The sequence below is a fragment of the Ambystoma mexicanum genome, chromosome 7p (genome assembly GCF_040938575.1).
Source record: "Ambystoma mexicanum isolate Mex_15411 chromosome 7p, UKY_AmexF1_1, whole genome shotgun sequence".
NCBI lineage: Eukaryota > Metazoa > Chordata > Amphibia > Caudata > Ambystomatidae > Ambystoma > Ambystoma mexicanum.
In genome coordinates this window covers 176276924-176349012 of record NC_090939.1, presented here as the reverse complement: position 1 = coordinate 176349012, position 72089 = coordinate 176276924, and positions in this window count along the sequence as shown.

Genomic DNA, 72089 nt, shown 5'->3' with positions numbered 1-72089 from the left:
ACCTGGCCGCCAAGGGGAAAGGCTTAAACACAAGTAACCCCAAGTTTGTTTTCAGAGCGGAATCTCAGACATTCTGCCGACCGGCACATCATACAGATATGGGCCTCGGGTGTCCAAGCCAACAAGGAAAACAAGGAACCCCATGCATTTCCGAAAAGAGGACACGAATGGGAATCCACAGAGGTATGATATGCGAACATCGCCCCAGAATTTATTACCCAGACAGCCCCGCAAAGTCCGAAATGTGCGGAAAAAAATGCTTTTTCCGCACATTTCGCTCGGCGCACCCATCGAAACACGTCCCCAACAACACATGGCCTACTGTCCCGCGTTCCCACAGGTGTCCCGATGAAAATGGTACCTCACATGTGTGGGTGCACCTACCTGGCCGCCAAGGGGAAAGCTTAAAACACAAGTAACCCCAAGTCTGTTTTCAGAGCGGAATCTCAGACATTCTGCCGACCGGCACATCATACAGATATGGGCCTCGGGTGTCCAGGCTAACAAGGAAAACAGGGAACCCCATGCATTTCCGAAAAGAGGACACGAGTGGGAATCCACTGAGGTATGATTTGCGCCCATCGCCCCAGAATTTATTACCCAGACAGCCCCGCTAAATCCGAAATGTGGAGCAAAAAATGCTTTTTCCGCACATTTCGCTCAGTGCACCCATCGAAACACGCCCCCAACAACACATGGCCTACTGTCCCGCGTTCCCACAGGTGTCCCGATGAAAATGGTACCTCACATGTGTGGGTGCCCCTACCTGGCCACCAAGGGGAAAGCTTAAAACACAAGTAACCCCAAGTCTGTTTTCAGAGCGGAATCTCAGACATTCTGCCGACCGGCACAACATACAGATATGGGCCTATAATGTCCAAGCCACCAAGGAAAACATGGGTACCCCATGCATTTCCGAAAAGAGGACACCCGTGGGAATCCGCAGAGGTATGATTTGCGCACATCGCCCCAGAATTTATTACCCAGACAGCCCCGCAAAGTCCGAAATGTGCGGAAAAAAATGCTTTTTCCGCACCTTTCGCTCGGCGCACCCATCGAAACACGTCCGCAACAACACATGGCCTACTGTCCCGCGTTCCCACAGGTGTCCCGATGAAAATGGTACCTCACATGTGTGGGTGCACCTACCTGGCCGCCAAGGGGAAAGCTTAAAACACAAGTAACCCCAAGTCTGTTTTCAGAGCGGAATCTCAGACATTCTGCCGACCGGCACATCATACAGATATGGGCCTCGGGTGTCCAGGCTAACAAGGAAAACAGGGAACCCCATGCATTTCCGAAAAGAGGACACGAGTGGGAATCCACTGAGGTATGATTTGCGCCCATCGCCCCAGAATTTATTACCCAGACAGCCCCGCAAAGTCCGAAATGTGGGGAAAAAAATGCTTTTTCTGCACATTTCGCTCGGCGCACCCATTGAAACACGTCCCCAACAACACATGGCCTACTGTCCCGCATTCCCACAAGTGTCCGGATGAAAAGGGTACCTCACATGTGTGGTTGCACCTACATGGCCGCCAAGGGTAAAGCCTAAAACTCAAGTAACCCCAACTCTGTTTTCAGATCGGAATCTCAGACATTCTGCCGACCGGCACAACATACAGATATGAGCCTCTGGTGTCCAAGCCACCAAGGAAAACAGGGAACCCCATGCATTTCCGAAAAGAGGAAAACCGTGGGAATCCGCAGAGGCATGATTTGCGCACATCGCCTCAGAATTTCTTACCCAGACAGCCCTGCAAAGTCCGAAATGTGGGGAAAAAACGCTTTTCCCGCACATTTCGCTCGGCGCACCCATCGAAAAATGCCCCCAACAACACATGGCCTACCGTCCCGTGTTCCCACAGGTGTCCCGATGAAAATGGTACCTCACATGTGTGGGTGCACCTACCTGGCCGCCAAGGGGAAAGCCTAAAACACAAGTAACCCCAAGTCTGTTTTCAGAGCGGAATCTCAGACATTCTGCTGAGCGGTACAACACACAGATATCGGCCTCGGGTGTCCAAGCCACCAAGGAAAACATGGGTACCCCATGCATTTCCGAAAAGAGGACACCCGTGGGAATCCGCAGAGGTATGATTTGCGCACATCGCCCCAGAATTTATTACCTAGACAGCCCCGCAAAGTCCGAAATGTGGGGAAAAAAATGCTTTTTCCGCACATTTCGCTCGGCGCACCCACCGAAACACACCCCCAACAACACATGGCCTACCATCCCGCGTTCCCACAGGTGTCCCAATGAAAATGGTACCTCACATGTGTGGGTACACCTACCTGGCCGCCAAGGGGAAAGCCTAAAACACAAGTAACCCCAAGTTTGTTTTCAGAGTGGAAACTCAGACATTCTGCCGACCGGCACATCATACAGATATGGGTCTCGGGTGTCCAAGCCAACAAGGAAAACAGGGAACCCATGCATTTCCGAAAAGAGGACACGAGTGGGAATCCACAGAGGTATGATTTGCGCACATCGCCCCAGAATTTATTACCCAGACAGCCCCGCAAAATCCGAAATGTGGGGAAAAAAATGCTTTTTCCGCACATTTCGCTCAGCGCACCCATCGAAACACGCCCCCAACAAAACATGGCCTACCGTCCCGCGTTCCCACAGGTGTCCCGATGAAAAGGGTACCTCATATGTGTGGGTGCACCTACCTGGCCGCCAAGGGGAAAGCCTAAAACACAAGTAACCCCAACTCTGTTTTCAGAGCGGAATCTCAGACATTCTGCCGACCGGCACAACATACAGATATGGGCCTTTGGTGTCCAAGCCACCAAGGAAAACAGGGAACCCCATGCATTTCCGAAAAGAGGACACCCGTGGGAATCCGCAGAGGTATGATTTGCGCACATCGCCCCAGAATTTATTACCCAGACAGCCCCGCAAAGTCCGAAATGTTGGGAAAAAAAAGCTTTTTCCTCACATTTCGCTCAGCGCACCCATCGAAACACGGCCCCAACAACACATGGTCTACCGTCCCACGTTCCCAGAGGTGTCCCGATGAAAACTGTACCTCACATGTGTGGGTGCACCTACCTGGCCGCTAAGGGGAAAGCTTAAAACACAAGTAACCCCAAGTCTGTTTTCAGAGCGGAATCTCATACATTCTGCCGACCGGCACAACATACAGATATGGGCCTCGGGTGTCCAAGCCACCAAGGGAACCAGGGAACCCCATACTTTTCCGAAAAGAGGACACCCGTGGGAATCCACAGAGGTATGATTTGCGCTTATCGCCCCAGAATTTATTACCCAGACAGCCCCGCAAAGTCCGAAATGTGGTGAAAAAAACGCTTTTTCTGCACATTTTGCTTGGCGCACCCATCGAAACACGCCCCCAAGAAAACATGGCCTACCGTCCCGCGTTCCCACAGGTTTCCCGATGAAAGCGGTACCTCACATCTGTGGGTGCACCTACCTGGCCGCCAAGGGGAAGGCCTAAAACACAAGTAACCCGAACTCTGTTTTCAGAGCGGAATCTCAGACATTCTGCCGACCGGCACAACATACAGATATGGGCCTCGGGTGCCCAAGCCACTAAGGAAAACAGGGAACCCCATGCATTTCCGAAAAGAGGACACCCGTGAGAATCCGCAGAGGTATGATTTGCGCACATCGCCCCAGAATTTATTACCCAGACAGGCCTGCAAAGTCTGAAATGTGGGAAAAAAAATGCTTTTTCCGTACATTTTGCTCGGTGCACCCATCAAAACACACCCCCAATAACACATGGCCTACTGTCCTGCGTTCCCACAGGTGTCCCGAGGAAAATGGTACCTCACATGTGTGGGTGCACCTACCTTGCCGCCAAGGGGAAAGCTTAAAACACAAGTAACCCCAAGTCTGTTTTCGGAGCGGAATCTCAGACATTCTGCCGACCGGCACAACATACAGATATGGGCCTCGGGTGTCCAAGCCACCAAGGAAAACAGGGAACCCCATGCATTTCCGAAAAGAGGACACGAGTGGGAATCCACAGAGGTATGATTTGCGCAAATAGCCCCAGAATTTATTACCCAGACAGCCCCGCAAAGTCCGAAATGTGGGTAAAAAACGCTTTTTCTGCACATTTCGCTCGGCGCACCCATCGAAGTAGGCTCCCAACAACACATGGCCTACCGTCCCGCGTTCCCACAGGTGTCCCGATGAAAATGGTACCTCACGTGTGTGGGTGCACCTACCTGGCCGCCAAGGGGAAAGCCTAAAACACAAGTAACCCCAAGTCTGTTTTCAGAGCAGAATCTCAGACATTCTGCCGACCGGCACAACATACAGATATGGGCCTCGGATGTCCAAGCCACCAAGGAAAACAGGGAACCCCATGCATTTCCGAAAAGAGGACACGAGTGGGAATCCACAGAGGTATGATTTGCGCAAATAGCCCCAGAATTTATTACCCAGACTGCCCTGCAAAGTCCGAAATGTGGGAAAAAAATGCTTTTTCCGCACATTTTGCTCGGTGCACCCATCGAAACACACCACCAACAACACATGGCCTACAGTCACGCGTTCCCACAGGTGTCCCGATGAAAATGCTACCTCACATGTGTGGGTGCACCTACCTGGCCGCCAAGGGGAAAGCTTAAAACACAAGTAACCCCAAGTCTGTTTTCAGAGCGGAATCTCAGACATTCTGCCGACCGGCACAACATACAGATATGGGCCTCGGGTGTCCAAGCCACCAAGGAAAACAGGGAACCCCATGCATTTCCGAAAAGAGGACACGAGTGGGAATCCACAGAGATATGATTTGCGCACATCGCCCCAGAATTTATTACCCAGACAGCCCCGCAAAGTCCGAAATGTGGGGAAAAAAATGCTTTTTCCGCACATTTCGCTCGGTGCACCCATCGAAAAACGCCCCCAACAACACATGGCCTACCGTCCCGCATTCCCACATGTGTCCCGATGAAAATGGTACCTCACATGTGTGGGTGCACCTACCTGGCCGCCAAGGGGAAAGCTTAAAACACAAGTAACCCCAAGTCTGTTTTCAGAGCGGAATCTCAGACATTCTGCCGACCGGCACAAAATACAGATATGGGCCTCGGGTGTCCAAGCCACCAAGGAAAACAGGGAACCCCATGCATTTCCGAAAAGAGGACACAAGTGGGAATCCACAGAGGAATGATTTGCGCACATCGCCCCAGAATTTATTACCCAGACAGCCCCGCAAAGTCCGAAATGTGGGGAAAAAAATGCTTTTTCCGCACATTTCACTCGGCGCACCCATCGAAACACGACCCTAACAACACATGGCCTACCATCCCGCGTTCCCATAGGTGTCCCGATGAAAAGGGTACCTCACATGTGTGGTTGCACCTACCTGGCCGCCAAGAGGAAAGCCTAAAACACAAGTAACCCCAAGTCTGTTTTCAGAGCGGAATCTCAGACATTCTGCTGAGCGGCACAACACACAGATATCGGCCTCGGGTGTCCAAGCCACCAAGGAAAACAGGGAACCCCATGCATTTCCGAAAAGAGGACACCCGTGGGAATCCACAGAGGTATGATTTGCGCACATCGCCTCAGAATTTATTACCCAGACAGCCCCGCAAAGTCCGAAATGTGGGGAAAAAACGCTTTTCCCGCACATTTAGCTCGGCGCACCCATCGAAAAACGCCCCCAACAACACATGGCCTACCGTCCCGTGTTCTCACAGGTGTCCCGATGAAAATGGTACCTCACATGTGTGGGTGCAGCTACCTGGCCGCCAAGGGGAAAGCCTAAAACACAAGTAACCCCAAGTCTGTTTTCAGAGCGGAATCTCAGACATTCTGCTGAGCGGCACAACACACAGATATCGGCCTCGGGTGACCAAGCCACCAAGGAAAACAGGGAACCCCATGCATTTCCGAAAAGAGGACACCCGTGGGAATCCACAGAGGTATGATTTGCGCACATCCCCCCAGAATTTATTACCCAGACAGCCCCGCAAAGTCCGAAATGTGGGGAAAAAATGCTTTTCCCGCACATTTCGCTCGGCGCACCCATCGAATAACACCCCCAACAACACATGGCCTACCGTCCCGTGTTCTCACAGGTGTCCCGATGAAAATGGTACCTCACATGTGTGGGTGCACCTACCTGGCCGCCAAGGGGAAAGCCTAAAACACAAGTAACCCCAAGTCTGTTTTCAGAGCGGAATCTCAGACATTCTGCCGACCTGCACAACATACAGATATGGGCCTTTGGTGTCCAAGCCACCAAGGAAAACAGGGAACCCCATGCATTTCCGAACAGAGGACACCCGTGGGAATCCGCAGAGGTATGATTTGCGCACATCGCCCCAGAATTTATTACCCAGACAGCCCCGCAAAGTCCGAAATGTTGGGAAAAAAAAGCTTTTTCCTCACATTTCGCTCCGCGCACCCATCGAAACACGGCCCCAACAACACATGGTCTACCGTCCCACGTTCCCAGAGGTGTCCCGATGAAAACTGTACCTCACATGTGTGGGTGCACCTACCTGGCCGCCAAGGGGAAAGCTTAAAACACAAGTAACCCCAAGTCTGTTTTCAGAGCGGAATCTCAGACATTCTGCCGATCGGCACAACATACAGATAAGGGCCTCGGGTGTCCAAGCCACCAAGGGAAACAGGGAATCCCATGCATTTCCGAAAAGAGGACACCCATGGGAATCCGCAGAGGTATGATTTGCGCACATCGCCCCAGAATTTATTACCCAGACAGCCCTGCAAAGTCTGAAATGTTTGAAAAAAAATGCTTTTTCCGCACATTTTGCTTGGTGCACCCATCGAAACACACCCCCAATAACACATGACCTACCGTCCCGCGTTCCCACAGGTGTCCCGATGAAAATGGTACCTCACATGTGTGGGTGCACCTACCTGGCCGCCAAGGGGAAAGCTTAAAACACGAGTAACCCCAAGTCTGTTTTGGAGCGGAATCTCAGACATTCTGCCGACCGGCACAACATACAGATATGGGCCTCGGGTGTCCAAGCCACCAAGGAAAACAGGGAACCCCATGCATTTCCGAAAAGAGAACACCGGTGGGAATCCGCAGAGTTATGATTTGCGCACATCGCCCCAGAATTTATTACCCAGACAGCCCCGCAAGGTCCGAAATGTGGGGAAAAAATGCTTTTTCCGCACATTTCGCTCGGCGCACCCATCGAAACACGCCCCCAACAACACATGGCCTACCGTCCTGCGTTCCCACAGGAGTCCCGATGAAAAGGGTACCTCACATGTGTGGTTGCACCTTCCTGGCCGCCAAGGGTAAAGCCTAAAACACAAGTAACCCCAACTCTGTTTTCAGACATTCTGCCGACCGGCACAACATACAGATATGGGCCTCTGGTGTCCAAGCCACCAAGGAAAATAGGGAACCCCATGCATTTCTGAAAAGAGGACACCCGTGGAAATCCGCAGAGGTATGATTTGCGCACATCGCCTCAGAATTTATTACCCAGACAGCCCCGCAAAGTCCGAAATGTGGGGAAAAAACGCTTTTCCCGCACATTTCTCTCGGCGAACCCATCGAAAAACGCCCCCAACAACACATGGCCTACCGTCCTGTGTTCCCACAGGTGTCCCAATGAAAATGGTACCTCACATGTGTGGGTGCACCTACCTGGCCGCCAAGGGGAAAGCCTAAAACACAAGTAACCCCAAGTCTGTTTTCAGAGCGGAAACACAGACATTCTGCCGACCGGCACATCATACAGATATGGGCCTCGGGTGTCCAAGCCACCAAGGAAAACAGGGAACCCCATGCATTTCCAAAAAGAGGACACCCTTGGGAATCCGCAGAGGTATGATTTGCGCACATCGCCCCAGAATTTATTACCCAGACAGCCCCGCAAAGTCCGAAATGTGGGGAAAAAAACGCTTTTTCCGCACATTTCACTCGGCGCACCCACCAAAACACGCCCCCAACAACACATGGCCTACCGTCCCGCGTTCCCACAGGTGTCCCAATGAAAATGGTACCTCACATGTGTGGGTGCACCTACCTGGCCGCCAAGGGGAAAGCCTAAAATACAAGTAACCCCAAGTTTGTTTTCAGAGCGGAATCTCAGACATTCTGCCGACCGGCATATCATACAGATATGGGCCTCGGGTGTCCAAGCCAACAAGGAAAACAAGGAACCCCATGCATTTCCGAAAAGAGGACATGAGTGGGAATCCACAGAGGTATGATTTGCGCACATCGCCCCAGAATTTATTACCCAGACAGCCCCGCAAAGTCCGAAATGTGGGGAAAAAAATGCTTTTTCCGCACATTTCGCTCGGTGCACCAATCGAAAAACGCCCCCAACAACACATGGCCTACCGTCCCGCATTCCCACATGTGTCCCGATGAAAATGGTACCTCACATGTGTGGGTTCACCTACCTGGCCGCCAAGGGGAAAGCTTAAAACACAAGTAACCCCAAGTCTGTTTTCAGAGCGGAATCTCAGACATTCTGCCGACCGGCACAAAATACAGATATGGGCCTCGGGTGTCCAAGCCACCAAGGAAAACAGGGAACCCCATGCATTTCCAAAAAGAGGACATGAGTGGGAATCCACAGAGGTATGATTTGCGCACATCGCCCCAGAATTTATTACCCAGACAGCCCCGCAAAGTCCGAAATGTGGGGAAAAAAACGCTTTTTCCGCACATTTTGCTCAGCGCACCCATCGAAAAACGCCCCCAACAACACATGGCCTACCGTCCCACGTTCCCACAGGTGTCCCGATGAAAACGGTACCTCACATGTGTGAGTGCACCTACCTGGCCGCCAGGGGGAAAGCCTAAAACACAAGTAACCCCAAGTCTGTTTTCAGAGCGGAATCTCAGACATTCTGCTGAGCGGCACAACACACAGATATCTGCCTCGGGTGTCCAAGCCACCAAGGAAAACAGGGAACCCCATGCATTTCCAAAAAGAGGACACCCGTGGGAATCCACAGAGGTATGATTTGCGCACATCGCCTCAGAATGTATTACCCAGACAGCCCCGCAAAGTCCGAGATGTGGGGAAAAAATGCTTTTCCCGCACATTTCGCTCAGTGCACCCATCGAAACACGCCCCCAACAACACATGGCCTACCGTCCCGCGTTCCCACAGGTGTCCCGATGAAAATGGTACCTCACATGTGTGGGTGCACCTACCTGGCCGCCAAGGGGAAAGCTTAAAACACAAGTAACCCCAAGTCTGTTTTCAGAGCGGAATCTCAGACATTCTGCCGACCGGCACACCATACAGATATGGGCCTCGGGTGTCCAAGCCAACAAGGAAAACAGGGAACCCCATGCATTTCCGAAAAGAGGACACGAGTGGGAATCCACAGAAGTATGATTTGCGCACATCGCCCCAGAATTTATTACCCAGACAGCCCCGCAAAGTCCGAAATGTGGGGAAAAAAATGCTTTTTCCGCACATTTCGCTCGGCGTACCCATCGAAACACGCCCCCAACAACACATGGCCTACCGTCCCGCGTTCCCACAGGTGTTCCGATGAAAAGGGTACCTCACATGTGTGGGTGCACCTACCTGGCTGCCAAGGGGAAAGCCTAAAACACAAGTAACCCCAACTCTGTTTTCAGAGCGGAATCTCAGACATTCTGCCGACCGGCACAACATACAGATATGGGCATCTGGTGTCCAAGCCACCAAGGAAAACAGGGAACCCCATGCATTTCCGAAAAGAGTACACCCGTGGGAATCCGCAGAGGTATAATTTGCGCACATCGCCTCAGAATTTATTACCCAGACAGCCCCGCAAAGTCCGAAATGTGGGGAAAAAAAAGCTTTTTCCTCACATTTCGCTCCGCGCACCCATCGAAACACGGCCCCAACAACACATGGTCTACCGTCCCACGTTCCCAGAGGTGTCCCGATGAAAACTGTACCTCACATGTGTGGGTGCACCTACCTGGCCGCCAAGGGGAAAGCTTAAAACACAAGTAACCCCAAGTCTGTTTTCAGAGCGGAATCTCAGACATTCTGCCGATCGGCACAACATACAGATAAGGGCCTCGGGTGTCCAAGCCACCAAGGGAAACAGGGAATCCCATGCATTTCCGAAAAGAGGACACCCATGGGAATCCGCAGAGGTATGATTTGCGCACATCGCCCCAGAATTTATTACCCAGACAGCCCTGCAAAGTCTGAAATGTTTGAAAAAAAATGCTTTTTCCGCACATTTTGCTTGGTGCACCCATCGAAACACACCCCCAATAACACATGACCTACTGTCCCGCGTTCCCACAGGTGTCCCGATGAAAATGGTACCTCACATGTGTGGGTGCACCTACCTGGCCGCCAAGGGGAAAGCTTAAAACACGAGTAACCCCAAGTCTGTTTTGGAGCGGAATCTCAGACATTCTGCCGACCGGCACAACATACAGATATGGGCCTCGGGTGTCCAAGCCACCAAGGAAAACAGGGAACCCCATGCATTTCCGAAAAGAGAACACCGGTGGGAATCCGCAGAGTTATGATTTGCGCACATCGCCCCAGAATTTATTACCCAGACAGCCCCGCAAGGTCCGAAATGTGGGGAAAAAATGCTTTTTCCGCACATTTCGCTCGGCGCACCCATCGAAACACGCCCCCAACAACACATGGCCTACCGTCCTGCGTTCCCACAGGAGTCCCGATGAAAAGGGTACCTCACATGTGTGGTTGCACCTTCCTGGCCGCCAAGGGTAAAGCCTAAAACACAAGTAACCCCAACTCTGTTTTCAGACATTCTGCCGACCGGCACAACATACAGATATGGGCCTCTGGTGTCCAAGCCACCAAGGAAAATAGGGAACCCCATGCATTTCTGAAAAGAGGACACCCGTGGAAATCCGCAGAGGTATGATTTGCGCACATCGCCTCAGAATTTATTACCCAGACAGCCCCGCAAAGTCCGAAATGTGGGGAAAAAAAGCTTTTCCCGCACATTTCTCTTGGCGCACCCATCGAAAAACGCCCCCAACAACACATGGCCTACCGTCCTGTGTTCCCACAGGTGTCCCAATGAAAATGGTACCTCACATGTGTGGGTGCACCTACCTGGCCGCCAAGGGGAAAGCCTAAAACACAAGTAACCCCAAGTCTGTTTTCAGAGCGGAAACACAGACATTCTGCCGACCGGCACATCATACAGATATGGGCCTCGGGTGTCCAAGCCACCAAGGAAAACAGGGAACCCCATGCATTTCCAAAAAGAGGACACCCTTGGGAATCCGCAGAGGTATGATTTGCGCACATCGCCCCAGAATTTATTACCCAGACAGCCCCGCAAAGTCCGAAATGTGGGGAAAAAAACGCTTTTTCCGCACATTTCACTCGGCGCACCCACCAAAACACGCCCCCAACAACACATGGCCTACCGTCCCGCGTTCCCACAGGTGTCCCAATGAAAATGGTACCTCACATGTGTGGGTGCACCTACCTGGCCGCCAAGGGGAAAGCCTAAAATACAAGTAACCCCAAGTTTGTTTTCAGAGCGGAATCTCAGACATTCTGCCGACCGGCATATCATACAGATATGGGCCTCGGGTGTCCAAGCCAACAAGGAAAACAAGGAACCCCATGCATTTCCGAAAAGAGGACATGAGTGGGAATCCACAGAGGTATGATTTGCGCACATCGCCCCAGAATTTATTACCCAGACAGCCCCGCAAAGTCCGAAATGTGGGGAAAAAAATGCTTTTTCCGCACATTTCGCTCGGTGCACCAATCGAAAAACGCCCCCAACAACACATGGCCTACCGTCCCGCATTCCCACATGTGTCCCGATGAAAATGGTACCTCACATGTGTGGGTTCACCTACCTGGCCGCCAAGGGGAAAGCTTAAAACACAAGTAACCCCAAGTCTGTTTTCAGAGCGGAATCTCAGACATTCTGCCGACCGGCACAAAATACAGATATGGGCCTCGGGTGTCCAAGCCACCAAGGAAAACAGGGAACCCCATGCATTTCCAAAAAGAGAACATGAGTGGGAATCCACAGAGGTATGATTTGCGCACATCGCCCCAGAATTTATTACCCAGACAGCCCCGCAAAGTCCGAAATGTGGGGAAAAAAACGCTTTTTCCGCACATTTTGCTCAGCGCACCCATCGAAAAACGCCCCCAACAACACATGGCCTACCGTCCCACGTTCCCACAGGTGTCCCGATGAAAACGGTACCTCACATGTGTGAGTGCACCTACCTGGCCGCCAGGGGGAAAGCCTAAAACACAAGTAACCCCAAGTCTGTTTTCAGAGCGGAATCTCAGACATTCTGCTGAGCGGCACAACACACAGATATCTGCCTCGGGTGTCCAAGCCACCAAGGAAAACAGGGAACCCCATGCATTTCCAAAAAGAGGACACCCGTGGGAATCCACAGAGGTATGATTTGCGCACATCGCCTCAGAATGTATTACCCAGACAGCCCCGCAAAGTCCGAGATGTGGGGAAAAAATGCTTTTCCCGCACATTTCGCTCAGTGCACCCATCGAAACACGCCCCCAACAACACATGGCCTACCGTCCCGCGTTCCCACAGGTGTCCCGATGAAAATGGTACCTCACATGTGTGGGTGCACCTACCTGGCCGCCAAGGGGAAAGCTTAAAACACAAGTAACCCCAAGTCTGTTTTCAGAGCGGAATCTCAGACATTCTGCCGACCGGCACACCATACAGATATGGGCCTCGGGTGTCCAAGCCAACAAGGAAAACAGGGAACCCCATGCATTTCCGAAAAGAGGACACGAGTGGGAATCCACAGAAGTATGATTTGCGCACATCGCCCCAGAATTTATTACCCAGACAGCCCCGCAAAGTCCGAAATGTGGGGAAAAAAATGCTTTTTCCGCACATTTCGCTCGGCGTACCCATCGAAACACGCCCCCAACAACACATGGCCTACCGTCCCGCGTTCCCACAGGTGTCCCGATGAAAAGGGTACCTCACATGTGTGGGTGCACCTACCTGGCCGCCAAGGGGAAAGCCTAAAACACAAGTAACCCCAACTCTGTTTTCAGAGCGGAATCTCAGACATTCTGCCGACCGGCACAACATACAGATATGGGCATCTGGTGTCCAAGCCACCAAGGAAAACAGGGAACCCCATGCATTTCCGAAAAGAGTACACCCGTGGGAATCCGCAGAGGTATAATTTGCGCACATCGCCTCAGAATTTATTACCCAGACAGCCCCGCAAAGTCCGAAATGTGGGGAAAAAACGCTTTTTTCGCACATTTCGCTCGGCGCTCCCATCGAAAAACACCCCCAACAACAAATGGACTACTGTCCTGCGTTCCCACAGGTGTCCCGATGACAATGGTACCTCACATGTGTGGGTGCTCCTACCTGGCCGCCAAGGGGAAAGCCTAAAACACAAGTAACCCCAAGTCTGTTTTCAGAGCGGAATCTCAGACATTCTGCCGACCGGCACACCATACAGATATGGGCCTCGGGTGTCCAAGCCAACAAGGAAAACCGGGAACCCCATGCATTTCTGAAAAGAGGACACAAGTGGGAATCCACAGAGGTATGATTTGCGCACATCGCCCCAGAATTTATTACCCAGACAGCCCCGCAAAGTCCGAAATGTGGGGAAAAAAATGCTTTTTCCGCACATTTCACTCGGCGCACCCATCGAAACACGCCCCCAACAACACATGGCCTACCGTCCCGCGTTCCCACAGGTGTCCCGATGAAAAGGGTACCTCACATGTGTGGGTGCACCTACCTGGCCGCCAAGGGGAAAGCCTAAAACACAAGTAACCCCAAGTCTGTTTTCAGAGCGGAATCTCAGACATTCTGCTGAGCGGCACAACACAGAGATATCGGCCTCGGGTGTCCAAGCCACCAAGGAAAACAGGGAACCCCATGCATTTCCGAAAAGAGGACTCCCGTGGGAATCCGCAGAGGTATGATTTGCGCACATCGCCCCAGAATTTATTACCCAGACAGCCCCGCAAAGTCCGAAATGTGGGGAAAAAAACGCTTTTTCCGCACATTTTGCTAGGCGCACCCATTGAAACACGCCCCCAACAACACATGGCCTACCGTCCCGCGTTCCCACAGGTATCCCGATGAAAAGGGTACCTCACATGTGTGGGTGCACCTACCTGGCCGCCAAGGGGAAAGACTAAAACACAAGTAACCCCAACTCTGTTTTCAGAGCGGAATCTCAGACATTCTGCCGACCGGCACAACATACAGATATGGGCCTCGGGTGTCCAAGCCACCAAGGAAAACAGGGAACCCCATGCATTTCCGAAAAGAGGACACCCGTGGGAACCCGCAGAGGTATGATTTGCACACATCGCCCCAGAATTTATTACCCAGACAGCCCCGCAAAGTCCGAAATGTGGGAAAAAATATGCTTTTTCCGCACATTTCGCTCAGTGCACCCATCGAAACACGCCCTCAACAACACATGGCCTACCGTCCCGTGTTCCCACAGGTGTCCCGATGAAAATGGTACCTCACATGTGTGGGTGCACCTACCTGGCCGCCAAGGGGAAAGCTTAAAACACAAGTAACCCCAAGTCTGTTTTCAAAGCGGAATCTCAGACATTCTGCCGACCGGCACAACATACAGATATGGGCCTCGGGTGTCCAAGCCACCAAGAAAAACAGGGAACCCCATGCATTTCCGAAAAGAGGACACCCGTGGGAATCCGCAGAGGTATGATTTGTGCACATCGCCCCAGAATGTATTACCCAGACAGCCCCTCAAAGTCTGAAATGTGGGGGAAAAAAACGCTTTTTCCGCACATTTCGCTTGGCGCACCCATCGAAGCAGGCCCCCAACAACACATGGCCTACCGTCCCGCGTTCCCACAGGTGTCCCGATGAAAATGGTACCTCACATGTGTGGGTGTACCTGTTAGGGAGAATTCTCTGTTTAGGCTGAATTTCCTAACCTAGTGAGTCCCCCAGCAGCTTTGCTGGATTTTTGGGGTTTATTTTTTCTCCTGCCAAGAGTGAGACTCTTTTACCCTCACTCTTGGACATGATTTGAGAGTGTTTCTGTGTCTTGCTATGTGCTTATGGGCTAGGGGGTATTTTTTCCCCATAGGCTATCATTGGTTTTTGAATGTGTGTTACACAGCACCCTCAGTGCAGTAACACAGGGGTGTCATAGAGACCCCCAAACATAGACTCCACACCCTGGGACTGACTACTGTCTCCCTGGGTCTGTAAAGTCACCATTGACTTTACTAGTCTTAACTTAGGAACTTAACCAGTACAAACCATCTTACTGTGGAAGTACTGGTAGGGGAAATTAGATTGCCCCTGGGTCTGTTGTCGAGGGGGTACTGTCCCGTCCCCCCTCGCCGAGTTCTGGCTGGTGGCAGTGGATACCCCGGAAATATTCCACCGGAATATTTCCCAATGGGATTTCCCATTGTTTTTAATGCACCACTTTTTGGTGCAATGTTAAAGATACCGCCGGTTTATTTATTTAATATAAATTCACCGGTTGGGATTTTTTGCCAGAACTCGCCGCCAAAATGGCGTCTAGGTTCACTTCAGTAACCCTGAACCCGAGTCGAGCCTTTGTTCCACTTTTGGCGGGCTTTTGCACAGAAGCCCTCCACAGTGGTGCCATTCTGTCTGGGTACCACAGGGGGTGTGGGAGGGGGTTTAGGCACCCTGGACTGAGTTGCCTTGCCAACTCATGTCGCACTCTGGTGTGATTGGCCCAAGTGGTGAGCCACCCCGCTCACCACTTAGCATGTTTGAGTGACAGCTAGGCTGTATGAATGGGGGTTTGCTGCATAAAAGCAGGGTTTTTGGGACTGGTTCTGGAGAAGTCGCCACAGGACCTAAGAAGCCGAAGAGGGAGAAGCCGAGACGACCTGCCAAGACGACACCACCGGTGAAGCCCTGCGGAACCGTCTCACCACTTTTTCCGACGACAGAGGAGATCTCCCGCCGGAGAGTCTCCTTCCCTTAACTGGTGGGGACAACCAGTTGCTGCCTTCTTTTCGCCGTCCCGAAGCATCTCGTGGCCGCCTTGCCTGTGCCAAGCACCCCGGAAACCGGGATACCACTTTTTACCTCAACCGCGAAAGAGGGGTAAAATCCTTTGTGACCGGAAAACTCCACGGCTGGTCTCATCCCTGGTAGTGCAACGACCTGCAGCTTTCCTCCACGTCGAGATCACCTCTTCCTCTGGACGACGCCGCGACTTGCACCCACTACCAGGAACAACTACCACCGCTGGAGGATCCTTTCCACTTTTAAAGGTACTGTGTTCCGCCCGGCTTCCCTTGCCACCGATTGTACGGGGTAGATTTAGCCCTCGGCTCTCGACCCTGGGTAAGCCTGGGACACCCTAACTAAACTTTTTCTAAACTCAGTAAAACCTTTTCTACTCACCTGCAAAGACTTGTGACATTGTGTGATCTTGGGCATATTTTCGCCTGGCTCTCTCTAAAGCGGGCCACAAACCAATTCTCCTTGTTCCACAGTTGACTGCCTTTGCTAACCTTATGTGAAAAGTGTTTTTACCTTGCTGCTTTCATTACTTCTGCTTTTTCCCTCCCTTTTCTAATAACTTGTTGGAGTGCCATCTGATGTTAAGCGCTCACCTCTGTTTGGAAATAAGTGGTGTTAACTTAGACTTGTCCAACAAATGACTAGGGATGTACATATAAGTAATAGTGACTGTGTTTTGACTTACTTACCTTTTTCTATGCTAGTGTAATTTATGAGTGTGCCTTTAAAATAAATAAGTATATACTTTTACACCTAGCTCTGGTCAGTGTTTGCTTGTACTACTGTGCCTCTGTACCTATCCTGTATCCTCTATATACTGCCTAACTCTTCTTGAGGGAAGTCTGACTGCTCAGCCACAGCTACCACAGTGAATCTGTGTGGTACAGACTGCTACCAAGTGGGTTTACTGCCAACACCTGTAATCTTAAATCTTTTGCAGTGGTCCCAGAGGGAACTGCACAGGTTTCTGCTTAACAGTACCTACCTGGCCGCCAAGGGGAAAGACTAAAACACAAGTAACCCCAAGACTGTTTTCAGAGTGGAATCTCAGACATTCTGCCGCCCGGCACATCATACAGATATGTGTGATGCTGGAAATGCATCAGAGGGACAGAGCCTCTGAATCCTTGTCCCTTATTGCTTTTTATCGTGTGTTCTGTCATGTTTTCTGCCCAAGAGTCCATGTGGGACTCCTGGCAGTGCAGCTCTCTCTTTTGGTTTGGTGAACAGACCCATGGGATACCCTTATGGCACCCCTGGGTAGGGGTACAACCCTGTGCCCCTAGTGTATGTTTTTGGGCACCTGTGGGTGGCCCACAGAGCAGGGTATGGACTGGTGGCAGCTCCATGCTGAATTTGACAGGTGCTCTGGGTGTCCTCCATTTTGGGATACCCAGGCCCTGCCATTGGGATCAGCTGATTCCTGATAGAAAACAAGATGGCCCCTGTGGCCTCTTGCTTTCTATTGCCTGTTATCTTGTTTTTCCCAAAGTCCTGGGAAGCCCTGACTCTGTCCCTTCCCCCTGACTGGCTGTTGGGTGGAAGTTCCATATATGGTGTTGTTGTGAAGGCCCAGCTAGACTGACTGGAGCCTTCCCAGTGACTGTGTGTTATGGGTACCTCCTGTGGGTGGGACCTGGGTGAATGGAGTGTGTGACCAATATACACTCCTTGTTGTGGTTGTCTGGTTTCTGGCATGTGAGACAAAGACTGAGACAGCCCTGCCCGGAACTGGCCTGAATGCAGTGTGTAGTGTTGAATGGCTGGGTACTTGTCCCAATCCACATTCCTTGTTGTGAGTGTCTGAAAGGGAGAAGTGTGGCCTGAATGCACTGTGTGCCTGATTGGCTGACTGACTGCATGAATGCCCCTCTGTATGATTGGCTGCTGAGTGTAGGCCAGCAGTGTGGATGAGAGACAGAATAGTATATCTGGGGACCTCTCACCACTGTTCAGGGGGTTCAGGAACGTTCAGAAGCATCCTGGAGCTGAGTCTCCACTCTAAGAGTAACTGGAACTGCTGATCCTCGACGTCCAGCTGGAAGAAGAAGACTTGCTGTGGCATTTGCTTCGACCGATCCGAAGGCTGTCGAAATCGTCGAAGACTGACCCGAGAGAGGACCTGGTAAGGCCCCTCTTCCCGTGCTCCGAGGGACCATCGAGCACCGCTCCATCTTTGCCGAAGCGCCCTGGAAGACAGACCCTCGAAAGGCTGCCGACCCGAGACGGGACCGCCGAGGAGATCGAAGTGAAGCACCCGGACATCGACGCCGTCGAAGTCCATTGCCGTCGACCAGGGTTCGCAGGTTTGTGAAACCGCTGGAGGCCCGTCGAAGTTGTGTTGCCCAGCCGTGGGAACCACTTGACGCCGTGCCGCCGACGACCGGAGCCGTCCGCTCCTTTGCCTAAGAACATTCAATCGAAGGACTCTCTCGACCGCATCGTCGACCGCTTATCCTGCCGGAGAAAGTCGAGGACGACCAACGCGCCGAGGAGAAACCTGCCGGTGGGTTTCCCTCCACCCAACGACCTCAAAGACTCGGACGCCCCGACGCCCTTGCTGGGCTTCCGTCTCTACAATCTTTGCGGTCCAGAACTATTGTCATCGAGGTGCCCCGCACACCTCCGCCTTGCAGGACGCCGACGCCCCGACGCCGACGAGCACCGCTCGGACGAAGCTGCCGCCTCTTCGACATCGTTCTACCTCGTTTGTCGACGGACGTTCGACGCCCCGTGCCTCCCGCTTGAAAGGGAAGGCATTCAAGAAGGGCCGTCGATTCCCCGTCGCCGAACCCCGAGTTCTTCGACGTTTCTCGACGCCTCTCGACGATCCGTGACTCCCGCTTGAAAAGGGGGTCGCTCAAGAAGGATCCGTCGACGCCTCCTCGAAGAACTCGACTCCACCAGGTACATTGGGGGGGTAAAAACATTGTAGGAGAGAATAAGGCTATTGAACAACATATGGACTGGGCTTGTGTTAGATCTCTTTCTTTTACAGGTTGCCCAGGTGGGGGGATCTCCACACAGAACTGTGTCTAGTATTAGGGGCCAGTATTTTGCCTATTGTTCAACCACCTTATTTTCTCTCTCCTCTCTATTGCTGGTTTCACTCTATTGGTCTGTGTGATATTGTACAGTATTGTTCATGCACTTCAATGAGATCTAGGGTGGTACCACTTTAGGATTGTAGATATTTACCATTATTGATTTTCCTGAGCACAAGGTGCGTTATTGTGATAAGTGTACATAACCTTTGAATTAATTATATAAAGACTGTGTTTTCAGTAATACAGTGTGTGGACATTCCTTTGTGGGGGCTTGGGGAATACACTGTACTTAAGAACCAGCCTGCATCACCTCCTGAGAAGCTAGGCCTTGATTGCTCGTCCATTGCTACCGTAATAGAGAATCTTGGCTGGGGTCTTCTGTGCCTCTCTTCTGGCCATATAGGGAGCAGAGGTACAGACACCCCCTACCGGTCTTTACAATATGGGCCTCGGGTGACCAAGCCAACAAGGTAAACAGGGAACCCCATGCATTTCCGAAAAGAGGACACGAGTGGGAATCCACAGAGGTATGATTTGCGCACATCGCCCCAGAATTTATTACCCAGACAGCCCCGCAAAGTCCGAAATGTGGGGAAAAAAATGCTTTTTCCGCACATTTTGCTCGGCGCACCCATCGAAACACACCCCCAACAACACATGGCCTACCGTCCCGTGTTCCCACAGGTGTCCCGATGAAAAGGGTACTTCACATGTGTATGTGCACCTACCTGGCCACCAAGGGGAAAGCCTAAAACACAAGTAACCCCAAGTCTGTTTTCAGAGCGGAATCTCAGACATTCTGCCGACCGGCACAACATACAGATATGGGCCTCGGGTGTCCAAGCCACCAAGGAAAACAGGGAACCCCATCCATTTCCGAAAAGAGGACACCCGTGGGAATCTGCAGAGGTATGATCTGCGCGCATCGCCCCAGAATTTATTACCCAGACAGCCCCACAAAGTCCGAAATGTGGGGAAAAAAACGCTTTTTCACGCACATTTCGCTCGGCGCACCCACCGAAACACGCCCCCAACAACACATGGCCTACCATCCCGCGTTCCCAGAGGTGTCCCAATGAAAATGGTACCTCACATTGTGGGTGCACCTACCTGGCCGCCAAGGGGAAAGCCTAAAACACAAGTAACCCCAACTCTGTTTTCAGAGCGGAATCTCAGACATTCTGCCGACAGGCACAACATACAGATATTGGCCTCTGGTGTCCAAGCCACCAAGGAAAACAGGGAACCCCATGCATTTCCGAAAAGAGGACACCCGTTGGAATCCGCAGAGGTATGATTTGCGCACATCGCCTCAGAATTTATTACCCAGACAGCCCTGCAAAGTCCGAAATGTGGGGAAAAAACGCTTTTTTCGCACATTTTGCTCGGCGCACCCACCGAAACACGCCCCCAACAACACAGGGCCTACCGTCCCGCGTTCCTACAGGATTACCAAGGAAAATGGTACCTCACATGTGTGGGTGCACCTACCTGGCCGCCAAGGGGAAAGCCTAAAACACAAGTAACCCCAAGTTTGTTTTCAGAGCGCAATCTCAGACATTCTGCCGACCGGCACAACATACAGATATGGGCCTCGGGTGTCCAAGCCAACAAGGAAAACAGGAAACCCCATGCATTTCCGAAAATAGTACACCCGTGGGAATCCGCAGAGGTATGATCTGTGCACATCGCCTCAGAATTTATTACACAGACAGCCCCGCAAAGTCCGAAATGTGGGGAAGAAAATGCTTTTTCCGCACATTTCGCTCGGCGCACCCATCGAAAAACGCCCCCAACAACACATGGCCTACCGTCCTGCGTTCCCACAGGTGTCCCGATGAAAATGGTACCTCACATGTGTGGGTGCAACTACCTGGCCGCCAAGGGGAAAGCCTAAAACACAAGTAACCCCAAGTCTGTTTTCAGAGCGGAATCTCAGACATTCTGGTGTGCGGCACAACACAGATATCGGCCTCGGCTGTCCAAGCCACCAAGGAAAACCGGGAACCCCATGCATTTCCGAAAAGAGGACACCCGTGGGAATCCGCAGAGGTATGATTTGCGCACATCGCCCCAGAATTTATTACCCAGACAGCCCTGCAAAGTCCGAAATGTGGGGAAAAAAACGCTTTTTCTGCACATTTTGCTCAGCGCACCCATCGAAACACGCCCCCAACAACACATGGCTTACCGTCCCACGTTGCCACAGGTGTCCCGATGAAAACGGTACCTCACATGTGTGGGTGCACCTACCTGGCCGCCAAGGGCAAAGCCTAAAACACAAGTAATCACAAGTCTGTTTTCAGAGCGGAATCTCAGATATTCTGCGGACCGGCACAACATGCAGATATGGGCCTCGGGTGTCCAAGCCACCAAGGAAAACAGGGAACCCCATGCATTTGCGAAAAGAGGACAACCGTGGGAATCCGCAGAGGTATGATTTGCGCACATCGCCCCAGAATTTATTACCCAGACAGCCCCGCAAAGTCCGAAATGTGGGAAAAAATATGCTTTTTCCGCACATTTCGCTCAGTGCACCCATCGAAACATACCCCCAACAACACATGGCCTACCGTCCCGCGTTCCCACAGGTGTCCCGATGAAAATGGTACCTCACATGGGTGGGTGCACCTACCTGGCCGCCAAGGGGAAAGCTTAAAACACAAGTAACCCCAAGTCTGTTTTCAGAGCGGAATCTCAGACATTCTGCCGACCGGCACAACATACAGATATCGGACTCGGGTGTCCAAGCCACCAAGGAAAACAGGGAACCCCATACATTTCCGAAAAGAGGACACCCGTGGGAATCCGCAGAGGTATGATTTGCGCACATCGCCCCAGAATTTATTACCCAGACAGCCCCGCAAAGTCTGAAATGTGGGAAAAAAATGCTTTTTCCGCACATTTTGCTCGGCGCACCCATCGAAACACGCCCCCAACAACACATGGCCTACCGTCCCGCGTTCCCACAGGTGTCCCGATGAAAACGGTACCTCACATGTGTGGGTGCACCTACCTGGTCGCCAAGGGCAAAGCCTAAAACACAAGTAACCACAAGTCTATTTTCAGAGCGGAATCTCAGACATTCTGCCGACCGGCACAACATACTGATATGGGCCTCGGGTGTCCAAGCCACCAAGGAAAACAGGGAACCCCATGCATTTCTGAAAAGAGGACACCCATGGGAATCCGCAGAGGTATGATTTGCACACATCGCCCCAGAATTTATTACCCAGACAGCCCCTCAAAGTCTGAAATGTGGGGGAAAAAAAACACTTTTTCCGCACATTTCGCTTGGCGCACCCAACGAAGCAGGCCCCCAACAACACATGCCTACCGTCCCGTGTTCCCACAGGTGTCCCGATGAAAATGGTACCTCACATGTGTGGGTGCACCTACCTGGCCGCCAAGGGGAAAGCCTAAAACACAAGTAACCCCAGGTCTGTTTTCAGAGCGGAATCTCAGACATTCTGCCGACCGGCACAACATACAGATATGGGCCTCGGATGTCCAAGCCAACAAGGAAAACAGGGAACCCCATGCATTTATGAAAAGAGGACATGAGTGGGAATCCACAGAGGTATGATTTGCGCACATCGCCCCAGAATTTATTACCCAGACAGACCCGCAAAGTCCGAAATGTGGGGAAAAAAATGCTTTTCCGCACATTTCGCGCGGCGTACCCATCGAAACACACCCCCCAACAACACATGGCCTACCGTCCCGTGTTCCCACCGGTGTCAGGATGAAAAGGGTACCTCACATGTGTGGGTGCACCTGCCTGGCCGCCAAGGGGAAAGCCTAAAACACAAGTAACCCCAAGGCTGTTTTCAGAGCGGAATCTCAGACATTCTGCCGACTGGCACAACATACAGATATGGGCCTCTGGTGTCCAAGCCACCAAGGAAAACAGGGAACCCCATGCATTTCCGAAAAGATGACACCCGTCGGAATCCGCAGAGGTATGATTTGCGCACATCGCCTCAGAATTTATTACCCAGACAGCCCCGCAAAATCTGAAATGTGGGGAAAAAACGCTTTTTCCGCACATTTCGCTTGGCGCACCCATCGAAAAACGCCCCCAACAACACATGGCCTACCGTCCTGCGTTCCCACAGGCGTCCCGATGAAAATGGCACCTCACATGTGTGGGTGCACCTACCTGGCCGCCAAGGGGAAAGCCTAAAACACAAGTAACCCCAAGTCTGTTTTCAGAGCGGAATCTCAGACATTCTGCTGTGCGGCACAACACATATATCGGCCTCGGCTGTCCAAGCCACCAAGGAAAACCGGGAACCCCATGCATTTCCGAAAAGAGGACACCCGTGGGAATCCGCAGAGGTATGATTTGCGCACATCGCCCCAGAATTTATTACCCAGACAGCCCTGCAAAGTCCGAAATGTGGGGAAAAAAACGCTTTTTCTGCACATTTTGCTCAGCGCACCCATCGAAACACGCCCCCAACAACACATGGCTTACCGTCCCACGTTGCCACAGGTGTCCCGATGAAAACGGTACCTCACATGTGTGGGTGCACCTACCTGGCCGCCAAGGGCAAAGCCTAAAACACAAGTAATCACAAGTCTGTTTTCAGAGCGGAATCTCAGATATTCTGCGGACCGGCACAACATGCAGATATGGGCCTCGGGTGTCCAAGCCACCAAGGAAAACAGGGAACCCCATGCATTTGCGAAAAGAGGACAACCGTGGGAATCCGCAGAGGTATGATTTGCGCACATCGCCCCAGAATTTATTACCCAGACAGCCCCGCAAAGTCCGAAATGTGGGAAAAAATATGCTTTTTCCGCACATTTCGCTCAGTGCACCCATCGAAACATACCCCCAACAACACATGGCCTACCGTCCCGCGTTCCCACAGGTGTCCCGATGAAAATGGTACCTCACATGGGTGGGTGCACCTACCTGGCCGCCAAGGGGAAAGCTTAAAACACAAGTAACCCCAAGTCTGTTTTCAGAGCGGAATCTCAGACATTCTGCCGACCGGCACAACATACAGATATCGGACTCGGGTGTCCAAGCCACCAAGGAAAACAGGGAACCCCATACATTTCCGAAAAGAGGACACCCGTGGGAATCCGCAGAGGTATGATTTGCGCACATCGCCCCAGAATTTATTACCCAGACAGCCCCGCAAAGTCTGAAATGTGGGAAAAAAACGCTTTTTCCGCACATTTTGCTCGGCGCACCCATCGAAACACACCCCCAACAACACATGGCCTACCGTCCCGCGTTCCCACAGGTGTCCCGATGAAAACGGTACCTCACATGTGTGGGTGCACCTACCTGGTCGCCAAGGGCAAAGCCTAAAACACAAGTAACCACAAGTCTATTTTCAGAGCGGAATCTCAGACATTCTGCCGACCGGCACAACATACTGATATGGGCCTCGGGTGTCCAAGCCACCAAGGAAAACAGGGAACCCCATGCATTTCTGAAAAGAGGACACCCATGGGAATCCGCAGAGGTATGATTTGCACACATCGCCCCAGAATTTATTACCCAGACAGCCCCTCAAAGTCTGAAATGTGGGGGGAAAAAAACACTTTTTCCGCACATTTCGCTTGGCGCACCCAACGAAGCAGGCCCCCAACAACACATGCCTACCGTCCCGTGTTCCCACAGGTGTCCCGATGAAAATGGTACCTCACATGTGTGGGTGCACCTACCTGGCCGCCAAGGGGAAAGCCTAAAACACAAGTAACCCCAAGTCTGTTTTCAGAGCGGAATCTCAGACATTCTGCCGACCGGCACAACATACAGATATGGGCCTCGGATGTCCAAGCCAACAAGGAAAACAGGGAACCCCATGCATTTATGAAAAGAGGACATGAGTGGGAATCCACAGAGGTATGATTTGCGCACATCGCCCCAGAATTTATTACCCAGACAGACCCGCAAAGTCCGAAATGTGGGGAAAAAAATGCTTTTCCGCACATTTCGCTCGGCGTACCCATCGAAACACACCCCCCAACAACACATGGCCTACCGTCCCGTGTTCCCACCGGTGTCAGGATGAAAAGGGTACCTCACATGTGTGGGTGCACCTGCCTGGCCGCCAAGGGGAAAGCCTAAAACACAAGTAACCCCAAGGCTGTTTTCAGAGCGGAATCTCAGACATTCTGCCGACTGGCACAACATACAGATATGGGCCTCTGGTGTCCAAGCCACCAAGGAAAACAGGGAACCCCATGCATTTCCGAAAAGATGACACCCGTCGGAATCCGCAGAGGTATGATTTGCGCACATCGCCTCAGAATTTATTACCCAGACAGCCCCGCAAAATCTGAAATGTGGGGAAAAAACGCTTTTTCCGCACATTTCGCTTGGCGCACCCATCGGAAAACGCCCCCAACAACACATGGCCTACCGTCCTGCGTTCCCACAGGCGTCCCGATGAAAATGGCACCTCACATGTGTGGGTGCACCTACCTGGCCGCCAAGGGGAAAGCCTAAAACACAAGTAACCCCAAGTCTGTTTTCAGAGCGGAATCTCAGACATTCTGCTGTGCGGCACAACACAGATATCGGCCTCGGCTGTCCAAGCCACCAAGGAAAACCGGGAACCCCATGCATTTCCGAAAAGAGGACACCCGTGGGAATCCGCAGAGGTATGATTTGCGCACATCGCCCCAGAATTTATTACCCAGACAGCCCTGCAAAGTCCAAAATGTGGGGAAAAAAACGTTTTTTCTGCACATTTTGCTCAGCGCACCCATCGAAACACGCCCCCAACAACACATGGCCTACCGTCCCACGTTCCCACAGGTGTCCCGATGAAAACGGTACCTCACATGTGTGGGTGCACCTACCTGGCCGCCAAGGGCAAAGCCTAAAACACAAGTAACCAAAAGTCTATTTTCAGAGCGGAATCTCAGACATTCTGCCGACCGGCACAACATACTGATATGGGCCTCGGGTGTCCAAGCCACCAAGGAAAACAGGGAACCCCATGCATTTCTGAAAAGAGGACACCCGTGGGAATCCGCAGAGGTATGATTTGCGCACATCGCCCCAGAATTTATAACCCAGACAGCCCCTCAAAGTCTGAAATGTGGGGGGAAAAAAACACTTTTTCCGCACATTTCGCTTGGCGCACCCAACGAAGCAGGCCCCCAACAACACATGCCTACCGTCCTGCGTTCCCACAGGTGTCCCGATGAAAATGGTACCTCACATGTGTGGGTGCACCTACCTGGCCGCCAAGGGGAAAGCCTAAAACACAAGTAACCCCAAGTCTGTTTTCAGAGCGGAATCTCAGACATTCTGCCGACCGGCACAACATACAGATATGGGCCTCGGATGTCCAAGCCACCAAGGAAAACAGGGATCCCCATGCATTTATGAAAAGAGGACATGAGTGGGAATCCACAGAGGTATGATTTGCGCACATCGCCCCAGAATTTATTACCCAGACAAACCCGCAAAGTCCGAAATGTGGGGAAAAAAATGCTTTTCCGCACATTTCGCTCGGCGTACCCATCGAAACACACCCCCCAACAACACATGGCCTACCGTCCCGTGTTCCCACCGGTGTCAGGTGAAAAGGGTACCTCACATGTGTGGGTGCACCTGCCTGGCCGCCAAGGGGACAGCCTAAAACACAAGTAACCCCAAGGCTGTTTTCAGAGCGGAATCTCAGACATTCTGCCGACTGGCACAACATACAGATATGGGCCTCTGGTGTCCAAGCCACCAAGGAAAACGGGGAACCCCATGCATTTCCGAAAAGATGACACCCGTCGGAATCCGCAGAGGTATGATTTGCGCACATCGCCTCAGAATTGATTACCCAGACAGCCCCGCAAAATCTGAAATGTGGGGAAAAAACGCTTTTTCCGCACATTTCGTTCGGCGCACCCATCGAAAAACGCCCCCAACAACACATGGCCTACTGTCCTGCGTTCCCACAGGCGTCCCGATGAAAATGGTACCTCACATGTGTGGGTGCACCTACCTGGCCGCCAAGGGGAAAGCCTAAAACACAAGTAACCCCAAGTCTGTTTTCAGAGCGGAATCTCAGACATTCTGCTGTGCGGCACAACACAGATATCGGCCTCGGCTGTCCAAGCCACCAAGGAAAACCGGGTACCCCATGCATTTCCGAAAAGAGGACACCCGTGGGAATCCGCAGAGGTATGATTTGCACACATCGCCCCAGAATTTATTACCCAGACAGCCCTGCAAAGTCCGAAATGTGGGGAAAAAAACACTTTTTCTGCACATTTTGCTCAGCGCACCCATCGAAACACGCCCCCAACAACACATGGCCTACCGTCCCACGTTCCCACAGGTGTCCCGATGAAAACGGTACCTCACATGTGTGGGTGCACCTACCTGGCCGCCAAGGGGAAAGCCTAAAACACAAGTAATCACAAGTCTGTTTTCAGAGCGGAATCTCAGATATTCTGCCAACCGGCACAACATGCAGATATGGGCCTCGGGTGTCCAAGCTACCAAGTTAAACAGGGAACCCCATGCATTTGCAAAAAGAGGACACCCGTGGGAATCCGCAGAGGTATGATTTGCGCACATCGCCCCAGAATTTATTACCCAGACAGCCCCGCAAAATCCGAAATGTGGGAAAAAATATGCTTTTTCCGCACATTTCGCTCAGTGCACCCATCGAAACACACCCCCCAACAACACATGGCCTACCGTCCCGTGTTCCCACCGGTGTCCCGATGAAAAGGGTACCTCACATGTGTGGGTGCACCTACCTGGCCGCCAAGGGGAAAGCCTAAAACACAAGTAACCCCAAGTCTGTTTTCAGAGCGGAATCTCAGACATTCTGCCGACTGGCACAACATACAGATATGGGCCTCTGGTGTCCAAGCCACCAAGGAAAACAGGGAACCCCATGCATTTCCGAAAAGATGACACCCGTCGGAATCCGCAGAGGTATGATTTGCGCACATCGCCTCAGAATTTATTACCCAGACAGCCCCGCAAAATCTGAAATGTGGGGAAAAAACGCTTTTTCCGCATATTTCGCTCGGCGTACCCATAGAAACACACCCCCCAACAACACATGGCCTACCGTCCCGTGTTCCCACCGCTGTCCAGATGGAAAGGGTACCTCACATGTGTGGGCGCACCTACCTGGCCGCCAAGGGGAAAGCCTAAAACACAAGTAACCCCAAGCCTGTTTTCAGAGCGGAATCTCAGAGATTCTGCCGACTGGCACAACATACAGATATGGGCCTCTGGTGTCCAAGCCACCAAGGAAAACAGGGAACCCCATGCATTTCCGAAAAGATGACACCGGTCGGAATCCGCAGAGGTATGATTTGCGCACATCGCCTCAGAATTTATTACCCAGACAGCCCCGCAAAATCTGAAATGTGGGGAAAAAACGCTTTTTCCGCACATTTCGCTCGGCGCACCCATCGAAAAACGCCCCCAACAACACATGGCCTACCGTCCTGCGTTCCCACAGGCGTTCCGATGAAAATGGTACCTCACATGTGTGGGTGCACCTACCTGGCCGCCAAGGGGAAAGCCTAAAACACAAGTTACCCCAAGTCTGTTTTCAAAGCGGAATCTCAGACATTCTGCTGTGCGGCACAACACACAGATATCGGACTCGGGTGTCCAAGCCACCAAGGAAAACAGGGAACCCCATACATTTCCGAAAAGAGGACACCCGTGGGAATCCGCAGAGGTATGATTTGCGCACATCGCCCCAGAATTTATTACCCAGAGAGCCCCGCAAAGTCTGAAATGTGGGGAAAAAAACGCTTTTTCCGCACATTTTGCTCGGCGCACCCATCGAAACACGCCCCAAACAACACATGGCCTACCGTCCCGCGTTCCCATAGGTGTCCCGATGAAAACGGTACCTCACATGTGTGGGTGCACCTACCTGGTCGCCAAGGGCAAAGCCTAAAACACAAGTAACCACAAGTCTGTTTTCAGAGCGGAATCTCAGACATTCTGCCGACCGGCACAACATACTGATATGGGCCTCGGGTGTCCAAGCCACCAAGGAAAACAGGGAACCCCATGCATTTCTGAAAAGAGGACACCCGTGGGAATCCGCAGAGGTATGATTTGCGCACATCGCCCCAGAATTTATTACCCAGACAGCCCCTCAAAGTCCGAAATGTGGGGGAAAAAAACACTTTTTCCGCACATTTCGCTTGGCGCACCCATCGAAGCAGGCCCCCAACAACACATGCCTACCGTCCCGCGTTCCCACAGGTGTCCCGATGAAAATGGTACCTCACATGTGTGGGTGCACCTACCTGGCCGCCAAGGGGAAAGCCTAAAACACAAGTAACCCCAAGTCTGTTTTCAGAGCGGAATCTCAGACATTCTGCTGAGCGGCACAACACACAGATATCGCCTCGGGTGTCCAAGCCACCAAGGAAAACAGGACACCGAAAAGAGGACACCCCTGGGAATCCGCAGAGGTATGATACAACATACAGATATCGGCCTCGGGTGTCCAAGCCACCAAGGAAAACAGGACACCGAAAAGAGGACACCCGTGGGAATCCGCAGAGGTATGATTTGCGCACATCGCCCCAGAATTTATTACCCAGACAGCCCCGCAAAGTCCAAAATGTGGGGAAAAAAATGCTTTTTCCGCACATTTTGCTCAGCGCACCCATCGAAACACGCCCCCAACAACACATGGCCTACCGTCCCACGTTCCCACAGGTGTCCCGATGAAAATGGTACCTCACATGTGTGGGTGCACCTACCTGGCCGCCAAGGGCAAAGCCTAAAACACAAGTAATCACAAGTCTGTTTTCAGAGCGGAATCTCAGACATTTTGCCGACCGGCACAACATGCAGATATGGGCCTCGGGTGTCCAAGCCAACAAGGAAAACAGGGAACCCCATGCATTTGCGAAAAGAGGACACCCGTGGGAATCCGCAGAGGTATGATTTGCGCACATCGCCCCAGAATTTATTACCCAGACAGCCCCGCAAAGTCCGAAATGTGGGAAAAAATATGCTTTTTCCGCACATTTCGCTCAGTGCACCCATCGAAACATACCCCCAACAACACATGGCCTACCGTCCCACGTTCCCACAGGTGTCCCGATGAAAATGGTACCTCACATGTGTGGGTGCACCTACCTGGCCGCCAAGGGGAAAGCTTAAAACACAAGTAACCTCAAGTCTGTTTTCAGAGCGGAATCTCAGACATTCTGCCGACCGGCACAACATACAGATATGGGCCTCGGGTGTCCAAGCCACCAAGGAAAACAGGGAACCCCATGCATTTCTGAAAAGAGGACACCCGTGGGAATCCGCAGAGGTATGATTTGCGCACATCGCCCCAGAATTTATTACCCAGACAGCCCCTCAAAGTCCGAAATGTGGGGAAAAAAATGCTTTTTCCGCACATTTCGCTCGGCGTACCCATCGAAACACACCCCCCAACAACACATGGCCTACCGTCCCCTGTTCCCACTTCTGTCCAGATGAAAAGGGTACCTCACATGTGTGGGTGCACCTACCTGGCCGCCAAGGGGAAAGCCTAAAACACAAGTAACCCCAAGTCTGTTTTCAGAGCGGAATCTCAGAGATTCTGCCGACTGGCACAACATACAGATATGGGCCTCTGGTGTCCAAGCCACCAAGGAAAACAGGGAACCCCATGCATTTCCGAAAATATGACACCCGTCGGAATCCGCAGAGGTATGATTTGCGCACATCGCCTCAGAATTTATTACCCAGACAGCCCCGCAAAATCTGAAATGTGGGGAAAAAAAGCTTTTTCCGCACATTTCGCTCGGCACACCCATCGAAAAACGCCCCCAACAACACATGGCCTACCGTCCTGCGTTCCCACAGGCGTCCCGATGAAAATGGTACCTCACATGTGTGGGTGCACCTACCTGGCCGCCAAGGGGAAAGCCTAAAACACAAGTAACCCCAAGTCTGTTTTCAGAGCGGAATCTCAGACATTCTGCTGTGCGGCACAACACACAGATATCGGACTCGGGTGTCCAAGCCACCAAGGAAAACAGGGAACCCCATACATTTCCGAAAAGAGGACACTCGTGGGAATCCGCAGAGGTATGATTTGCGCACATCGCCCCAGAATTTATTACCCAGAGAGCCCTGCAAAGTCTGAAATGTGGTGAAAAAAACGCTTTTTCCGCACATTTTGCTCGGCGCACCCATCGAAACACGCCCCAAACAACACATGGCCTACCGTCCCACGTTCCCATAGGTGTCCCGATGAAAACGGTACCTCACATGTGTGGGTGCACCTACCTGGTCGCCAAGGGCAAAGCCTAAAACACAAGTAACCACAAGTCTGTTTTCAGAGCGGAATCTCAGACATTCTGCCGACCGGCACAACATACTGATATGGGCCTCGGGTGTCCAAGCCACCAAGGAAAACAGGGAACCCCATGCATTTCTGAAAAGAGGACACCCGTGGGAATCCACAGAGGAATGATTTGTGCACATCGCCCCAGAATTTATTACCCAGACAGCCCCTCAAAGTCCGAAATGTGGGGGAAAAAAACACTTTTTCCGCACATTTTGCTTGGCGCACCCATCGAAGCAGGCCCCCAACAACACATGCCTACCGTCCCGCGTTCCCACAGGTGTCCCGATGAAAATGGTACCTCACATGTGTGGGTGCACCTACCTGGCCGCCTAGGGGAAAGCCTAAAACACAAGTAACCCCAAGTCTGTTTTCAGAGCGGAATCTCAGACATTCTGCCGACCGGCACAACATACAGATATGGGCCTCGGATGTCCAAGCCACCAAGGAAAACAGGGAACCCCATGCATTTATGAAAAGAGGACATGAGTGGGAATCCACAGAGGTATAATTTGCGCACATCGCCCCAGAATTTATTACCCAGACAGCCCCGCAAAGTCCGAAATGTGGGGAAAAAAATGCTTTTCCGCACATTTCTCTCGGCGTACCCATCGAAACACACCCCACAACAACACATGGCCTACCGTCCCGTGTTCCCACCGGTGTCCCGATGAAAAGGGTACCTCACATGTGTGGGTGCACCTACCTGGCCGCCAAGGGGAAAGCCTAAAACACAAGTAACCCCAAGTCTGTTTTCAGAGCGGAATCTCAGACATTCTGCCGACTGGCACAACATACAGATATGGGCCTCTGGTGTCCAAGCCACCAAGGAAAACAGGGAACCCCATGCATTTCCGAAAAGAGGACGCCCGTGGGAATCCGCAGAAGTATGATTTGCGCACATCGCCCCAGAATTTATTACCCAGACAGCCCCGCAAAGTCCAAAATGTGGGGAAAAAAACGCTTTTTCCGCACATTTCGCTCGGCGCACCCATCGAAAAACGCCCCCAACCACACATGGCCTACTGTCCCGCGTTCCCACAGGTGTCCTGATGAAAACGGTACCTCACATGTGTGGGTGCACCTACCTGGCCGCCAAGGGGAAAGCCTAAAACACAAGTAACCCCAAGTCTGTTTTCAGAGCGGAATCTCAGACATTCTGCCGACCGGCACAACATACAGATATGGGCCTCGGGTGTCCAAGCCAACAAGGAAAACAGGGAACCCCATGCATTTCCAAAAAGAGGACACCCGTGGGAATCCGCAGAGGCATGATTTGCACACTTCGCCCCAGAATTTATTACGCAGACAGCCCCGCAAAGTCCGAAATGTGGGGAAAAAAACGCTTTTTCCGCACATTTCGCTCGGCGCACCCATCGACACATGCCCCCAACAACACATGGCCTACCGTCCTGCGTTCCCACAGGTGTCCCGATGAAAATGGTACCTCACGTGTGTGGGTGCACCTACCTGGCCGCTAAGGGGAAAGCCTAAAACACAAGTAACCCCAAGTCTGTTTTCAGAGCGGAATCTCAGACATTCTGCTGAGCGGCACAACATACAGATATCGGCCTCGGGTGTCCAAGCCACCAAGGAAAACACGGAACCCCATGCATTTCCGAAAAGAGGACACCCGTGGGAATCCGCAGAGGTATGATTTGCGCACATCGCCCCAGAATTTATTACCCAGACAGCCCTGCAAAGTCCGAAATGTGGGGAACAAAACGCTTTTTCCGCACATTTTGCTTAGCGCACCCATCGAAACACGCACCCAACAACACATGGCCTACCGTCCCACGTTCCCACAGGTGTCCCGATAAAATCGATACCTCACATGGGTGGGTGCACCTACCTGGCCGCCAAGTGGAAAGCCTAAAACACAAGTAACCCCAACTCTGTTTTCAGAGCGGAATCTCAGACATTCTGCCGACCGGCACAACATACAGATATGGGCCTCGGGTGTCCAAGCCACCACGGAAAACAGGGAACCTCATCCATTTCCGAAAAGAGGAAACCCGTGGGAATCTGCAGAGGTATGATTTGCGCACATCGCCCCAGAATTTATTACCCAGACAGACCCGCAAAATACAAAATGTGGGGAAACAAACGCTTTTTCCACACTTTTCGCTCGGCGCACCCATCGAAACACGCCCCCAACAACACATGGCCTACCGTCCCGCGTTCCCACGGGTGTCCCGATGAAAACGGTACCTCACATGTGTGGGTGCACCTACCTGGCCGCCAAGGGGAAAGCCTAAAACACAAGTAACCCCAGCTCTGTTTTCAGAGCTGAATCTCAGACATTCTGCCGACCGGCACAACATACAGATATGGGCCTCGGGTGTCCAAGCCACCAAGGAAAACAGGGAACCCCATGCATTTCCGAAAAGAGGACACCCGTGGGAATCCACAGAGGTATGATTTGCACACATCGCCCCAGAATTTATTACCCAGACAGCCCCGCAAAGTCCAAAATGTGGGGAAAAAAACGCTTTTTCCGCAAATTTCGCTCGGCGCTCCCACCGAAACACGCCCCCAACAACACATGGCCTACCGTCCCGCATTCCCACAGGTGTCCCAATGAAAACGGTACCTCACATGTGTGGGTGCACCTACCTGGCCGCCAAGGGGAAAGCCTAAAACACAAGTAACCCCAAGTTTGTTTTCAGAGCGGAATCTCAGACATTCTGCCGATCGGCACATCATACAGATATGGGCCTCGGGCGTCCAAGCCAACAAGGAAAACAGGGAACCCCATGCATTTACGAAAAGAGGACACGAGTGGGAATCCACAGAGGTATGATTTGCGCACATCGCCCCAGAATTTATTACCCAGACAGCCCCGAAAAGTCCAAAATGTGGGGAAAAAAATGCTTTTTCCGCAAATTTCGCTCGGCGCTCCCACCGAAACACGCCCCCAACAACACATGGCCTACCGTCCCGCATTTCCACAGGTGTCCCAATGAAAACGGTACCTCACATGTGTGGGTGCACCTACCTGGCCGCCAAGGGGAAAGCCTAAAACACAAGTAACCCCAAGTCTGTTTTCAGAGCGGAATCTCAGACGTTCTGCCGACCGGCACAACATACAGATATAGGCATCGGGTGTCCAAGCCACCAAGGAAAACAGGGAACCCTATCCATTTCCGAAAAGAGGACACCCGTGGGAATCTGCAGAGGTATGATTTGCGCACATCGCCCCAGAATTTATTACCCAGACAGACCCGCAAAATCTGAAATGTGGGGAAAAAACGCTTTTTCCGCACATTTCGCTCGGCGTACCCATAGAAACACACCCCCCAACAACACATGGCCTACCGTCCCGTGTTCCCACCGCTGTCCAGATGGAAAGGGTACCTCACATGTGTGGGCGCACCTACCTGGCCGCCAAGGGGAAAGCCTAAAACACAAGTAACCCCAAGCCTGTTTTCAGAGCGGAATCTCAGAGATTCTGCCGACTGGCACAACATACAGATATGGGCCTCTGGTGTCCAAGCCACCAAGGAAAACAGGGAACCCCATGCATTTCCGAAAAGATGACACCCGTCGGAATCCGCAGAGGTATGATTTGCGCACATCGCCTCAGAATTTATTACCCAGACAGCCCCGCAAAATCTGAAATGTGGGGAAAAAACGCTTTTTCCGCACATTTCGCTCGGCGCACCCATCGAAAAACGCCCCCAACAACACATGGCCTACCGTCCTGCGTTCCCACAGGCGTCCCGATGAAAATGGTACCTCACATGTGTGGGTGCACCTACCTGGCCGCCAAGGGGAAAGCCTAAAACACAAGTAACCCCAAGTCTGTTTTCAAAGCGGAATCTCAGACATTCTGCTGTGCGGCACAACACACAGATATCGGACTCGGGTATCCAAGCCACCAAGGAAAACAGGGAACCCCATACATTTCCGAAAAGAGGACACCCGTGGGAATCCGCAGAGGTATGATTTGCGCACATCGCCCCAGAATTTATTACCCAGAGAGCCCCGCAAAGTCTGAAATGTGGGGAAAAAAACGCTTTTTCCGCACATTTTGCTCGGCGCACCCATCGAAACACGCCCCAAACAACACATGGCCTACCGTCCCGCGTTCCCATAGGTGTCCCGATGAAAACGGTACCTCACATGTGTGGGTGCACCTACCTGGTCGCCAAGGGCAAAGCCTAAAACACAAGTAACCACAAGCCTGTTTTCAGAGCGGAATCTCAGACATTCTGCCGACTGGCACAACATACAGATATGGGCCTCTGGTGTCCAAGCCACCAAGGAAAACAGGGAACCCCATGCATTTCCGAAAATATGACTCCCGTCGGAATCCGCAGAGGTATGATTTGCGCACATCGCCTCAGAATTTATTACCCAGACAGCCCCGCAAAATCTGAAATGTGGGGAAAAAAAGCTTTTTCCGCACATTTTGCTCGGCACACCCATCGAAAAACGCCCCCAACAACACATGGCCTACCGTCCTGCGTTCCCACAGGCGTCCCGATGAAAATGGTACCTCACATGTGTGGGTGCACCTACCTGGCCGCCAAGGGGAAAGCCTAAAACACAAGTAACCCCAAGTCTGTTTTCAGAGCGGAATCTCAGACATTCTGCTGTGCGGCACAACACACAGATATCGGACTCGGGTGTCCAAGCCACCAAGGAAAACAGGGAACCCCATACATTTCCGAAAAGAGGACACTCGTGGGAATCCGCAGAGGTATGATTTGCGCACATCGCCCCAGAATTTATTACCCAGAGAGCCCTGCAAAGTCTGAAATGTGGGGAAAAAAACGCTTTTTCCGCACATTTTGCTCGGCGCACCCATCGAAACACGCCCCAAACAACACATGGCCTACCGTCCCACGTTCCCATAGGTGTCCCGATGAAAACGGTACCTCACATGTGTGGGTGCACCTACCTGGTCGCCAAGGGCAAAGCCTAAAACACAAGTAACCACAAGTCTGTTTTCAGAGCGGAATCTCAGACATTTTGCCGACCGGCACAACATACTGATATGGGCCTCGGGTGTCCAAGCCACCAAGGAAAACAGGGAACCCCATGCATTTCTGAAAAGAGGACACCCGTGGGAATCCGCAGAGGTATGATTTGCGCACATCGCCCCAGAATTTATTACCCAGACAGCCCCTCAAAGTCCGAAATGTGGGGAAAAAAATGCTTTTTCCGCACATTTCGCTCGGCGTACCCATCGAAAGACACCCCCCAACAACACATGGCCTACCGTCCCGTGTTCCCACTTCTGTCCAGATGAAAAGGGTACCTCACATGTGTGGGTGCACCTACCTGGCCTCCAAGGGGAAAGCCTAAAACACAAGTAACCCCAAGTCTGTTTTCAGAGCGGAATCTCAGAGATTCTGCCGACTGGCACAACATACAGATATGGGCCTCTGGTGTCCAAGCCACCAAGGAAAACAGGGAACCCCATGCATTTCCGAAAATATGACACCCGTCGGAATCCGCAGAGGTATGATTTGCGCACATCGCCTCAGAATTTATTACCCAGACAGCCCCGCAAAATCTGAAATGTGGGGAAAAAAAGCTTTTTCCGCACATTTTGCTCGGCACACCCATCGAAAAACGCCCCCAACAACACATGGCCTACCGTCCTGCGTTCCCACAGGCGTCCCGATGAAAATGGTACCTCACATGTGTGGGTGCACCTACCTGGCCGCCAAGGGGAAAGCCTAAAACACAAGTAACCCCAAGTCTGTTTTCAGAGCGGAATCTCAGACATTCTGCTGTGCGGCACAACACACAGATATCGGACTCGGGTGTCCAAGCCACCAAGGAAAACAGGGAACCCCATACATTTCCGAAAAGAGGACACTCGTGGGAATCCGCAGAGGTATGATTTGCGCACATCGCCCCAGGATTTATTACCCAGAGAGCCCTGCAAAGTCTGAAATGTGGGGAAAAAAACGCTTTTTCCGCACATTTTGCTTGGCGCACCCATCGAAACACGCCCCAAACAACACATGGCCTACCGTCCCACGTTCCCATAGGTGTCCCGATGAAAACGGTACCTCACATGTGTGGGTGCACCTACCTGGTCGCCAAGGGCAAAGCCTAAAACACAAGTAACCACAAGTCTGTTTTCAGAGCGGAATCTCAGACATTCTGCCGACCGGCACAACATACTGATATGGGCCTCGGGTGTCCAAGCCACCAAGGAAAACAGGGAACCCCATGCATTTCTGAAAAGAGGACACCCGTGGGAATCCACAGAGGAATGATTTGTGCACATCGCCCCAGAATTTATTACCCAAACAGCCCCTCAAAGTCCGAAATGTGGGGGAAAAAAACACTTTTTCCGCACATTTTGCTTGGCGCACCCATCGAAGCAGGCCCCCAACAACACATGCCTACCGTCCCGCGTTCCCACAGGTGTCCCGATGAAAATGGCACCTCACATGTGTGGGTGCACCTACCTGGCCGCCTAGGGGAAAGCCTAAAACACAAGTAACCCCAAGTCTGTTTTCAGAGCGGAATCTCAGACATTCTGCCGACCGGCACAACATACAGATATGGGCCTCGGATGTCCAAGCCACCAAGGAAAACAGGGAACCCCATGCATTTATGAAAAGAGGACATGAGTGGGAATCCACAGAGGTATAATTTGCGCACATCGCCCCAGAATTTATTACCCAGACAGCCCCGCAAAGTCCGAAATGTGGGGAAAAAAATGCTTTTCCGCACATTTCTCTCGGCGTACCCATCGAAACACACCCCCCAACAACACATGGCCTACCGTCCCGTGTTCCCAGCGGTGTCCCGATGAAAAGGGTACCTCACATGTGTGGGTGCACCTACCTGGCCGCCAAGGGGAAAGCCTAAAACACAAGTAACCCCAAGTCTGTTTTCAGAGCGGAATCTCAGACATTCTGCCGACTGGCACAACATACAGATATGGGCCTCTGGTGTCCAAGCCACCAAGGAAAACAGGGAACCCCATGCATTTCCGAAAAGAGGACACCCGTGGGAATCCGCAGAAGTATGATTTGCGCACATCGCCCCAGAATTTATTACCCAGACAGCCCCGCAAAGTCCAAAATGTGGGGAAAAAAACGCTTTTTCCGCACATTTCGCTCGGCGCACCCATCGAAAAACGCCCCCAACCACACATGGCCTACCGTCCCGCGTTCCCACAGGTGTCCTGATGAAAACGGTACCTCACATGTGTGGGTGCACCTACCTGGCCGCCAAGGGGAAAGCCTAAAACACAAGTAACCCCAAGTCTGTTTTCAGAGCGGAATCTCAGACATTCTGCCGACCGGCACAACATACAGATATGGGCCTCGGGTGTCCAAGCCAACAAGGAAAACAGGGAACCCCATGCATTTCCAAAAAGAGGACACCCGTGGGAATCCGCAGAGGCATGATTTGCACACTTCGCCCCAGAATTTATTACCCAGACAGCCCCGCAAAGTCCGAAATGTGGGGAAAAAAACGCTTTTTCCGCACATTTCGCTCGGCGCACCCATCGACACATGCCCCCAACAACACATGGCCTACCGTCCTGCGTTCCCACAGGTGTCCCGATGAAAATGGTACCTCACGTGTGTGGGTGCACCTACCTGGCCGCTAAGGGGAAAGCCTAAAACACAAGTAACCCCAAGTCTGTTTTCAGAGCGGAATCTCAGACATTCTGCTGAGCGGCACAACATACAGATATCGGCCTCGGGTGTCCAAGCCACCAAGGAAAACACGGAACCCCATGCATTTCCGAAAAGAGGACACCCCTGGGAATCCGCAGAGGTATGATTTGCGCACATCGCCCCAGAATTTATTACCCAGACAGCCCTGCAAAGTCCGAAATGTGGGGAACAAAACGCTTTTTCCGCACATTTTGCTTAGCGCACCCATCGAAACACGCACCCAACAACACATGGCCTACCGTCCCACGTTCCCACAGGTGTCCCGATGAAATCGATACCTCACATGGGTGGGTGCACCTACCTGGCCGCCAAGTGGAAAGCCTAAAACACAAGTAACCCCAACTCTGTTTTCAGAGCGGAATCTCAGACATTCTGCCGACCGGCACAACATACAGATATGGGCCTCGGGTGTCCAAGCCAACACGGAAAACAGGGAACCTCATCCATTTCCGAAAAGAGGAAACCCGTGGGAATCTGCAGAGGTATGATTTGCGCACATCGCCCCAGAATTTATTACCCAGACAGACCCGCAAAATCCAAAATGTGGGGAAACAAACGCTTTTTCCACACTTTTCGCTCGGCGCACCCATCGAAACACGCCCCCAACAACACATGGCCTACCGTCCCGCGTTCCCACAGGTGTCCCGATGAAAACGGTACCTCACATGTGTGGGTGCACCTACCTGGCCGCCAAGGGGAAAGCCTAAAACACAAGTAACCCCAGCTCTGTTTTCAGAGCTGAATCTCAGACATTCTGCCGACCGGCACAACATACAGATATGGGCCTCGGGTGTCCAAGCCACCAAGGAAAACAGGGAACCCCATGCATTTCCGAAAAGAGGACACCCGTGGGAATCCACAGAGGTATGATTTGCGCACATCGCCCCAGAATTTATTACCCAGACAGACCCGCAAAATCCGAAATGTGGGGAAAAAAATGCTTTTTCTGCACATTTTGCTCGGCGCACCCATCGAAGCACGCCCCCAACAACACATGGCCTACCGTCCCGCGTACCCACAGGTGTCCCGATGAAAACGGTACCTCACATGTGTGGGTGCACCTACCTGGCCACCAAGGGGAAAGCCTAAAACACAAGTAACCCCAAGTCTGTTTTCAGAGCGGAATCTCAGACATTCTGCTGAGCGGCACAACACACAGATATCGCCTCGGGTGTCCAAGCCACCAAGGAAAACAGGGAACCCCATACATTTCCGAAAAGAGGACACCCGTGGGAATCCGCAGAGGTATGATTTGCGCACATCGCCCCAGAATTTATTACCCAGACAGCCCCGCAAAGTCTGAAATGTGGGGAAAAAAACGCTTTTTCCGCACATTTTGCTCGGCGCACCCATTGAAACACGCCCCCAACAACACATGGCCTACTGTCCCACGTTCCCACAGGTGTCCCGATGAAAACGGTACCTCGCATGTGTGGGTGCACCTACCTGGTCGCCAAGGGCAAAGCCTAAAACACAAGTAACCACAAGTCTGTTTTCAGAGCGGAATCTCAGACATTCTGCCGACCGGCACAGCATACTGATATGGGCCTCGGGTGTCCAAACCACCAAGGAAAACAGGACACCGAAAAGAGGACACCCCTGGGAATCCGCAGAGGTATGATACAACATACAGATATCGGCCTCGGGTGTCCAAGCCACCAAGGAAAACAGGACACCGAAAAGAGGACACCCGTGGGAATCCGCAGAGGTATGATTTGCGCACATCGCCCCAGAATTTATTACCCAGACAGCCCCGCAAAGTCCAAAATGTGGGGAAAAAAATGCTTTTTCCACACATTTTGCTCAGCGCACCCATCGAAACACGCCCCCAACAACACATGGCCTACCGTCCCACGTTCCCACAGGTGTCCCGATGAAAATGGTACCTCACATGTGTGGGTGCACCTACCTGGCCGCCGAAGGGCAAAGCCTAAAACACAAGTAATCACAAGTCTGTTTTCAGAGCGGAATCTCAGACATTTTGCCGACCGGCACAACATGCAGATATGGGCCTCGGGTGTCCAAGCCACCAAGGAAAACAGGGAACCCCATGCATTTGCGAAAAGAGGACACCCGTGGGAATCCGCAGAGGTATGATTTGCGTACATCGCCCCAGAATTTATTACCCAGACAGCCCCGCAAAGTCCGAAATGTGGGAAAAAATATGCTTTTTCCGCACATTTCGCTCAGTGCACCCATCGAAACATACCCCCAACAACACATGGCCTACCGTCCCACGTTCCCACAGGTGTCCCGATGAAAATGGTACCTCACATGTGTGGGTGCCCCTACCTGGCCGCCAAGGGGAAAGCCTAAAACACAAGTAACCCCAAGTTTGTTTTCAGAGCGGAAACTCAGACATTCTGCCGACCGGCACATCATACAGATATGGGCCTCTGGTGTCCAAGCCACCAAGGAAAACAGGGAACCCCATGCATTTCCGAAAAGATGACACCCGTCGGAATCCGCAGAGGTATGATTTGCGCACATCGCCCCAGAATTTATTACCCAGACAGCCCCGCAAAATCTGAAATGTGGGAAAAAAACGCTTTTTCCGCACATTTTGCTCGGCGCACCCATCGAAACACGCCCCCAACAACACATGGCCTACCGTGCCGCGTTCCCACAGGTGTCCCGATGAAAACGGTACCTCAAATGTGTGGGTGCACCTACCTGGCCGCCAAGGGGAAAGCCTAAAACACAAGTAACCCCAAGTCTGTTTTCAGAGCGGAATCTCAGACATTCTGCCGACCGGCACAGCATACTGATATGGGCCTCGGGTGTCCAAACCACCAAGGAAAACAGGACACCGAAAAGAGGACACCCCTGGGAATCCGCAGAGGTATGATACAACATACAGATATCGGCCTCGGGTGTCCAAGCCACCAAGGAAAACAGGACACCGAAAAGAGGACACCCGTGGAAATCCGCAGAGGTATGATTTGCGCACATCGCCCCAGAATTTATTACCCAGACAGCCCCGCAAAGTCCAAAATGTGGGGAAAAAAATGCTTTTTCCGCACATTTTTCTCAGCGCACCCATCGAAACACACCCCCAACAACACATGGCCTACCGTCCCACGTTCCCACAGGTGTCCCGATGAAAATGGTACCTCACATGTGTGGGTGCACCTACCTGCCCGCCGAAGCGCAAAGCCTAAAACACAAGTAATCACAAGTCTGTTTTCAGAGCGGAATCTCAGACATTTTGCCGACCGGCACAACATGCAGATATGGGCCTCGGGTGTCCAAGCCACCAAGGAAAACAGGGAACCCCATGCATTTGCGAAAAGAGGACACCCGTGGGAATCCGCAGAGGTATGATTTGCGTACATCGCCCCGGAATTTATTACCCAGACAGCCCAGCAAAGTCCGAAATGTGGGAAAAAATATGCTTTTTCCGCACATTTCGCTCAGTGCACCCATCGAAACATACCCCCAACAACACATGGCCTACCGTCCCACGTTCCCACAGGTGTCCCGATGAAAATGGTACCTCACATGTGTGGGTGCACCTACCTGGCCGCCAAGGGGAAAGCTTAAAACACAAGTAACCTCAAGTCTGTTTTCAGAGCGGAATCTCAGACATTCTGCCGACCGGCACAACATACAGATATGGGCCTCAGGTGTCCAAGCCACCAAGGAAAACAGGGAACCCAATGCATTTCTGAAAAGAGGACACACGTGGGAATCCGCAGAGGTATGATTTGCGCACATCGCCCCAGAATTTATTACCCAGACAGCCCCGCAAAGTCCGAAATGTGGGGAAAAAAACGCTTTTTCCGCACATTTTGCTCGGCGCACCCATTGAAACACACCCCCAACAACACATGGCTTACCGTCCCGCGTTCCCACAGGTGTCCCGATGAAAACGGTACCTCACATGTGTGGGTGCACCTACCTGGTCGCCAAGGGCAAAGCCTAAAACACAAGTAACCCCAAGTCTGTTTTCAGAGCGGAATCTCAGACATTCTGCCGACCGGCACAGCATACAGATATGGGCCTCGGGTGTCCAAACCACCAAGGAAAACAGGACACCGAAAAGAGGACACCCGTGTGAATCCGCAGAGGTATGATACAACATACAGATATCGGCCTCGGGTTTCCAAGCCACCAAGGAAAACAGGACACCGAAAAGAGGACACCCGTGGGAATCCGCAGAGGTATGATTTGCGCACATCGCCCCAGAATTTATTACCCAGACAGCCCCGCAAAGTCCAAAATGTGGGGAAAAAAATGCTTTTTCCGCACATTTTGCTCAGCGCACCCATCGAAACATGCCCCCAACAACACATGGCCTACCGTCCCACGTTCCCACAGGTGTCCCGATGAAAATGGTACCTCACATGTGTGGGTGCACCTACCTGGCCGCCAAGGGGAAAGCCTAAAACACAAGTAACCCCAAGTCTGTTTTCAGAGCGGAATCTCAGACATTCTGCCGACCGGCGCAACATACAGATATGGGCCTCGGATGTCCAAGCCACCAAGGAAAACAGGGAACCCCATGCATTTATGAAAAGAGGACATGAGTGGGAATCCACAGAGGTATGATTTGTGCACAGCGCCCCAGAATTTATTACCCAGACAGCCCCGCAAAGTCCGAAATGTGGGGAAAAAAATGCTTTTCCGCACATTTTGCTCGGCGTACCCATCGAAACACACCCCCAACAACACATGGCCTACCGTCCCGTGTTCCCACAGGTGTCCCGATGAAAAGGGTACTTCACATGTGTGGGTGCCCCTACCTGGCCGCCAAGGGGAAAGCCTAAAACACAAGTAACCCCAAGTTTGTTTTCAGAGCGGAAACTCAGACATTCTGCCGACCGGCACATCATACAGATATGGGCCTCTGGTGTCCAAGCCACCAAGGAAAACAGGGAACCCCATGCATTTCCGAAAAGATGACACCCGTCGGAATCCGCAGAGGTATGATTTGCGCACATCGCCCCAGAATTTATTACCCAGACAGCCCCGCAAAGTCCGAAATGTGGGGAAAAAAATGCTTTTTCCGCACATTTTGCTCGGCGCACCCATCGAAACACGCCCCCAACAACACATGGCCTACCGTCCCGCGTTCCCACAGGTGTCCCGATGAAAACGGTACCTCAAATGTGTGGGTGCACCTACCTGGCCGCCAAGGGGAAAGCCTAAAACACAAGTAACCCCAAGTCTGTTTTCAGAGCGGAATCTCAGACATTCTGCCGACCGGCACAGCATACTGATATGGGCCTCGGGTGTCCAAACCACCAAGGAAAACAGGGAACCCCATGCATTTCCGAAAAGAGGACACCCGTGGGAATCCGCAGAAGTATGATTTGCGCACATCGCCCCAGAATTTATTACCCAGACAGCCCCGCAAAGTCCAAAATGTGGGGAAAAAAACGCTTTTTCCGCAAATTTCGCTCGGCGCTCCCACCGAAACACGCCCCCAACAACACATGGCCTACCGTCCCGCATTCCCACAGGTGTCCCAATGAAAACAGTACCTCACATGTGTGGGTGCACCTACCTGGCCGCCAAGGGGAAAGCCTAAAATACAAGTAACCCCAAGTTTGTTTTCAGAGCGAAATCTCAGACATTCTGCCGATCGGCACATCATACAGATATGGGCCTCGGGCGTCCAAGCCAACAAGGAAAATAGGGAACCCCATGCATTTACGAAAAGAGGACACGAGTGGGAATCCACAGAGGTATGATTTGCGCACATCGCCCCAGAATTTATTACCCAGATAGACCCGCAAAATCCGAAATGTGGGGAAAAAAACGCTTATTCTGCACATTTTGCCCGGCGCACCCATCAAAACACGCCCCCAACAACACATGGCCTACCGTCCCGCGTACCCACAGGTGTCCCGATGAAAACGGTACCTCACATGTGTGGGTGCACCTACCTGGCCGCCAAGGGGAAAGCCTAAAACACAAGTAACCCCAACTCTGTTTTCAGAGCTGAATCTCAGACATTCTGCCGACCGGCACAACATACAGATATGGGACTCGGGTGTCCAAGCCACCAAGGAAAACAGGGAACCCCATGCATTTCCGAAAAGAGGACACCCATGGGAATCCGCAGAGGTATGATTTGCGAACATCGCCTCAGAATTTGTTATCCAGACAGCCCCGCAAAGTCCGAAATGTGGGGGAAAAAAAGCTTTTTCCGCACATTTCGCTCGGCGCACCCATCGAAAAACGCCCCCAACCACACATGGCCTACCGTCCCGCGTTCCCACAGGTGTCCTGATTAAAACGGTACCTCACATGTGTGGGTGCACCTACCTGGCCGCCAAGGGGAAAGCCTAAAACACAAGTAACCCCAAGTCTGTTTTCAGAGCGGAATCTCAGACATTCTGCTGTGCGGCACAACACACAGATATCGGACTCGGGTGTCCAAGCCACCAAGGAAAACAGGGAACCCCATACATTTCCGCAAAGAGGACACCCGTGGGAATCCGCAGAGGTATGATTTGCGCACATCGCCCCAGAATTTATTACCCAGAGAGCCCTGCAAAGTCTGAAATGTGGGGAAAAAAACGCTTTTTCCGCACATTTTGCTCGGCGCACCCATCGAAACACGCCCCAAACAACACATGGCCTACCGTCCCGCGTTCCCATAGGTGTCTCGATGAAAACGGTACCTCACATGTGTGGGTGCACCTACCTGGTCGCCAAGGGCAAAGCCTAAAACACAAGTAACCACAAGTCTGTTTTCAGAGCGGAATCTCAGACATTCTGCCGACCGGCACAACATACTGATATGGGCCTCGGGTGTCCAAGCCACCAAGGAAAACAGGGAACCCCATGCATTTCTGAAAATAGGACACCCGTGGGAATCCGCAGAGGAATGATTTGCGCACATCGCCCCAGAATTTATTACCCAGACAGCCCCTCAAAGTCCGAAATGTGGGGGAAAAAAACACTTTTTCCGCACATTTCGCTTGGCGCACCCATCGAAGCAGGCCCCCAACAACACATGCCTACCGTCCCGCGTTCCCACAGGTGTCCCGATGAAAATGGTACCTCACATGTGTGGGTGCACCTACCTGGCCACCTAGGGGAAAGCCTAAAACACAAGTAACCCCAAGTCTGTTTTCAGAGCGGAATCTCAGACATTCTGCCGACCGGCACAACATACAGATATGGGCCTCGGATGTCCAAGCCACCAAGTAAAACAGGGAACCCCATGCATTTATGAAAAGAGGACATGAGTGGGAATCCACAGAGGTATAATTTGCGCACATCGCCCCAGAATTTATTACCCAGACAGCCCCGCAAAGTCCGAAATGTGGGGAAAAAAATGCTTTTCCGCACATTTCTCTCGGCGTACCCATCGAAACACACCCCCCAACAACACATGGCCTACCGTCCCGTGTTCCCACCGGTGTCCCGATGAAAAGGGTACCTCACATGTGTGGGTGCACCTACCTGGCCGCCAAGGGGAAAGCCTAAAACACAAGTAACCCCAAGTCTGTTTTCAGAGCGGAATCTCAGACATTCTGCCGACTGGCACAACATACAGATATGGGCCTCTGGTGTCCAAGCCACCAAGGAAAACAGGGAACCCCATGCATTTCCGAAAAGATGACACCCGTCGGAATCCGCAGAGGTATGATTTGCGCACATCGCCTCAGAATTTATTACCCAGACAGCCCCGCAAAATCTGAAATGTGGGGAAAAAACGCTTTTTCCGCACATTTCGCTCGGCGCACCCATCGAAAAACGCCCCCAACAACACATGGCCTACCGTCCTGCGTTCCCACAGGCGTCCCGATGAAAATGGTACCTCACATGTGTGGGTGCATCTACCTGGCCGCCAAGGGGAAAGCCTAAAACACAAGTAACCCCAAGTCTGTTTTCAGAGCGGAATCTCAGACATTCTGCTGAGCGGCACAACACACAGATATCGGCCTCGGGTGTACAAGCCACCAAGGAAAACAGGGAACCCCATGCATTTCCGAAAAGAGGAAACCTGTGGGAATCCGCAGAGGTATGATTTGCGCACATCGCCCCAGAATTTATTACCCAGACAGCCCCGCAAAGTCCGAAATGTGGGGAAAAAAACGCTTTTCCGCACATTTTGCTCGGCGCACCCATCGAAACACGCCCCAAACAACACATGGCCTACCGTCCCGCGTTCCCACAGGTGTCCCGATGAAAACGGTACCTCACATGTGTGGGTGCACCTACCTGGTCGCCAAGGGCAAAGCCTACAACACAAGTAACCACAAGTCTGTTTTCAAAGCGGAATCTCAGACATTCTGCCGACCGGCACAACATACTGATATGGGCCTCGGGTGACCAAACCACCAAGGAAAACAGGGAACCCCATGCATTTCCGAAAAGAGGACACCCGTGGGAATCCGCAGAAGTATGATTTGCGCACATCGCCCCAGAATTTATTACCCAGACAGCCCCGCAAAGTCCAAAATATGGGGAAAAAAACGCTTTTTCCGCAAATTTCGCTCGGCGCTCCCACCGAAACACGCCCCCAACAACACATGGCCTACCGTCCCGCATTCCCACAGGTGTACCAATGAAAACAGTACCTCACATGTTTGGGTGCACCTACCTGGCCGCCAAGGGGAGAGCCTAAAACACAAGTAACCCCAACTCTGTTTTCAGAGCTGAATCTCAGACATTCTGCCGACCGGCACAGCATACTGATATGGGCCTCGGGTGTCCAAACCACCAAGGAAAACAGGACACCGAAAAGAGGACACCCCTGGGAATCCGCAGAGGTATGATACAACATACAGATATCGGCCTCGGGTGTCCAAGCCACCAAGGAAAACAGGACACCGAAAAGAGGACACCCGTGGGAATCCGCAGAGGTATGATTTGCGCACATCGCCCCAGAATTTATTACCCAGACAGCCCCGCAAAGTCCAAAATGTGGGGGAAAAAATGCTTTTTCCGCACATTTTGCTCAGCGCACCCATCGAAACACGCCCCCAACAATACATGGCCTACCGTCCCACATTCCCACAGGTGTCCCGATGAAAATGATACCTCACATGTGTGGGTGCACCTACCTGGCCGCCAAGGGCAAAGCCTAAAACACAAGTAATCAGAAGTCTGTTTTCAGAGCGGAATCTCAGACATTTTGCCGACCGGCACAACATGCAGATATGGGCCTCGGGTGTCCAAGCCACCAAGGAAAACAGGGAACCCCATGCATTTGCGAAAAGAGGACACCCGTGGGAATCCGCAGAGGTATGATTTGCGTACATCGCCCCAGAATTTATTACCCAGACAGCCCCGCAAAGTCCGAAATGTGGGAAAAAATATGCTTTTTCCGCACATTTCGCTCAGTGCACCCATCGAAACATACCCCCAACAACACATGGCCTACCGTCCCACGTTCCCACAGGTGTCCCGATGAAAATGGTACCTCACATGTGTGGGTGCACCTACCTGGCCGCCAAGGGGAAAGCTTAAAACACAAGTAACCTCAAGTCTGTTTTCAGAGCTGAATCTCAGACATTCTGCCGACCGGCACAACATACAGATATGGGCCTCAGGTGTCCAAGCCACCAAGGAAAACAGGTAACCCCATGCATTTCTGAAAAGAGGACACCCGTGGGAATCCGCAGAGGTATGATTTGCGCACATCGCCCCAGAATTTATTACCCAGACAGCCCCGCAAAGTCCGAAATGTGGGGAAAAAAACGCTTTTTCCGCACATTTTGCTCGGCGCACCCATTGAAACACACCCCCAACAACACATGGCCTACCGTCCCGCGTTCCCACAGGTGTCCCGATGAAAACGGTACCTCACATGTGTGGGTGCACCTACCTGGTCGCCAAGGGCAAAGCCTAAAACACAAGTAACCACAAGTCTGTTTTCAGAGCGGAATCTCAGACATTCTGCCGACCGGCACAGCATACAGATATGGGCCTCGGGTGTCCAAACCACCAAGGAAAACAGGACACCGAAAAGAGGACACCCGTGTGAATCCGCAGAGGTATGATACAACATACAGATATCGGCCTCGGGTTTCCAAGCCACCAAGGAAAACAGGACACCGAAAAGAGGACACCCGTGGGAATCCGCAGAGGTATGATTTGCGCACATCGCCCCAGAATTTATTACCCAGACAGCCCCGCAAAGTCCAAAATGTGGGGGAAAAAATGCTTTTTCCGCACATTTTGCTCAGCGCACCCATCGAAACACGCCCCCAACAATACATGGCCTACCGTCCCACATTCCCACAGGTGTCCCGATGAAAATGATACCTCACATGTGTGGGTGCACCTACCTGGCCGCCAAGGGCAAAGCCTAAAACACAAGTAATCAGAAGTCTGTTTTCAGAGCGGAATCTCAGACATTTTGCCGACCGGCACAACATGCAGATATGGGCCTCGGGTGTCCAAGCCACCAAGGAAAACAGGGAACCCCATGCATTTGCGAAAAGAGGACACCCGTGGGAATCCGCAGAGGTATGATTTGCGTACATCGCCCCAGAATTTATTACCCAGACAGCCCCGCAAAGTCCGAAATGTGGGAAAAAATATGCTTTTTCCGCACATTTCGCTCAGTGCACCCATCGAAACATACCCCCAACAACACATGGCCTACCGTCCCACGTTCCCACAGGTGTCCCGATGAAAATGGTACCTCACATGTGTGGGTGCACCTACCTGGCCGCCAAGGGGAAAGCTTAAAACACAAGTAACCTCAAGTCTGTTTTCAGAGCTGAATCTCAGACATTCTGCCGACCGGCACAACATACAGATATGGGCCTCAGGTGTCCAAGCCACCAAGGAAAACAGGTAACCCCATGCATTTCTGAAAAGAGGACACCCGTGGGAATCCGCAGAGGTATGATTTGCGCACATCGCCCCAGAATTTATTACCCAGACAGCCCCGCAAAGTCCGAAATGTGGGGAAAAAAACGCTTTTTCCGCACATTTTGCTCGGCGCACCCATTGAAACACACCCCCAACAACACATGGCCTACCGTCCCGCGTTCCCACAGGTGTCCCGATGAAAACGGTACCTCACATGTGTGGGTGCACCTACCTGGTCGCCAAGGGCAAAGCCTAAAACACAAGTAACCACAAGTCTGTTTTCAGAGCGGAATCTCAGACATTCTGCCGACCGGCACAGCATACAGATATGGGCCTCGGGTGTCCAAACCACCAAGGAAAACAGGACACCGAAAAGAGGACACCCGTGTGAATCCGCAGAGGTATGATACAACATACAGATATCGGCCTCGGGTTTCCAAGCCACCAAGGAAAACAGGACACCGAAAAGAGGACACCCGTGGGAATCCGCAGAGGTATGATTTGCGCACATCGCCCCAGAATTTATTACCCAGACAGCCCCGCAAAGTCCAAAATGTGGGGAAAAAAATGCTTTTTCCGCACATTTTGCTCAGCGCACCCATCGAAACATGCCCCCAACAACACATGGCCTACCGTCCCACGTTCCCACAGGTGTCCCGATGAAAATGGTACCTCACATGTGTGGGTGCACCTACCTGGCCGCCAAGGGGAAAGCCTAAAACACAAGTAACCCCAAGTCTGTTTTCAGAGCGGAATCTCAGACATTCTGCCGACCGGCGCAACATACAGATATGGGCCTCGGATGTCCAAGCCACCAAGGAAAACAGGGAACCCCATGCATTTATGAAAAGAGGACATGAGTGGGAATCCACAGAGGTATGATTTGTGCACAGCGCCCCAGAATTTATTACCCAGACAGCCCCGCAAAGTCTGAAATGTGGGGAAAAAAATGCTTTTCCGCACATTTTGCTCGGCGTACCCATCGAAACACACCCCCAACAACACATGGCCTACCGTCCCGTGTTCCCACAGGTGTCCCGATGAAAAGGGTACCTCACATGTGTGGGTGCCCCTACCTGGCCGCCAAGGGGAAAGCCTAAAACACAAGTAACCCCAAGTTTGTTTTCAGAGCGGAAACTCAGACATTCTGCCGACCGGCACATCATACAGATATGGGCCTCTGGTGTCCAAGCCACCAAGGAAAACAGGGAACCCCATGCATTTCCGAAAAGATGACACCCGTCGGAATCCGCAGAGGTATGATTTGCGCACATCGCCTCAGAATTTATTACCCAGACAGCTCCGCAAAATCTGAAATGTGGGGAAAAAACGCTTTTTCCGCACATTTCGCTCGGCGCACCCATCGAAAAACGCCCCCAACAACACATGGCCTACCGTCCTGCGTTCCCACAGGCGTCCCGATGAAAATGGTACCTCACATGTGTGGGTGCATCTACCTGGCCGCCAAGGGGAAAGCCTAAAACACAAGTAACCCCAAGTCTGTTTTCAGAGGGGAATCTCAGACATTCTGCTGAGCGGCACAACACACAGATATCGGCCTCGGGTGTACAAGCCACCAAGGAAAACAGGGAACCCCATGCATTTCCGAAAAGAGGACACCCGTGGGAATCCGCAGAGGTATGATTTGCGCACATCGCCCCAGAATTTATTACCCAGACAGCCCCGCAAAGTCCGAAATGTGGGGAAAAAAATGCTTTTTCCGCACATTTTGCTCGGCGCACCCATCGAAACACGCCCCCAACAACACATGGCCTACCGTCCCGCGTTCCCACAGGTGTCCCGATGAAAACGGTACCTCAAATGTGTGGGTGCACCTACCTGGTCGCCAAGGGCAAAGCCTAAAACACAAGTAACCACAAGTCTGTTTTCAGAGCGGAATCTCAGACATTCTGCTGACCGGCACAACATACTGATATGGGCCTCGGGTGTCCAAACCACCAAGGAAAACAGGGAACCCCATGCATTTCCGAAAAGAGGACACCCGTGGGAATCCGCAGAAGTATGATTTGCGCACATCGCCCCAGAATTTATTACCCAGACAGCCCCGCAAAGTCCAAAATGTGGGGAAAAAAACGCTTTTTCCGCAAATTTCGCTCGGCGCTCCCACCGAAACACGCCCCCAACAACACATGGCCTACCGTCCCGCATTCCCACAGGTGTCCCAATGAAAACAGTACCTCACATGTGTGGGTGCACCTACCTGGCCGCCAAGGGGAAAGCCTAAAATACAAGTAACCCCAAGTTTGTTTTCAGAGCGGAATCTCAGACATTCTGCCGATCGGCACATCATACAGATATGGGCCTCGGGCGTCCAAGCCAACAAGGAAAATAGGGAACCCCATGCATTTACGAAAAGAGGACACGAGTGGGAATCCACAGAGGTATGATTTGCGCACATCGCCCCAGAATTTATTACCCAGATAGACCCGCAAAATCCGAAATGTGGGGAAAAAAACGCTTATTCTGCACATTTTGCTCGGCGCACCCATCAAAACACGCCCCCAACAACACATGGCCTACCGTCCCGCGTACCCACAGGTGTCCCGATGAAAACGGTACCTCACATGTGTGGGTGCACCTACCTGGCCGCCAAGGGGAAAGCCTAAAACACAAGTAACCCCAACTCTGTTTTCAGAGCTGAATCTCAGACATTCTGCCGACCGGCACAACATACAGATATGGGACTCGGGTGTCCAAGCCACCAAGGAAAACAGGGAACCCCATGCATTTCCGAAAAGAGGACACCCATGGGAATCCGCAGAGGTATGATTTGCGAACATCGCCTCAGAATTTGTTATCCAGACAGCCCCGCAAAGTCCGAAATGTGGGGGAAAAAAAGCTTTTTCCGCACATTTCGCTCGGCGCACCCATCGAAAAACGCCCCCAACCACACATGGCCTACCGTCCCGCGTTCCCACAGGTGTCCTGATTAAAACGGTACCTCACATGTGTGGGTGCACCTACCTGGCCGCCAAGGGGAAAGCCTAAAACACAAGTAACCCCAAGTCTGTTTTCAGAGCGGAATTTCAGACATTCTGCTGTGCGGCACAACACACAGATATCGGACTCGGGTGTCCAAGCCACCAAGGAAAACAGGGAACCCCATACATTTCCGAAAAGAGGACACCCGTGGGAATCCGCAGAGGTATGATTTGCGCACATCGCCCCAGAATTTATTACCCAGACAGCCCCGCAAAGTCCAAAATGTGGGGAAAAAAATGCTTTTTCCGCACATTTTGCTCAGCGCACCCATCGAAACATGCCCCCAACAACACATGGCCTACCGTCCCACGTTCCCACAGGTGTCCCGATGAAAATGGTACCTCACATGTGTGGGTGCACCTACCTGGCCGCCAAGGGGAAAGCCTAAAACACAAGTAACCCCAAGTCTGTTTTCAGAGCGGAATCTCAGACATTCTGCCGACCGGCGCAACATACAGATATGGGCCTCGGATGTCCAAGCCACCAAGGAAAACAGGGAACCCCATGCATTTATGAAAAGAGGACATGAGTGGGAATCCACAGAGGTATGATTTGTGCACAGCGCCCCAGAATTTATTACCCAGACAGCCCCGCAAAGTCTGAAATGTGGGGAAAAAAATGCTTTTCCGCACATTTTGCTCGGCGTACCCATCGAAACACACCCCCAACAACACATGGCCTACCGTCCCGTGTTCCCACAGGTGTCCCGATGAAAAGGGTACCTCACATGTGTGGGTGCCCCTACCTGGCCGCCAAGGGGAAAGCCTAAAACACAAGTAACCCCAAGTTTGTTTTCAGAGCGGAAACTCAGACATTCTGCCGACCGGCACATCATACAGATATGGGCCTCTGGTGTCCAAGCCACCAAGGAAAACAGGGAACCCCATGCATTTCCGAAAAGATGACACCCGTCGGAATCCGCAGAGGTATGATTTGCGCACATCGCCTCAGAATTTATTACCCAGACAGCTCCGCAAAATCTGAAATGTGGGGAAAAAACGCTTTTTCCGCACATTTCGCTCGGCGCACCCATCGAAAAACGCCCCCAACAACACATGGCCTACCGTCCTGCGTTCCCACAGGCGTCCCGATGAAAATGGTACCTCACATGTGTGGGTGCATCTACCTGGCCGCCAAGGGGAAAGCCTAAAACACAAGTAACCCCAAGTCTGTTTTCAGAGGGGAATCTCAGACATTCTGCTGAGCGGCACAACACACAGATATCGGCCTCGGGTGTACAAGCCACCAAGGAAAACAGGGAACCCCATGCATTTCCGAAAAGAGGACACCCGTGGGAATCCGCAGAGGTATGATTTGCGCACATCGCCCCAGAATTTATTACCCAGACAGCCCCGCAAAGTCCGAAATGTGGGGAAAAAAATGCTTTTTCCGCACATTTTGCTCGGCGCACCCATCGAAACACGCCCCCAACAACACATGGCCTACCGTCCCGCGTTCCCACAGGTGTCCCGATGAAAACGGTACCTCAAATGTGTGGGTGCACCTACCTGGTCGCCAAGGGCAAAGCCTAAAACACAAGTAACCACAAGTCTGTTTTCAGAGCGGAATCTCAGACATTCTGCCGACCGGCACAACATACTGATATGGGCCTCGGGTGTCCAAACCACCAAGGAAAACAGGGAACCCCATGCATTTCCGAAAAGAGGACACCCGTGGGAATCCGCAGAAGTATGATTTGCGCACATCGCCCCAGAATTTATTACCCAGACAGCCCCGCAAAGTCCAAAATGTGGGGAAAAAAACGCTTTTTCCGCAAATTTCGCTCGGCGCTCCCACCGAAACACGCCCCCAACAACACATGGCCTACCGTCCCGCATTCCCACAGGTGTCCCAATGAAAACAGTACCTCACATGTGTGGGTGCACCTACCTGTCGCCAAGGGGAAAGCCTAAAATACAAGTAACCCCAAGTTTGTTTTCAGAGCGGAATCTCAGACATTCTGCCGATCGGCACATCATACAGATATGGGCCTCGGGCGTCCAAGCCAACAAGGAAAATAGGGAACCCCATGCATTTACGAAAAGAGGACACGAGTGGGAATCCACAGAGGTATGATTTGCGCACATCGCCCCAGAATTTATTACCCAGATAGACCCGCAAAATCCGAAATGTGGGGAAAAAAACGCTTATTCTGCACATTTTGCTCGGCGCACCCATCAAAACACGCCCCCAACAACACATGGCCTACCGTCCCGCGTACCCACAGGTGTCCCGATGAAAACGGTACCTCACATGTGTGGGTGCACCTACCTGGCCGCCAAGGGGAAAGCCTAAAACACAAGTAACCCCAACTCTGTTTTCAGAGCTGAATCTCAGACATTCTGCCGACCGGCACAACATACAGATATGGGACTCGGGTGTCCAAGCCACCAAGGAAAACAGGGAACCCCATGCATTTCCGAAAAGAGGACACCCATGGGAATCCGCAGAGGTATGATTTGCGAACATCGCCTCAGAATTTGTTATCCAGACAGCCCCGCAAAGTCCGAAATGTGGGGGAAAAAAAGCTTTTTCCGCACATTTCGCTCGGCGCACCCATCGAAAAACGCCCCCAACCACACATGGCCTACCGTCCCGCGTTCCCACAGGTGTCCTGATTAAAACGGTACCTCACATGTGTGGGTGCACCTACCTGGCCGCCAAGGGGAAAGCCTAAAACACAAGTAACCCCAAGTCTGTTTTCAGAGCGGAATCTCAGACATTCTGCTGTGCGGCACAACACACAGATATTGGACTCGGGTGTCCAAGCCACCAAGGAAAACAGGGAACCCCATACATTTCCGAAAAGAGGACACCCGTGGGAATCCGCAGAGGTATGATTTGCGCACATCGCCCCAGAATTTATTACCCAGAGAGCCCTGCAAAGTCTGAAATGTGGGGAAAAAAACGCTTTTTCCGCACATTTTGCTCGGCGCACCCATCGAAACACGCCCCAAACAACACATGGCCTACCGTCCCGCGTTCCCATAGGTGTCTCGATGAAAACGGTACCTCACATGTGTGGGTGCACCTACCTGGTCGCCAAGGGCAAAGCCTAAAACACAAGTAACCACAAGTCTGTTTTCAGAGCGGAATCTCAGACATTCTGCCGACCGGCACAACATACTGATATGGGCCTCGGGTGTCCAAGCCACCAAGGAAAACAGGGAACCCCATGCATTTCTGAAAAGAGGACACCCGTGGGAATCCGCAGAGGAATGATTTGCGCACATCGCCCCAGAATTTATTACCCAGACAGCCCCTCAAAGTCCGAAATGTGGGGGAAAAAAACACTTTTTCCGCACATTTCGCTTGGCGCACCCATCGAAGCAGGCCCCCAACAACACATGCCTACCGTCCCGCGTTCCCACAGGTGTCCCGATGAAAATGGTACCTCACATGTGTGGGTGCACCTACCTGGCCACCTAGGGGAAAGCCTAAAACACAAGTAACCCCAAGTCTGTTTTCAGAGCGGAATCTCAGACATTCTGCCGACCGGCACAACATACAGATATGGGCCTCGGATGTCCAAGCCACCAAGTAAAACAGGGAACCCCATGCATTTATGAAAAGAGGACATGAGTGGGAATCCACAGAGGTATAATTTGCGCACATCGCCCCAGAATTTATTACCCAGACAGCCCCGCAAAGTCCGAAATGTGGGGAAAAAAATGCTTTTCCGCACATTTCTCTCGGCGTACCCATCGAAACACACCCCCCAACAACACATGGCCTACCGTCCCGTGTTCCCACCGGTGTCCCGATGAAAAGGGTACCTCACATGTGTGGGTGCACCTACCTGGCCGCCAAGGGGAAAGCCTAAAACACAAGTAACCCCAAGTCTGTTTTCAGAGCGGAATCTCAGACATTCTGCCGACTGGCACAACATACAGATATGGGCCTCTGGTGTCCAAGCCACCAAGGAAAACAGGGAACCCCATGCATTTCCGAAAAGATGACACCCGTCGGAATCCGCAGAGGTATGATTTGCGCACATCGCCTCAGAATTTATTACCCAGACAGCCCCGCAAAATCTGAAATGTGGGGAAAAAACGCTTTTTCCGCACATTTCGCTCGGCGCACCCATCGAAAAACGCCCCCAACAACACATGGCCTACCGTCCTGCGTTCCCACAGGCGTCCCGATGAAAATGGTACCTCACATGTGTGGGTGCATCTACCTGGCCGCCAAGGGGAAAGCCTAAAACACAAGTAACCCCAAGTCTGTTTTCAGAGCGGAATCTCAGACATTCTGCTGAGCGGCCCAACACACAGATATCGGCCTCGGGTGTACAAGCCACCAAGGAAAACAGGGAACCCCATGCATTTCCGAAAAGAGGACACCCGTGGGAATCCGCAGAGGTATGATTTGCGCACATCGCCCCAGAATTTATTACCCAGACAGCCCCGCAAAGTCCGAAATGTGGGGAAAAAAACGCTTTTCCGCACATTTTGCTCGGCGCACCCATCGAAACACGCCCCAAACAACACATGGCCTACCGTCCCGCGTTCCCACAGGTGTCCCGATGAAAACGGTACCTCACATGTGTGGGTGCACCTACCTGGTCGCCAAGGGCAAAGCCTAAAACACAAGTAACCACAAGTCTGTTTTCAAAGCGGAATCTCAGACATTCTGCCGACCGGCACAACATACTGATATGGGCCTCGGGTGACCAAACCACCAAGGAAAACAGGGAACCCCATGCATTTCCGAAAAGAGGACACCCGTGGGAATCCGCAGAAGTATGATTTGCGCACATCGCCCCAGAATTTATTACCCAGACAGCCCCGCAAAGTCCAAAATGTGGGGAAAAAACGCTTTTTCCGCAAATTTCGCTCGGCACTCCCACCGAAACACGCCCCCAACAACACATGGCCTACCGTCCCGCATTCCCACAGGTGTACCAATGAAAACAGTACCTCACATGTTTGGGTGCACCTACCTGGCCGCCAAGGGGAGAGCCTAAAACACAAGTAACCCCAACTCTGTTTTCAGAGCTGAATCTCAGACATTCTGCCGACCGGCACAGCATACTGATATGGGCCTCGGGTGTCCAAACCACCAAGGAAAACAGGACACCGAAAAGAGGACACCCCTGGGAATCCGCAGAGGTATGATACAACATACAGATATCGGCCTCGGGTGTCCAAGCCACCAAGGAAAACAGGACACCGAAAAGAGGACACCCGTGGGAATCCGCAGAGGTATGATTTGCGCACATCGCCCCAGAATTTATTACCCAGACAGCCCCGCAAAGTCCAAAATGTGGGGGAAAAAATGCTTTTTCCGCACATTTTGCTCAGCGCACCCATCGAAACACGCCCCCAACAATACATGGCCTACCGTCCCACATTCCCACAGGTGTCCCGATGAAAATGATACCTCACATGTGTGGGTGCACCTACCTGGCCGCCAAGGGCAAAGCCTAAAACACAAGTAATCAGAAGTCTGTTTTCAGAGCGGAATCTCAGACATTTTGCCGACCGGCACAACATGCAGATATGGGCCTCGGGTGTCCAAGCCACCAAGGAAAACAGGGAACCCCATGCATTTGCGAAAAGAGGACACCCGTGGGAATCCGCAGAGGTATGATTTGCGTACATCGCCCCAGAATTTATTACCCAGACAGCCCCGCAAAGTCCGAAATGTGGGAAAAAATATGCTTTTTCCGCACATTTCGCTCAGTGCACCCATCGAAACATACCCCCAACAACACATGGCCTACCGTCCCACGTTCCCACAGGTGTCCCGATGAAAATGGTACCTCACATGTGTGGGTGCACCTACCTGGCCGCCAAGGGGAAAGCTTAAAACACAAGTAACCTCAAGTCTGTTTTCAGAGCGGAATCTCAGACATTCTGCCGACCGGCACAACATACAGATATGGGCCTCAGGTGTCCAAGCCACCAAGGAAAACAGGTAACCCCATGCATTTCTGAAAAGAGGACACCCGTGGGAATCCGCAGAGGTATGATTTGCGCACATCGCCCCAGAATTTATTACCCAGACAGCCCCGCAAAGTCCGAAATGTGGGGAAAAAAACGCTTTTTCCGCACATTTTGCTCGGCGCACCCATTGAAACACACCCCCAACAACACATGGCCTACCGTCCCGCGTTCCCACAGGTGTCCCGATGAAAACGGTACCTCACATGTGTGGGTGCACCTACCTGGTCGCCAAGGGCAAAGCCTAAAACACAAGTAACCACAAGTCTGGTTTCAGAGCGGAATCTCAGACATTCTGCCGACCGGCACAGCATACTGATATGGGCCTCGGGTGTCCAAACCACCAAGGAAAACAGGACACCGAAAAGAGGACACCCGTGGGAATCCGCAGAGGTATGATACAACATACAGATATCGGCCTCGGGTGTCCAAGCCACCAAGGAAAACAGGACACCGAAAAGAGGACACCCGTGGGAATCCACAGAGGTATGATTTGCGCACATCGCCCCAGAATTTATTACCCAGACAGCCCCGCAAAGTCCAAAATGTGGGGAAAAAAATGCTTTTTCCGCACATTTTGCTCAGCGCACCCATCGAAACATGCCCCCAACAACACATGGCCTACCGTCCCACGTTCCCACAGGTGTCCCGATGAAAATGGTACCTCACATGTGTGGGTGCACCGACCTGGCCGCCAAGGGGAAAGCCTAAAACACAAGTAACCCCAAGTCTGTTTTCAGAGCGGAATCTCAGACATTCTGCTGACCGGCGCAACATACAGATATGGGCCTCGGATGTCCAAGCCACCAAGGAAAACAGGGAACCCCATGCATTTATGAAAAGAGGACATGAGTGGGAATCCACAGAGGTATGATTTGTGCACATCGCCCCAGAATTTATTACCCAGACAGCCCCGAAAAGTCCGAAATGTGGGGAAAAAAATGCTTTTCCGCACATTTCGCTCGGCGTACCCATCGAAACACACCCCCAACAACACATGGCCTACCGTCCCGTGTTCCCACCGGTGTCCCGATGAAAAGGGTACCTCACATGTGTGGGTGCCCCTACCTGGCCGCCAAGGGGAAAGCCTAAAACACAAGTAACCCCAAGTTTGTTTTCAGAGCGGAAACTCAGACATTCTGCCGACCGGCACATCATACAGATATGGGCCTCTGGTGTCCAAGCCACCAAGGAAAACAGGGAACCCCATGCATTTCCGAAAAGATGACACCCGTCGGAATCCGCAGAGGTATGATTTGCGCACATCGCCTCAGAATTTATTACCCAGACAGCCCTGCAAAATCTGAAATGTGGGGAAAAAACGCTTTTTCCGCACATTTCGCTCGGCGCACCCATCGAAAAACGCCCCCAACAACACATGGCCTACCATACTGCGTTCCCACAGGCGTCCCGATGAAAATGGTACCTCACATGTGTGGGTGCACCTACCTGGCCGCCAAGGGGAAAGCCTAAAATACAAGTAACCCCAAGTTTGTTTTCAGAGCGGAATCTCAGACATTCTGCCGATCGGCACATCATACAGATATGGGCCTCGGGCGTCCAAGCCAACAAGGAAAATAGGGAACCCCATGCATTTACGAAAAGAGGACACGAGTGGGAATCCACAGAGGTATGATTTGCGCACATCGCCCCAGAATTTATTACCCAAATAGACCCGCAAAATCCGAAATGTGGGGAAAAAAACGCTTTTTCTGTACATTTTGCTCGGCGCACCCATCGAAACACGCCCCCAACAACACATGGCCTACCGTCCCGCGTACCCACAGGTGTCCCGATGAAAACGGTACCTCACATGTGTGGGTGCACCTACCTGGCCGCCAAGGGGAAAGCCTAAAACACAAGTAACCCCAACTCTGTTTTCAGAGCTGAATCTCAGACATTCTGCCGACCGGCACAACATACAGATATGGGCCTCGGGTGTCCAAGCCACCAAGGAAAACAGGGAACCCCATGCATTTCCGAAAAGAGGACACCCATGGGAATCCGCAGAGGTATGATTTGCGCACATCGCCTCAGAATTTATTATCCAGACAGCCCCGCAAAGTCCGAAATGTGGGGGAAAAAAAGCTTTTTCCGCACATTTCGCTCGGCGCACCCATCGAAAAACGCCCCCAACCACACATGGCCTACCGTCCCGCGTTCCCACAGGTGTCCTGATGAAAACGGTACCTCACATGTGTGGGTGCACCTACCTGGCCACCAAGGGGAAAGCCTAAAACACAAGTAACCCCAAGTCTGTTTTCAGAGCGGAATCTCAGACATTCTGCCGACCGGCACAACATACAGATATGGGCCTCGGGTGTCCAAGCCACCAAGGAAAACAGGGAACCCCATGCATTTCCAAAAAGAGGACACCCGTGGGAATCCGCAGAGGCATGATTTGCACACTTCGCCCCAGAATTTATTACCCAGACAGCCCCGCAAAGTCCGAAATGTGGGGAAAAAAACGCTTTTTCCGCACATTTCGCTCGGCGCACCCATCGACACATGCCCCCAACAACACATGGCCTACCGTCCTGCGTTCCCACAGGTGTCCCGATGAAAATGGTACCTCACGTGTGTGGGTGCACCTACCTGGCCGCTAAGGGGAAAGCCTAAAACACAAGTTACCCCAAGTCTGTTTTCAGAGTGGAATCTCAGACATTCTGCTGAGCGGCACAACATACAGATATCGGCCTCGGGTGTCCAAGCCACCAAGGAAAACACGGAACCCCATGCATTTCCGAAAAGAGGACACCCGTGGGAATCCGCAGAGGTATGATTTGCGCACATCGCCCCAGAATTTATTACCCAGACAGCCCTGCAAAGTCCGAAATGTGGGGAAAAAAACGCTTTTTCCGCACATTTTGCTCAGCGCACCCATCGAAACACGCACCCAACAACACATGGCCTACCGTCCCACGTTCCCACAGGTGTCCCGATGAAATCGATACCTCACATGGGTGGGTGCACCTACCTGGCCGCCAAGGGGAAAGCCTAAAACACAAGTAACCCCAACTCTGTTTTCAGAGCGGAATCTCAGACATTCTGCCGACCGGCACAACATACAGATATGGGACTCGGGTGTCCAAGCCACCACGGAAAACAGGGAACCTCATCCATTTCCGTAAAGAGGAAACCCGTGGGAATCTGCAGAGGTATGATTTGCGCACATCGCCCCAGAATTTATTACCCAGACAGACCCGCAAAATCCAAAATGTGGGGAAACAAACGCTTTTTCCACACTTTTCGCTCGGCGCACCCATCGAAACACGCCCCCAACAACGCATGGCCTACCTTCCCGCGTTCCCACAGGTGTCCCGATGAAAACGGTACCTCACATGTGTGGGTGCACCTACCTGGCCGCCAAGGGGAAAGCCTAAAACACAAGTAACCCCAGCTCTGTTTTCAGAGCTGAATCTCAGACATTCTGCCGACCGGCACAACATACAGATATGGGCCTCGGGTGTCCAAGCCACCAAGAAAAACAGGGAACCCCATGCATTTCCGAAAAAAGGACACCCGTGGGAATCCACAGAGGTATGATTTGCGCACATCGCCCCAGAATTTATTACCCAGACAGCCCCGCAAAGTCCAAAATGTGGGGAAAAAAACGCTTTTTCCGCAAATTTCGCTCGGCGCTCCCACCGAAACACGCCCCAAACAACACATGGCCTACCGTCCCGCATTCCCACAGGTGTCCCAATGAAAACGGTACCTCACATGTGTGGGTGCACCTACCTGGCCGCCAAGGGGAAAGCCTAAACCACAAGTAACCCCAAGTTTGTTTTCAGAGCGGAATCTCAGACATTCTGCCGATCGGCACATCATACAGATATGGGCCTCGGGCGTCCAAGCCAACAAGGAAAACAGGGAACCCCATGCATTTACGAAAAGAGGACACGAGTGGGAATCCACAGAGGTATGATTTGCGCACATCGCCCCAGAATTTATTACCCAGACAGCCCCACAAAGTCCAAAATGTGGGGAAAAAAACGCTTTTTCCGCAAATTTCGCTCGGCGCTCCCACCGAAACACGCCCCCAACAACACATGGCCTACCGTCCCGCATTTCCACAGGTGTCCCAATGAAAACAGTACCTCACATGTGTGGGTGTACCTACCTGGCCGCCAAGGGGAAAGCCTAAAACACAAGTAACCCCAAGTTTGTTTTCAGAGCGGAATCTCAGACATTCTGCCGATCGGCACATCATACAGATATGGGCCTCGGGCGTCCAAGCCAACAAGGAAAACAGGGAACCCCATGAATTTATGAAAAGAGGACACGAGTGGGAATCCACAGAGGTATGATTTGCGCACATCGCCCCAGAATTTATTACCCAGACAGCACCGCAAAGTCCAAAATGTGGGGAAAAAAATGCTTTTTCCGCACATTTCGCTCGGCGCACCCATCGAAACACACCCCCAACAACACATGGCCTACCGTCCCGTGTTCCCACAAGTGTCCTGATGAAAAGGGTACCTCACATGTGTGGGTGCACCTACCTGGCCGCCAAGTGAAAGCCTAAAACACAAGTAACCCCAAGTCTGTTTTCAGAGCGGAATCTCAGACGTTCTGCCGACCGGCACAACATACAGATATAGGCATCGGGTGTCCAAGCCACCAAGGAAAACAGGGAACCCTATCCATTTCCGAAAAGAGGACACCCGTGGGAATCTGCAGAGGTATGATTTGCGCACATCGCCCCAGAATTTATTACCCAGACAGACCCGCAAAATCCGAAATGTGGGGAAAAAAACGCTTTTTCTGCACATTTTGCTCGGCGCACCCATCGAAGCATGCCCCCAACAACACATGGCCTACCGTCCCGCGTACCCACAGGTGTCCCGATGAAAACGGTATCTCACATGTGTGGGTGCACCTACCTGGCCACCAAGGGGAAAGCCTAAAACACAAGTAACCCCAACTCTGTTTTCAGAGCCGAATCTCAGACATTCTGCCGACCGGCACAACATACAGATATGGGCCTCGGGTGTCCAAGCCACCAAGGAAAACAGGGAACCCCATGCATTTCCGAAAAGATAACACCTGTGGGAATCCGCAGAGGTATGATTTGCGCACATCGCCTCAGAATTTATTACCCAGACAGCCCCGCAAATTCCGAAATGTGGGGGAAAAAAAGCTTTTTCCGCACATTTTGCTCGGCGCACCCATCGAAAAACGCCCCCAAAAACACATGGCCTACCGTCCCGCATTCCCAAAGGTGTCCTGATGAGAACGGTACCTCACATGTGTGGGTGCACCTACCTGGCTGCCAAGGGGAAAGCCTAAAACACAAGTAACCCCAAGTCTGTTTTCAGAGCGGAATCTCAGACATTCTGCTGAGCGGCACAACATACAGATATGGGCCTCGGATGTCCAAGCCACCAAGGAAAACAGAGAACCCCATGCATTTCCGAAAAGAGGACACTCGTGGGAATCCGCAGAGGTATGATTTGCGCACATTGCCCCAGAATTTATTACCCAGACAGCCCCGCAAAGTCTGAAATGTGGGGAAAAAACGCTTTTTCCGCACATTTCGCACGGCGCACCCATCGAAACACGCCCCCAACAACACATGGCCTACAGTCCCGCATTCCCACAGGTGTCCCGATGAAAACAGTACCTCACATGTGTGGGTGCACCTACCTTGCCGCCAAGGGGAAAGCTTAAAACACAAGTAACCTCAAGTCTGTTTTCAGAGCGGAATCTCAGACATTCTGCCGACCGGCACAACATACAGATATGGGCCTCAGGTGTCCAAGCCACCAAGGAAAACAGGGAACCCCATGCATTTCTGAAAAGAGGACACCCGTGGGAATCCGCAGAGGTATGATTTGCGCACATCGCCCCAGAATTTATTACCCAGACAGCCCCGCAAAGTCCGAAATGTGGGGAAAAAAACGCTTTTTCCGCACATTTTGCTCGGCGCACCCATTGAAACACGCCCTCAACAACACATGGCCTACCGTCCCGCGTTCCCACAGGTGTCCCGATGAAAACGGTACCTCACATGTGTGGGTGCACCTACCTGGTCGCCAAGGGCAAAGCCTAAAACACAAGTAACCACAAGTCTGTTTTCAGAGCGGAATCTCAGACATTCTGCCGACCGGCACAGCATACAGATATGGGCCTCGGGTGTCCAAACCACCAAGGAAAACAGGACACCGAAAAGAGGACACCTGTGGGAATCCGCAGAGGTATGATACAACATACAGATATCGGCCTCGGGTGTCCAAGCCACCAAGAAAAACAGGACACCGAAAAGAGGACACCCGTGGGAATCCGCAGAGGTATGATTTGCGCACATAGCCCCAGAATTTATTACCCAGACAGCCCCGCAAAGTCCAAAATGTGGGGAAAAAAATGCTTTTTCCGCACATTTTGCTTAGCGCACCCATCGAAACACGTCCCCAACAACACATGGCCTACCGTCGCACGTTCCCACAGGTGTCCCGATGAAAATGGTACCTCACATGTGTGGGTGCACCTACCTGGCCGCCAAGGGCAAAGCCTAAAACACAAGTAATCACAAGTCTGTTTTCAGAGCTGAATCTCAGACATTCTGCTGAGCGGCACAACATACAGATATGGGCCTCTGGTGTCCAAGCCACCAAGGAAAACAGGGAAACCCATGCATTTCCGAAAAGAGGAAACCCGTGGGAATCCGCAGAGGTATGATTTGCGCACATTGCCTCTGAATTTATTACCCAGACAGCCCCGCAAAGTCCTAAATGTGGGGAAAAATATGCTTTTTCCGCACATTTCGCTCAGTGCACCCATCGAAACATACCCCCAACAACACATGGCCTACCGTCCCACGTTCCCACAGGTGTCCCGATGAAAATGGTACCTCACATGTGTGGGTGCACCTACCTGGCCGCCAAGGGGAAAGCTTAAAACACAAGTAACCTCAAGTCTTTTTTCAGAGCGGAATCTCAGACATTCTGCCGACCGGCACAACATACAGATATGGGCCTCGGGTGTCCAAGCCACCAAGGAAAACAGGGAACCCCATGCATTTCTGAAAAGAGGACACCCGTGGGTATCCGCAGAGGTATGATTTGCGCACATCGCCCCAGAATTTATTACCCAGACAGCCCCTCAAAGTCCGAAATTGGGGGGAAAAAACACTTTTTCCGCACATTTCGCTTGGCGCACCCATCGAAGCAGGACCCCAACATCACATGCCTACCGTCCCGCGTTCCCACAGGTGTCCCGATGAAAATGGTACCTCACATGTGTGGGTGCACCTACCTGGCCGCCAAGGGGAAAGCCTAAAACACAAGTAACCCCAAGTCTGTTTTCAGAGCGGATTCTCAGACATTCTGCCGATCGGCGCAACATACAGATATGGGCCTCGGATGTCCAAGCCACCAAGGAAAACAGGGAACCCCATGCATTTATGAAAAGAGGACATGAGTGGGAATCCACAGAGGTATGATTTGTGCACATCGCCCCAGAATTTATTACCCAGACAGCCCCGCAAAGTCCGAAATGTGGGGAAAAAAATGCTTTTCCGCACATTTCGCTCGGCGTACCCATCGAAACACACCCCCAACAACACATGGCCTACCGTCCCGTGTTCCCACCGGTGTCCCGATGAAAAGGGTACCTCCATGTGTGGGTGCACCTACCTGGCCGCCAAGGGGAAAGCCTAAAACACAAGTAACCCTTAAATTTGTTTTCAGAGCGGAAACTCAGACATTCTGCTGAGCGGCACAACACACAGATATCGGCCTCGGGTGTACAAGCCACCAAGGAAAACAGGGAACCCCATGCATTTCCGAAAAGATGACACCCGTCGGAATCCGCAGAGGTATGATTTGCGCACATCGCCTCAGAATTTATTACCCAGACAGCCCCGCAAAATCTGAAATGTGGGGAAAAAACGCTTTTTCCGCACATTTCGCTCGGCGCACCCATTGAAAAACGCCCCCAACAACACATGGCCTACCATACTGCGTTCCCACAGGCGTCCCGATGAAAATGGTACCTCACATGTGTGGGTGCACCTACCTGGCCGCCAAGGGGAAAGCCTAAAATACAAGTAACCCCAAGTTTGTTTTCAGAGCGGAATCTCAGACATTCTGCCGATCGGCACATCATACAGATATGGGCCTCGGGCGTCCAAGCCAACAAGGAAAATAGGGAACCCCATGCATTTACGAAAAGAGGACACGAGTGGGAATCCACAGAGGTATGATTTGCGCACATCGCCCCAGAATTTATTACCCAAATAGACCCGCAAAATCCGAAATGTGGGGATAAAAACGCTTTTTCTGTACATTTTGCTCGGCGCACCCATCGAAACACGCCCCCAACAACACATGGCCTACCGTCCCGCGTACCCACAGGTGTCCCGATGAAAACGGTACCTCACATGTGTGGGTGCACCTACCTGGCCGCCAAGTGGAAAGCCTAAAACACAAGTAACCCCAACTCTGTTTTCAGAGCTGAATCTCAGACATTCTGCCGACCGGCACAACATACAGATATGGGCCTCGGGTGTCCAAGCCACCAAGGAAAACAGGGAACCCCATGCATTTCCGAAAAGAGGACACCCATGGGAATCCGCAGAGGTATGATTTGCGCACATCGCCTCAGAATTTATTATCCAGACAGCCCCGCAAAGTCCGAAATGTGGGGGAAAAAAAGCTTTTTCCGCACATTTCGCTCGGCGCACCCATCGAAAAACGCCCCCAACCACACATGGCCTACCGTCCCGCGTTCCCACAGGTGTCCTGATGAAAACGGTACATCACATGTGTGGGTGCACCTACCTGGCCACCAAGGGGAAAGCCTAAAACACAAGTAACCCCAAGTCTGTTTTCAGAGCGGAATCTCAGACATTCTGCCGACCGGCACAACATACAGATATGGGCCTCGGGTGTCCAAGCCACCAAGGAAAACAGGGAACCCCATGCATTTCCAAAAAGAGGACACCCGTGGGAATCCGCAGAGGCATGATTTGCACACTTCGCCCCAGAATTTATTACCCAGACAGCCCCGCAAAGTCCGAAATGTGGGGAAAAAAACGCTTTTTCCGCACATTTCGCTCGGCGCACCCATCGACACATGCCCCCAACAACACATGGCCTACCGTCCTGCGTTCCCACAGGTGTCCCGATGAAAATGGTACCTCACGTGTGTGGGTGCACCTACCTGGCCGCTAAGGGGAAAGCCTAAAACACAAGTAACCCCAAGTCTGTTTTCAGAGTGGAATCTCAGACATTCTGCTGAGCGGCACAACATACAGATATCGGCCTCGGGTGTCCAAGCCACCAAGGAAAACACGGAACCCCATGCATTTCCGAAAAGAGGACACCCGTGGGAATCCGCAGAGGTATGATTTGCGCACATCGCCCCAGAATTTATTACCCAGACAGCCCTGCAAAGTCCGAAATGTGGGGAAAAAAACGCTTTTTCCGCACATTTTGCTCAGCGCACCCATCGAAACACGCACCCAACAACACATGGCCTACCGTCCCACGTTCCCACAGGTGTCCCGATGAAATCGATACCTCACATGGGTGGGTGCACCTACCTGGCCGCCAAGGGGAAAGCCTAAAACACAAGTAACCCCAACTCTGTTTTCAGAGCGGAATCTCAGACATTCTGCCGACCGGCACAACATACAGATATGGGACTCGGGTGTCCAAGCCACCACGGAAAACAGGGAACCTCATCCATTTCCGTAAAGAGGAAACCCGTGGGAATCTGCAGAGGTATGATTTGCGCACATCGCCCCAGAATTTATTACCCAGACAGACCCGCAAAATCCAAAATGTGGGGAAACAAACGCTTTTTCCACACTTTTCGCTCGGCGCACCCATCGAAACACGCCCCCAACAATGCATGGCCTACCGTCCCGCGTTCCCACAGGTGTCCCGATGAAAACGGTACCTCACATGTGTGGGTGCACCTACCTGGCCGCCAAGGGGAAAGCCTAAAACACAAGTAACCCCAGCTCTGTTTTCAGAGCTGAATCTCAGACATTCTGCCGACCGGCACAACATACAAATATGGGCCTCGGGTGTCCAAGCCACCAAGAAAAACAGGGAACCCCATGCATTTCCGAAAAGAGGACACCCGTGGGAATCCACAGAGGTATGATTTGCGCACATCGCCCCAGAATTTATTACCCAGACAGCCCCGCAAAGTCCAAAATGTGGGGAAAAAAACGCTTTTTCCGCAAATTTCGCTCGGCGCTCCCACCGAAACACGCCCCAAACAACACATGGCCTACCGTCCCGCATTCCCACAGGTGTCCCAATGAAAACGGTACCTCACATGTGTGGGTGCACCTACCTGGCTGCCAAGGGGAAAGCCTAAACCACAAGTAACCCCAAGTTTGTTTTCAGAGCGGAATCTCAGACATTCTGCCGATCGGCACATCATACAGATATGGGCCTCGGGCGTCCAAGCCAACAAGGAAAACAGGGAACCCCATGCATTTACGAAAAGAGGACACGAGTGGGAATCCACAGAGGTATGATTTGCGCACATCGCCCCAGAATTTATTACCCAGACAGCCCCACAAAGTCCAAAATGTGGGGAAAAAAACGCTTTTTCCGCAAATTTCGCTCGGCGCTCCCACCGAAACACGCCCCCAACAACACATGGCCTACCGTCCCGCATTTCCACAGGTGTCCCAATGAAAACAGTACCTCACATGTGTGGGTGTACCTACCTGGCCGCCAAGGGGAAAGCCTAAAACACAAGTAACCCCAAGTTTGTTTTCAGAGCGGAATCTCAGACATTCTGCCGATCGGCACATCATACAGATATGGGCCTCGGGCGTCCAAGCCAACAAGGAAAACAGGGAACCCCATGAATTTATGAAAAGAGGACACGAGTGGGAATCCACAGAGGTATGATTTGCGCACATCGCCCCAGAATTTATTACCCAGACAGCACCGCAAAGTCCAAAATGTGGGGAAAAAAATGCTTTTTCCGCACATTTCGCTCGGCGCACCCATCGAAACACACCCCCAACAACACATGGCCTACCGTCCCGTGTTCCCACAAGTGTCCTGATGAAAAGGGTACCTCACATGTGTGGGTGCACCTACCTGGCCGCCAAGTGAAAGCCTAAAACACAAGTAACCCCAAGTCTGTTTTCAGAGCGGAATCTCAGACGTTCTGCCGACCGGCACAACATACAGATATAGGCATCGGGTGTCCAAGCCACCAAGGAAAACAGGGAACCCTATCCATTTCCGAAAAGAGGACACCCGTGGGAATCTGCAGAGGTATGATTTGCGCACATCGCCCCAGAATTTATTACCCAGACAGACCCGCAAAATCCGAAATGTGGGGAAAAAAACGCTTTTTCTGCACATTTTGCTCGGCGCACCCATCGAAGCATGCCCCCAACAACACATGGCCTACCGTCCCGCGTACCCACAGGTGTCCCGATGAAAACGGTATCTCACATGTGTGGGTGCACCTACCTGGCCACCAAGGGGAAAGCCTAAAACACAAGTAACCCCAACTCTGTTTTCAGAGCCGAATCTCAGACATTCTGCCGACCGGCACAACATACAGATATGGGCCTCGGGTGTCCAAGCCACCAAGGAAAACAGGGAACCCCATGCATTTCCGAAAAGATAACACCTGTGGGAATCCGCAGAGGTATGATTTGCGCACATCGCCTCAGAATTTATTACCCAGACAGCCCCGCAAATTCCGAAATGTGGGGGAAAAAAAGCTTTTTCCGCACATTTTGCTCGGCGCACCCATCGAAAAACGCCCCCAAAAACACATGGCCTACCGTCCCGCATTCCCAAAGGTGTCCTGATGAGAACGGTCCCTCACATGTGTGGGTGCACCTACCTGGCTGCCAAGGGGAAAGCCTAAAACACAAGTAACCCCAAGTCTGTTTTCAGAGCGGAATCTCAGACATTCTGCTGAGCGGCACAACATACAGATATGGGCCTCGGATGTCCAAGCCACCAAGGAAAACAGAGAACCCCATGCATTTCCGAAAAGAGGACACTCGTGGGAATCCGCAGAGGTATGATTTGCACACATTGCCCCAGAATTTATTACCCAGACAGCCCCGCAAAGTCTGAAATGTGGGGAAAAAACGCTTTTTCCGCACATTTCGCACGGCGCACCCATCGAAACACGCCCCCAACAACACATGGCCTACAGTCCCGCATTCCCACAGGTGTCCCGATGAAAACAGTACCTCACATGTGTGGGTGCACCTACCTGGCCGCCAAGGGGAAAGCTTAAAACACAAGTAACCTCAAGTCTGTTTTCAGAGCGGAATCTCAGACATTCTGCCGACCGGCACAACATACAGATATGGGCCTCAGGTGTCCAAGCCACCAAGGAAAACAGGGAACCCCATGCATTTCTGAAAAGAGGACACCCGTGGGAATCCGCAGAGGTATGATTTGCGCACATCGCCCCAGAATTTATTACCCAGACAGCCCCGCAAAGTCCGAAATGTGGGGAAAAAAACGCTTTTTCCGCACATTTTGCTTGGCGCACCCATTGAAACACGCCCTCAACAACACATGGCCTACCGTCCCGCGTTCCCACAGGTGTCCCGATGAAAACGGTACCTCACATGTGTGGGTGCACCTACCTGGTCGCCAAGGGCAAAGCCTAAAACACAAGTAACCACAAGTCTGTTTTCAGAGCGGAATCTCAGACATTCTGCCGACCGGCACAGCATACAGATATGGGCCTCGGGTGTCCAAACCACCAAGGAAAACAGGACACCGAAAAGAGGACACCTGTGGGAATCCGCAAAGGTATGATACAACATACAGATATCGGCCTCGGGTGTCCAAGCCACCAAGAAAAACAGGACACCGAAAAGAGGACACCCGTGGGAATCCGCAGAGGTATGATTTGCGCACATCGCCCCAGAATTTATTACCCAGACAGCCCCGCAAAGTCCAAAATGTGGGGAAAAAAATGCTTTTTCCGCACATTTTGCTTAGCGCACCCATCGAAACACGTCCCCAACAACACATGGCCTACCGTCGCACGTTCCCACAGGTGTCCCGATGAAAATGGTACCTCACATGTGTGGGTGCACCTACCTGGCCGCCAAGGGCAAAGCCTAAAACACAAGTAATCACAAGTCTGTTTTCAGAGCTGAATCTCAGACATTCTGCTGAGCGGCACAACATACAGATATGGGCCTCTGGTGTCCAAGCCACCAAGGAAAACAGGGAAACCCATGCATTTCCGAAAAGAGGAAACCCGTGGGAATCCGCAGAGGTATGATTTGCGCACATTGCCTCTGAATTTATTACCCAGACAGCCCCGCAAAGTCCAAAATGTGGGGAAAAATATGCTTTTTCCGCACATTTCGCTCAGTGCACCCATCG